Source organism: Rhipicephalus sanguineus, chromosome 4 (genome assembly GCF_013339695.2).
Source record: "Rhipicephalus sanguineus isolate Rsan-2018 chromosome 4, BIME_Rsan_1.4, whole genome shotgun sequence".
In the NCBI taxonomy this organism is placed as follows: domain Eukaryota; kingdom Metazoa; phylum Arthropoda; class Arachnida; order Ixodida; family Ixodidae; genus Rhipicephalus; species Rhipicephalus sanguineus.
In genome coordinates, this window is record NC_051179.1 from 4,658,817 (window position 1) to 4,730,905 (window position 72,089).

Sequence of the window (72,089 nt, forward strand, 5' to 3'; positions counted from 1 at the left end):
GCTGCTCCCGCGCCTCGCGCGCACGCTCCTTCTCGCGTTCCTGCTCTTTCTGCGCGCGCTCCTTCTCACGCTCGTACTCTCTTTCGCGCTCTTTCTGAGCGTTCTCGAAAAACCTCATCGTCTCCTCCTTATTCATTTCGCAGTCTCTGGCCACGGCCGCCAATTTCTCCCAATCCATCCTTGCAACCCCCGACGGTACGTGACTGGGCCCAACGCTGGAAAAATCCTGGCAGGCTCGCCACTTATTATGTCACGTATCTCGGGAGCGCTTGCAATGTGTGATGGAGTTGGGAGAGTGAGCGAGGCGGGAGACCGTGGCGTCACGGCAAACACACTTTATAAAACAACACGGCAAACAAGAAGTTAACACCAGAGATTAACTAGAAGTAACATATTCAAAAATGCCCCGCGGTACAAATGAATACACCAAACACTGCTAACTAAGCTCGGCCTGAGTGGCCCGAAAGTCTGGCCACTATGGCGTTCCAGTCTCGCTACGCGAATCGAACGTTCTTACTTCGGTGTGCTCGTCGCCTCGATCCAGCGCCAAAGTCGACGTTCGGCGTTCGGCCCCGTCGTCGCTGCTGCTGTCGACGTCTTGGGGTCGTCGTCGTCGATCCGCCGCCTTGCTATTCGTCCTCGTCGCCGATCCTCCGGTCCTTTGTCGAGAACATCTGTCTCGTCCGGTTAGGCCTAACTCCTGGCCTCCCCTTGGTGCCACCGGGTCGAACTGCCGATGTGGCTCTCTGGTGACTGTCCGTGGGTCGTCGTCGTCTTGCCGCGCTGTGAGAGTGCCGTAGGTGCCCTGCGGACTGCTGTGACGGGGCTGCTGCAAGCCCGGGGAGCCTCACTTGGATAGCACCAAGGTCGACGGCCACCCTCCCGAGCTTCTCGTGCTGCTGCCCCCAGAACGGAGCCCTACTGCTCTCGTCGCGGGTGCGACGCTGGCTTGCAACACCTTGCTTCTTGACGGCTCCAACGAACAATGACTGCTTGATCCCCTGGGGTTCCGCACCTCAGATCGGGTCGCGTGGCACGCGCCTTCCTCCGGCCAATGGCTTGCGTCGACGTGGCGGGGGTGCACACCATCGGGTATTTTTCCATTCCCCGCACACCATCGACGCCTTGTGCTGTCCGGCGCGCGCCCCGTGCCCCTTTACTCATGACAAGCTTAGAATAACAGAGAGCTGAGCTGAGCGGCGTTTGTGGTGTCCTGACTTCTTTCTTGTGTCCTTGTTTGCACGCCCTGTCTTTTTAGAATGAATAGGCAAGTGTCATTTCAGTGAGAAACATGTGCCTAAGAGACGTAACAATATTATATGGTGTTTTCCGTGCCAAAACCATGATACAGTTGTGAGCCACGCTGCAGTGGAGGACTGAATTTATCTTGACCACCTGTGGCTCTTTAACGTGAATCTCAATGCAAGTACAGCAGTGATCCTGCATGTTACCCTCATGGAGATGTGTTCGCTGTCAGCAGGAACCGACCCATGTGCTGAATGAAGTTCAGCAGCGCGACTTCTTACCTGCTAAGATGTTACCTAACAAGTAGAAGAAAACGTTTCGAAGTTAAATTCCCTGGTAATAATAAATCGCTGCTGGGTTTCATCATATGCTGGCATTTCAAGTACCTTTTTTTTATCAAAAGTGCGCTCATTTGTGAATGCATACGAATGTGAAAGAATATGTAAACAGTCTCTTGAAGACAGAACCTTGTAAGAAAAAGAATTTATTCGTCTTCACAGCAAAGATGGCATATACTTTCTGTAAATAAACGTACATTGTGAAACTGCAGTGTCATGTTTTTAAAGCATTACTGACATTTATTACATGCACAAGTTACAAAAAACATCACGCTGAAGGAAGCACAGTGTCACATGTACTGCTTGGGTAATTAATGACTACTACAATGCAAATATAGATGACACCAGCAACCTTTCTACTATGGACACGTTACGTTGCTAAAAGCGTTATATGCATTTCAAGGAGCACCTTTGTGGTCGCATGTGGCAGGGACCTGTCTGCGCACCTCAAATTTTGGTTTAAGTTGGGCACATGTTGTCTCTGTTTATTGCTGCGTCCCATCCTACCGCATGAAAAAAGAAGAGGGACACATGAAATTTGCACAGTATACGAATCACAAGGTACGTGGGCAACTGTGTGCACAGCTATGCATTTCAGATATATTACAAAGTAGTATAGTACCCCTAACAAGATGGTGATTTGTCCATAACAAAGCAGAAAACTGGGCGAGTTGGTATGTATTCATCGTCACAGGATAGCGCTTGTGTTGTCGTGTTCTTCTCCCTTTGTCCCCGTTGCAAGTGCGCGCTATCCTGTGACGGTGATTTGTCAATGTTTATAAGAAAGGACAGTTGCATAAAAATGGTATTACATGAAGCAGCAAGACAAACCAATGTATACAGTGTTCAAAACACGCCTGTGCAAGTGACAGGATGCTTTCCTGAATAGCAATAGCAAAGTTTTTTCTTACAGATATAGCGCCAACATTACGTAAATGTAAAATGCATGTTGCAATATAACTGGCCTAATTTGCAAAAAAGAGTATATGCTTGGTTTTCGAGGACATAACTTTGCAAAAGGATTGATAGCTGTGACCCACGCAAAAGTCAACTGCAGTTTCAAAAAGGACTGTGTGATTATTTTGTTCAGTGTAAAAGCACCTCCTGTGAGTGGCAAACAGGCACATCATCCTTTAGTGCAACTTGTAAACACACTTGTGTCATATACATTCCTACTTCAAGTGACATCATGAAACTACAGTCTTTTGGTGTACAGTCAAGCATGGTCTGCATATCATTTCAGATAGCTGACTAGCATATGCCAAAAGCTTATGAAGAGCAAGCACTGCCACGAAATCTTGCAGTGTCAGTTCAGCGCCTCCTGTATTTTTCAGTGCCTGGGCGAACGCTCTCCTCAGGCCGTCAAGCGCGCGCTCCGCCGCCGCTCGCCGCTGCCGCGTGGCGGCGCTGTGCAAGTAGACTACAGGAAGCTGGCGCTGAACGGCCGCGTGTATTACGAAGCTCCCGAATGCGTGTTTACATTCGAGTTTAATTGAATTCGCACGTCTCACAGGCTTTCCCTGGTACGTATGCCGCATGCAGTCTGTGTGGCCGTGATGCCGGTGCGAAAATTGTATTCGAATTTGATTGTATTCGTGTTTTATTTTATACTTCAGGTTTTTGCAACCACGTGCTCCGCATGTCTCGGTATGTCGTATTGTTGCGTATCATTGGGCAAATCGAGCGGAAAGAAAAACACTGGTGGGCTTTCGTTCCCTGAAATACCAGCTGCCGCTGGTGTACGGCAGCGGTGGCTTGCAGCGATTAGGCGGGATAATTGGTCGCCTAATACAACTTCGAACTACACAAGAGTATGTAGCCGCCATTTTCAACCAGGGGACTTCATGGAAGGAAAAAGACATTGGCTCAAGAAGGATGCAGTACCATCAGTCTTTGCAGACTACCCCTCACATTTGCAGCCCAAGGTAACGACTGGACGAAGCATGGCAAGTATCACTAAACGCGGCCGCGCTGTGACCGAACAGTCAACATGCACCAGTAGCAACCCTGCCTCGCGGCCGCCGCCATGTGCAACGCTGACATTAGGTCCCGAAGCTAAGCAATGGGAGCCAATGGACACTACAGGTGCTGCCGGTGAAACAATGGACAATTGCTCTGCAAATTGCCACAGCTCAAGTTAAAAGTCAACACTACGACTTTAGACTTGAACACCGTCTGTTCACAAACATTGGGCAGTGTTGCAAGAAGCGCGTGGATGAAGGAGCTGTTTTTTTTGTTGTTGTTTTTCGTACTATCACGATAAAACTGCTTAAGATCTGAAATGATGGAATCACTCGACATACTTCCTCATTTTTTGGCACCAGCTCTTGCTTCCTCTCAGTGGCAACAATGTACCTGTCAAAAGATTTACGAAGGGAACGTGAGATTACGGACCTCCTTGGAAGCAGTCTAGCAACATTTCGTGCTAGTTAGCGCATGCACTCAAGGCTTGCGTGTAGTCTGCTACACCAGTAGACGTTAGCATACATCGGGGCTCTTGAGGCGCCGAAGCTTTCAGTATTAGCTACTGGCAAACACCGCTTTCAAAACTCGACTCTCAGACACTGAAAAACTGGCTTGCAGACAAGCGAACATAATGGTGAAAGAAAAATTTTCCGCGCATCACTTGCCCGCGCTCATGTCGGCTCAGCAGACGACGCGCGAGCGGCTTGATCAGCAACAGCCGCAAAAGACACTTGCCTTCAAAAAAATTCTTGTTGCCAAGAGTGACAAGTGCTTCACCATTTCTGTTTACAAACGTTTTGAATACACTTCAAACAGCGCGAATGCAGCCGAAAACTCAACAACGTAACAGCTGCGAACCTGCGTTTCCGTGAGCGACGGTGCGACCGCAGCTCTACTTCGGTGGCGGCGCGTGGCGGCTAAAAGCCGCACTAACACCGACGGCCGCTTCCCATTGCTCTCCGCTCCTTCGCCCAGGCACAGAAAAATAGAGGAGGCGCTGGTCAGTTTTAATGGAGAGAAAGGCTATGCTTACAGGCTTGCCGCATGAAATGACGCCACATGATATGTGTTGTGTACATCATTTCAGAAGGCTGACGATCACATGTCAAAGCAACTTGGGCAGACGTGCTCACACTACCCCAAGAAAGAGGAGTATCGATTTAAAAACACTTACGCACTACACTTTTCACACCAAAAAGATGACACGCAAGTAAAGAAACGCGAAACAAAGAACAGAAAAATGAAGACATGTTAAAACGGCAATAAAGTCTTAATGTTCATGGCCGACGAGGTGGCTACAGCAACAGTGAAGACTGGGGAACTCCAGGCCCATTGGCAGCAAGGAGATGTTAGAGGGTGCATACGATGCATTAGGTAGCCGAACGCATGCCCCTCACTCCATCGACAAGCTCCGGATGCTGCAGCTAGAGAAATTCACATAATGTACTACAGGCCACTTAATGCAAGAACACACAAGAAACCAAACTAATGCTCCATCGGTTTCATTCGGATAGGCAGCGATGACAAGGAATTTGTCATTGAGCTGAAGAAAAAATCCAACCGTTCTTTGTTATTTATACGTTTAAACCAGGACCCAACCACAAGTCAAATATATTTGAAGAGTTGGTTTCACTTATTTTTGTTGCATGAAAATGTGACCCCGAATTGACTCCGCTTCTTCCTAACCTCGGTACAAGCACTTTAAAGTAGCATCGTTAAATCCCCACACTTGAGCCTCCTTTACGTGGCAAAAAAAAATCTCGGAACTTGGCGAAAAACTCGTAGCAATTCTAGCCACACACACCAAAACCAGCCCGCCGCTGCTGGAACAGCCTGATAGGTGGCTCCGTAAATTTTCCCCTCTTTTTTTTCAGAGTTCTCGCCGCAACGCGGTAAACCAATGCAGCATATATCATACAGTTCTTTGCCGGCTACAACAATTATACTTATCAAATTTATTCGTTATATCATCACAAATGAAACACCGTGGTGTGCATGTTAACTCAAATGTTTTACGCAACAAGTTTCTTCTGTGCAAGTTCGATTCAGCAGAAATGTAGCACGTAAAATGCACAAGGGAAACAACTGAATACGTACGCTGTAACTACGCTCGCTCACGCACTATCGTTCACGAAATCAAAAGGTGAAGCTTACTAGATATCAGACGATAGAAGTACAGGCTTCCACAGTTCATAACAATTTTTTTAACACGAAAGCGTTTTATGTCGGGGTCCACCAAGACTACAGTGACGTATTTCCGTCACGGAAATGACGTCGAAAAAATGTACACAATCAGATGGCAAAGAAAAAAAGTTCCGTCAACGAACCCACGACCGCTCGGTCAGCGACAACAGATGCCGGGCACGCTATCCACTGCGCCACGGTCACAGAACCTAGAGGCTTTACAAACGCGCCTTTTATATCTACCACTCTCCCGGTCGGCGGGGTGGTGTTGCCCTCTGGGAGTAAAGTAAAGTAATTCGTCATTACTGTGGCCTTCGCGATTAGCATCTCCAACGCGTTACACGTCCGTCCCATTCGGCGCGTTTTCAATAGAAGTTCAATTTTGTCAATGCCTTAACACACCGCGAGGGGGCGACATTAGCGCAAGCGTCGTAAAAGCTTCGGCCTCGCTCATAGCATCACGCTAATCCAAACCAAAAATAGCTCTGCGACGCGCGCCTGCCTCATCTGGCTGTAACACCGCGGTCCACGCTCACGCGCTCGCCCTGAGAAAAATCGCGGCCGGGCTACCGGGGCGGCACGACGCGCTTTGCGTTTCCCTCAGTCCTGCCGTGGTGTAACATGCCGCGGGATGGCGACCAAGTTCTGCGTCCAATATGCGACGCTCCTCTGGCTATCACACCTCGTTCTCTGATTACGCTTTCACCGTTAACTACTACAGCTACCACAAAAGTTTGTTTAATCATTTAGCATGGACGTTAGTCGTTGGGATGGAGACGCACCACCAGTCATCAAAGTGGGTACATCCACGTTAAACGGGGCTATAGCTGCCAGACATCAATGTAAATTTTGAAAACTCTCTTACATTCAGTTACTTCTGTAAGGGCACGCTTTACTTTCGTGTTATTCCGATTCCTATGACGGAGGGATCAACCATGTTTTTGTTTTTGCTTTTCGCTACCTGTAAGAACCAAAGCAAAGTAAACATAACGCGGTAACGGCATGCTCGACATTGTTTACTCACCGTGCGGCTAGAATTCCGTGTTTTCCTTGTTCTTCGCAGCTTCCGATATTCCTCTGCGACGAAAATACTCCCCAGTAGTCGTGATCACATTCCTTTCGCAGCATTATAGGTGACAGAACAGAAAACACGGCTCGCAGAGACGATCAGCTGTTTCTCTCGCACCGGCCGTCTTAAGCGACTTGGATTGGATGCAAAAGCGACACCCATGTGGCTACGACTTAAAATACGTTTGTTTTGCGTTTACTTCGCAATACGCTTCATTAACCTTAGCATCAGAAGCTCATAAAACAAATTTATTTTCATTTACGTACGATTGTTCTTTTGTCACACGCTCGCGTACGAAATAAAAGTTATACGGCCCCTTTGCGGCCCTCAGCCAAAAAGTCACTAAAGCCCCTAAATTTTCCCCCTGAAAATATCTAAAAAATACTAGGGATTTCCCCAGAATTCCTACGTAAAAAACGCCAACCGCCGCACTTGTCTTGCTCGACAAGCTAGGAGCGGCTACGAGCGCTTTTCATTGGCCAAATTTGAAAAACGTCGCGGCTTCCGGCATGGGCGGCGCCTCAAGCGTGACGTAACAGGGAAAACGGAATACGGAACACGGAATAAAAGGCTCGTCTCATCTCTTAGTAATTCGTCCTCGTTTGTGCTGAAGTTCTTACCTGCGAAGTTATGCAGCAACTAGCCCTATTAACGTGATCGTTTGAACGGGTTGGTAATTCATCTAGAACATCATCTTGATGGCTTTTACCTTCCAGTCGTCTCTGGCAAATGCATAAGGGCCGACCCCGAGTTTTTATTGTACTTCAGCACAGGCCATTTCATTGGGGCATCTTAGCACCTCCGTACGGTAAACGCCATATAAGTACGGCAATATCTACCGCACGCAAATGTCAGTCGCTACTAACAAGTCCTGCAGGTGCCTTACACCTTCTTCAGATGCTGTCGCCACTGCAGGCTCCACAGTGCCCCACGCCGCAGGAAAAGTGGCACGGAATCTGCTCTCAACAAGTGCTGAGCGTAGTCGCAGCGGCCAAGCGGTACTACCACTACGCTCAGTATATTCTAGGGACCGTACTACCGCACTACCACCCGCCCGACATGCCTGTGCTCGGCCGCGCTTGCAAGGCGCGTGTCTCCGTTACTAGGCGACGGCCACGCATGCGCAAAGGAAACCCATGTGGAACGTACTGCGAAGAACCTCTCCCATGTTGGAATTAAAGCGTATCGCCGGAGTCTGGCTCTCCCCGGTTTGGCTCGAAACCGGATATGACGTGACCTTAGGGAGGTACTCCTTGTCCCTAGACAGGTACTGCTGTAGCTAGGGAACGATCCGACGGTTCCTCGGCCTTGTCCCCAGCCTTTGCCGTTAAATACAAATGCAGCCCGTTAAACCTACCGAACCGATTGGCCCTAGTGGCGCAGCGGTTAATGCGAGGCCGTTGGTTCGAACCTCGCTGCTACCTCGTTTTTTCTTATTCTTTTTTTTTCGGCAGGCTCGTGTGGTGTTGCGTTAGTCTGTTACCACGCTGAGAAGCGCGAAGCGGCTCGTGGGTTACGTGCGCCCCAGTGACACGGGCACACCACGGACGCTGGCACGGACGGGCGCCTGCCCCTTCGGGGCAGGCGCGCGGGCTAAACAGCGCGTGGCCGCGACAGCGGCCAGTAGCGCGTGACGGAGACCCTGCCAACCGGCCATTGAGCGTTAGCGAAATGGCCGCGCTTGCTAAGCGAGGGCGAAGCCACGATTAGTTTTCCGCGCCCGAAGGGCGCAGAGGGCCTTCACTGAGCAGCAGGAAAATATCAAGAACGAACACAGCTGCGTATTTGTAGGTTTTCTTGCGGCATTGTAATGCTAGGCACGGCATGGAGACACGTCAATGACACTGCGCGATGGCACCTCCATAACTGCGGCGAGGTGAAAATGGCACTAGGGAGGAACTTCATCAAGCGCGTGACATACTAGGCACTCCGTGGCGACACGGAGCAAACTGGGGAAAATTCAAAACTTACTTAGGGAAAAAACAGCAAGCAGACGTCATAGCATTAGGTCACGTGGCAGTGACGTCATCTATTGTTCCCGGTGGGAGCCGGACTGCGGCGATACGCATGTAGGGTGGCTAGAATGGGGAGGTGTGAAAAGCGGCCTCGGAAACCGGTCACCAAGTTGCGCCGATGCCGCAAGGGGCGCTGTACGCAGGGGCGCGTGGCGTTGAGCAGACGACGTACAGTGCAGCCTTGCTAGCGTCCGACGATTATGGCTCGCGCTATTTTTTGTGTGCTACACTTTGCAGCGTTAATCGTTTTCTTTTCACCTCAGCGATTGCGCTAATAAAGCGTAGACTTCCTCTCCTCATTTGAAAAGCAGGGTTCGTATTGCACGCCGAGTAGCACTGCGCGTGCCAGAGTAGTATTGCTAGCGGCATTTCGCGCACGCCACTTTTAAGCAGCAAGTCTTTATTTTTTGTTTTTGTTCTTTTTGCGCTAGTGTTCTGCCGTTTTACCACTTGCCGTTATGTATTACTGCAACTTATTCAAGTCATTTTTAGTGCTTATTCACATGGTTAAGGTATGTCCTTTTTTTTAAAAAAAAAGTGAATTTTTTACTTTTGATGTTCCGAAAATGCACGAACATACAGAAGTGCGGTTCAGAAAAAATTACGCTTCTATTTGGTTCTGTTCGAAAGTTATGGTCCTTTTTTTTGTGACTACACTCAAATTGAAAATGACATGTTCAGAAAATTTAATTATTGTTTTTCTCGAAACTTGATTTTCAGTAGGTTTTTGTTGCGAAAAAGCTCATAGCTATTGAACAGATCATTATTTTCCCATGAAACTTTCCACGCTTCTTGCTCAGACATTTACTTGCGCCTGTGCAATGAACTAGAATCATTGAAACGATGAATGACTTTTAATGTTATAATACTTCAATTGAAATGCAACCTTCTGAAACAACACGACTTATGGTGGTTTTAGGCTATAATATACCTAATAATAATGATAGCGCAAGGATTCTAGCTCATCGCACAGCCTACATACACAGCAGGGGCGTAGCAAAAATTTTTTTTGGAGAGGGGGGGGGGGTTCAACCATGTTCGTGCGTGCGTTTGTATGTCTGCGTGCATATATACATATGCAAAATTGAAAAATTCGGGGGGGGGGGGGGGGGGTGGTTGAACCCCCCAACCCCCGCCCCCTTGGCTACCCCCCTGGTACACAGCTATAATTCTGCGAAGCCATTTTTTCTTTGTATGGTTGGATTGGTATAGTTATGACTATTGCCGTGATGGCCGTGTTATGCGTAATATTGGTAATTACATTGTAATTACTTTCCGTTCTTTTACTTAACGCACTTGCAGAGCCCTTTTAAACTGTTCGCCCGAAGGCAAACACGAAACAATCAATTTTGGGTCAAAACCTAAGATTTCTAAAAAGGTGGAAACATACGTAAAAAATTACCTGCTCTCGCGCTTGTACCCATTACTATGCACTAGCTGCTGGTGAAAACGTCATGTGTTCGTTTTGTCGGCAGGTTGAAAGATCTATTAGTTCAAAGGAAACACATTCGTACACGAAGCAAGTTTATTTGAACTCTGCAATACAGAGCTATCTACAGAACACAGGTCTTAGCCCACTTTGCTTTCTTTTCTTCCTCCTTATGGTTAACCCCCTTTAAAAATAAATGCACCCGAGTTAAGGAATAAACGTGTACAACATATCACGTTGTACGCGCTGTCACTCACTTCAGACTACGCAATACCAACTAGCCCAACGTCGTTCCCCTCTACGTGCCTTGCGTAGAAATGCTTCTCGCATTGTGCTGCGTTCTTTGTCAGCTGCCTCTCAGCTCTCGGTATCGCACGACCTTACTTCTAAAATAACTCTTTCCACGCCAGTACTCGGAACAAAGATGCATTTTCTGTCGACGAACAGTACCCAGAGTTGCAGCCAGGAGCGAAGCAACAACGTGCAGTTTTCTTCTTCGGTTTATATCCTCACACCTCAAAAATCCATCACCTTTGAACAATAAAGCACCACTTGAACGATGAAAAATACGACGCCGCGTTGCCGAGTGCTAGGCTTTCCTTCGGTAATCTGCAACGGCGGCGGCCGCACCGGCCGTACTATGCAGCTCCCCTTGCAGCAGCGCCCCTGGCGGCATCGGCGCGCAGAGGGACCCTCTCTTGTAAGGGGAACGCGCTGCGTTTAGCACACCTCCCCATTCTAGCCACCCTAACGCATGTGTTGGAATGATGGGTAGTACACAAATTTGTCTAAACTTCGTACTTTCGGCTCCGTTTGGCTCCGCGTCGCCTGCATCCGCTTTGTCGCAAAACGAAGTTCAGCAAAAGTCCGCAGTTTCACTTCGCCACTTTAACTTCTCTAGGCTCAGCGATTCAAATCTGGTCAAGAAGTTAACAACGATCTATTCTTTTATCCGAAAGAAAACCGAAACATAGCAATAAACAAAGCCACAAGTTCGCTTGAAGACGCAAGCACGAAGACTAGGCAAATTTGTGTACTACCCATCATTCCCATGGTAGCTGAGCGATCGCAGCGCCAGAGTCCCCTCTACTTAATTTTAGGAAACTAAAAGCGTGTAACCACACGACGGACTTCTCCGCGGAAATCTCTTCCGCGGACGATCGTTCCGCCGCCCGTCCGGCTGCGAAGCACATCCACACGACGGACGAGGCGAGTAGACGGACCTGGTTCTATAAACGTTGGACGGACGCGCCGGAGAAAAAAACATGGCGGCACTGTCTGAAGCGAGAGCTGCCCGCTTCGAATCTTTAAGCTCTTCGTCGCGCATTGCGTGGGCTGTTAGTCCCAACCTGACAATTGTGTAGGCTTTAGGTTTGTGTCCTCAAGCTTCGCCGGCAACAATTCATGACATTTTGGTACTGTTTCCGAGCGCCGTACTCGTTTTCTGAGAGCTGTAGGCTTAGCGAGAGAACATGAGCTCGGTGATCTGCGACAGCGCGAGTGCTACCAAATCTCAGAGGTTATAATAATGTGCGAATGCTTGCTTGGTCCTTTTTTTCTCTAGAAGGAGCGAGCAGTCTCAAAGTCGAAAACACATTCATCGCTAGCAGAAGTACTGAAGGTTTTTAAGTTTCCGTCTATGGGCGCAGAGAAAAAGAAAAAGCAGCGCTTGTTGCCAGACCTATAATGGCACTCTCGTCTAAACCTGTTGTGTTATTCCGCGCGAATCCGAATGCGAAAAAGAGCTTGGCATTTTCCGTCCGCGACGTCCGCGGACGCGGCAGGGATGGCACAAATCCGTGACGCGGGGTCACGTGATGCGCCGTCCGCGGCGGAAAAGACGGATTCGGTCCGTCGTGTGGATACACGATAAGCGTTTAGGATTTTTCTTTTTTGTTGACAGCATTGTGCCGAACTGAGCGTTGCGTGTTTCGCAGGTGCCGGTGTGGCCGATGTCGCCCAATGCCGCAAAAGGCTAAATGCGGAAGAGTATCGTTTCATTACCATTCCCGCAGTTCCACAGCCACCTAGCGTCGTGTCCGTTGTTTTGAAAATACATCAGTTAGAAACAGAAATGATTCGTTTCCCATAAAGCATAAAAAGAGGTTTATTTCTTTTTAGGGCTCAGTAATATGGCCTAGCTACCATCATATGAATATTACATGGTACTTGTCGCGTCAAGCCAATCAAAGCACACCGTCTTTGTCGTCACTGCCACATGACGAAACGTCACTTCCCATAACAAAAATAGCCGACGTGTGTCGCTGTAGGCCGAAATCAAGGTAATATATCCGAAAAAAGCGTTGAAAACGACATGCGACATGCGTGCTATAATTGCAAGCGCAGCCCGCACACCCACACAACGAAGTCGGTTGATGGTTAACGACGCTCACTCATTCTGGACGCCTCAGAGAGAGAGAGAGAGAGAGAAAACTTTATTTTAAAAAATCAGTCAATCACGTCAGGCATTGCCCGTCGCCCCTAGCCGTCGGCCAGAATCTCTTGAGACATGGCAGCAGCAAGGGCTTCACTGATGATGTCCCGCTGGACGTTGGGGTCTGGGCTGCGGAGCAGGGCCTCCCAGGAGTCTAGAGCAGGGGGAGGTTACTCCGTATACCTCCCATAGGACGCCTTAATTCATGACGTCAGCGCTGGCAGCGCCAAACGTCCCTTCAGTTACTATCCTGGCGGCTAGAATTTAGAGACTCAAACTGCAGAATGCGGCGCACACATGCGTCGTCATGGCAACACCAGCCGCGCCTCGCACCTCCTCTCCTAGCTCTCTCGCACGCACCGTTTTTTATTCTTTTTTTGCGTGCGCGTACTGCGCAGCCTCCTCCCCCACTCTTTTTTTATGAACCCGCTCGCGCGTGCTGCGCCGACGCTTTTTTTCTTCTTTTTTGCATCCGCTTGCGCGTGCTGTGCCGCGCGTTCGTTGCGCGTTTGAATGCACGCAATTTGCAATCAAGCATTCTGCACACGCTGCAGTCGTGCAGCATGTGCCAGAACGCAAAAGAATGAATTGCACACACAACACAAAATAACTTTGGTCTCGTTTTATTGTCCTCGTTTCCGAAAATAACCTTTTCATCAAATGTGGTGCGATAGAGGTTCAGGAGATTAACACAAGTGATGAACAGGAGATTAACATACACGTGTTCATGACCACTAAACAACACAAAAGGTCTCGGCAAAGTTAAGAACTTAAAGAACAGTGGAATAAAAAACAGAAAATAACACTAGGGCACATAGATAAAAACACAATTTTGATACTGACAAAAGTGCAGAAGAGCTTCTGATATATGCGCACGATATTGCACAAAATTTTCATAACTACCAAATTGAACATTTACTGCAATGCAAAAACAATGAAAGCAGTTGAAATACCTAAAAGTAGAATAATAATGTAAAGATCATTTTAAAGATGTCAAAATGAACTCCACGTATAACACAACTAATATTGGCCGCACTTTATTGACTACATTTGCAAAAACGTTGATTTTCATATAACTAGTGATGATAAACGCGGAGAAAATGAACGGATAATATCGGAGGATTCATGGCATCTCTTCTTGAAATGCGCCGATTCTGCAATTCTTCAGCTTTTCTCTGGGCGCACCGATCAGCTGTGTGGCGTTCCGGAATACTTTAAAAACGCTTCCACCCCGAAGAAAAGGGACAAGTTCCAATGAGATAAAGAGCGCCGTCGACTCGTGCAAAAGTGAATTCGTTTGTTCGTCTCAGAGCAGCACAAGTTTTCATACATTTACCTAATGTCTCACAAACGTGGTTATAGGCGATGGCGAGTAATTAACCGGAGACAAATGCAAAGCACACACTCAAGCACGCGGTTCTGTCGTAAACCTGTAACTATAGTTACGTCGCATGGGCTTCGTGTCCGCTGCTTGTTCGTATAACGATTTAAACGCAGCATCGTGCCTTTCCAAATCAGTCATTTTTGAAAACAATAACTGTAGCCCCACTGCAGAGAACAGCTACTCGGTATGGACGTGAATTCAAACTGACACAATGAAAACCGCGACTCAAAGGGCAACGCTCACCTGTCGTTCTTTTGGGGGCCGGCACATATATTCCGGGACTTGTTCTGGAAGTATTCGAGCGACAAAGCACTATGCACGAACAGCGCGAGTCGTAAAACATCGCGTCGCACAAGCACACAGCGAGCGCGCACCGTGAAACGGACGAGCGACGACGGCCTGTTTCACATGCGAGCGACTGAGCGGCGGGGCCCGCGGCGACAGGACGCTCGGACGCGGCTTCGTTTCACATGCACCGCTTTTGCGCGGCGCGCGCCTCTGCGATGCGCAGTGATGGTTGTGGAAAGCGCCCGTTACCCGCGGCTTTCCTTTCTCCGAGTTCGCTTGTTTTGGTGCACTTGGGTTGCGAGTTTCACCAGCCTTCTACTTCGGTGCTGGATTTTCACGCGCCTAAACCTTCAATGACGAAAATGTTCAGTGTATCAGAGTGCAATTAAACAACTTCAGTAGTGACGTTTATTTCTGTTCCAGCTTTCTTTTTTTACCACGCAAGTCTTCTTGCACGCTCATACACTTGGCCATGGAAAAGCAAAAGAAAGAATTGGTTTTTGTGGTTTTAAGCTTTCACAGTGCTTTCGGCGGCTTTTGCTCTCGAATGCCGCAAGGCGTTGGTGCGCCGTCTGGGCCGGCAACCATTGCAAACCCACAATGTCGTCGTCTGGGGAGCTCGCATTTGTCGTCTTCGGGGTACGTGACCATTGAAAAAAAAATAAAACAGTAAACTATTCGAACGTGCTGGGCCAGGGCAGTAAAAAAAAAACTGAAACATGTCCTGCGACCAACAAGTGCGCAGTGCCGTAGGGTCCCCCTGTACGGACCTGTGTTGGTGCCACGATTCAATAAAGATACAAAAGAACAAAATGACACGTGCAAACGATTTGTCTGCTTTGATGGAAGCGCAGTAAAGCACAACAAAAGGAAAAGAACGGCGTTTCTACACTGCCAGCTCGTTACAGCGAATGTCGTCTGCTAGGAAACCGAGTTCCTCCTGGCGCACGCGCCCGCTCCTCGACTCCGCCCCTGCAATCACGTGCTCCCCACGTCACTGCTCTCCCATTGGGTGGCCTTGGGCAGACGCTCTGCCGCGAGCGAATTTTTCCAACTCCGGCGATCTCGATCGCCGGCGTTACGAGCGTCCACTGGTCGCTCTTAAAACCTGTTTTTGGGCTCCCGCGACGGCAGCCGCTCTGCTCTTGGAGCAAAATCGCTCGTATGTGAAACAGGCTGTCGGCGGCGCCAGCAAGGCGGCGGAAAGCGCGCCTCCCGGAGGAGAGGGAGTTGATCCCGCCAGAGAGGGGGTTGAAGAGAGTTGGGAGAAAAGAGACGGAACGCAGATTTTAACTCTGATCCCAGTTCATGGATGGCGCCTCAGCTTGCCATACCAGTCGCGTGGATTTCTTTCACTGGCCTGTCTAGAGTATGGGAGCCATCGTTCTGACTCGGCCATGTCCTCACCATGTGAACCAAATTCGCTGCCTCATCACAAAATTTGCACTGAATATGGCAACTGCGCTCTTCCGCGATTTACTTTCGGTATCACTCGCTGAATTTTATTACTTCGCAATTATTACTAGAGGCCGCTTTTTCGAAATCTCAAAGCTGCAATGGGTTCGCTTGAAGGACTTCAAATCTCCCATTTGACATAACCACCGAACTCCACTAATTAAAAAGTTAATCAATTTAACTTTCTTAATTACTGTCCCAAATAATGTCTTTAGCCATTTTAAGATGCGTGCGGCTACAGAAGAAATAATTGTGAAGGCATCGAATAAATATCGCATTTCCCTTATTTTTGAGGATATTGGACACATTTTTTGAAACACCCGGTATATACAGCTGACTGTATAGACCAGATTTTTCTTAGCCTCGTAGCGCGAGTGTCAGCCGCGCCGCTACTCTCGACACCAGGCGCCGCCTGGTGGTGCAGACGACGGCGGGGGCTGCTGATGGCGGGAGGTAATAGCCGCGCTTGCGTCGTGTGTTCGCTTGTGTCAGTGCTTTCAGAGCTGTTAGAAAGTTGCGGTCTCAGCTGCGTGCTTGCCGCATACTCGGAACGGCAGTGCAATGTATAAAAATTCGTCCGGGTGGCACTGCGCCGTCGTTGGGTGCCCGAACACCGAGACAAAAAAAAAGCGGCTGATGCAACAGGCCTGCGACGTTCACGGGAACACGATCGGCTTGTGTTTGTGCAGCGTGTATTCCTGACGTTTTCAAGGCCGTTGATTTCGATAAGTAATATGCGAGCTGGTGCTTTTGCTCAGGAGGCCATATTTTCTACCTATTCAAAGGGCTGCACTGCAAGTGTATGTGTTAAAACAGGACCACCTGCTGGGTGAAAAAAAATAATAATAAACTGAATTACTAGAACGACAACGACGAATCTTGAATTGAGAAAGACAGTATTCATGCACCTCACCAGATATTTGCTCAAACTGCGAAGCCAATTAACAAATGTTTCTTAATTTTGCCTGAAGACTTACAGGCGCCACCGCAGCTGCCGAGTGGAAAAAAGCTTCAGTTATTAACATGCACAGAAATTTGAACACGCGGTTGTTTAATCTTGCTTCTGAAATCCAAAATGCGACCACCTTGGTTGTAAATTTGTTCAAAAAGGCGCAGGTAAACCTCGATGTAACGAACTGTTTCACTTTTTACAACTTCATGTCTATAGAAGATATGTATTTTGAACCTCACAGCCGCGAGGCATGTCGACCTGTGGCTTCATAACAACGAAGTTTTACTGTGACAGCAAAGGAAGGTCGAGGCGATAAATCCTGATCCGGCTCAATTGTGATCAAAAGTGCCCGTGTGACAGGGATCTTGTCATTGCAGGGGCGATCCTTCAATTGCAGTTAAGTATATCCTGAACGAGGCACGTCGCGACAGAAAGTGCAAGCGTGTGCGCTGCTTGGTCAGGATCGAACTCAATCAATATCGGATTCAAACGTAATCTCCGCTACAGCGTTCTGCGTTCAAAACTGAAATAACCGCCTAATTAAATTCATCCCGTTGCATTTTGCGAGAGAGCACAAAACAGCCATCGTGCAGCACAAAGTCGGACGGTAGCGAGGCACGAAAATATCTGTCGCTGCTGCCTTTCAGAAAAAAAAAGAAGATACAGCTTACTAGGCTTCATCTGGCCGTTATCATACGCAAATGCGTAAGTTTAAAACGTTTCTTGATATGATACAGTTCTAAAAAAAAGAGAGTGGACAACTGCACGGCGTTGCAACTATTCAAACTTTCGTGACGATGTTGCTCAACGTTCTCGCGATGTTTGGCAAGCTCCCTGGACCATTCCACTGTTCGAAAATATAGTCGTATGAAAGAAGATGCACGTTCCGACATTCAGAGAAGACTGAGCGGCTGCAGCGCTCGCGAATCTGCCATCGTCCGCTACTGAGAGTCACAAACGTGGCGCACCGCGCTGTACCAGGCCCCGGAAAGTCTCAAGTTCCAGCGATCGCCGCAGAGGGCGAAAAAATCGACCGCGGCGAGTTCCAGCTTCAAACACCGGGAGTGGATCTACTAACCTCTGCGTTAGGATAACATGGCGACGTTGTGGTGGCCGCCATTCGCGCTATTTGACTTTTTATGAAGGGGCGCCCTCGTCGGGCCCAAACTTCAAATTAAAATATTCTTGAAATAAGGAAGTTTAGTTGGTTGCTTACTGTTACACTTCAATAAACAAATTGCTGTTTATACGAAGTGGCCTTGCCTTGCCAGGTACCGCGTCATCAATATTTTGTAATAGTTTTTGCTCCAACAGACTCGTAGTTGTCAGCAGCCTATCGGCATCATTATCTTCATTTCAAAATATACGGCGGCGCAACGACAGGTAACGGTTCGCGGTGCATTGGGATGGGTCTCGCGCTGTTTCGTTTCGCTGTAAATGTTTCGAGCCACTGCCGGCCGACACACTCGCTTTTGTTCTGTTCGTTTTGACTCGTTAAAATCCTTTCGCGAAGTGCATTCAGCTGACTTCAGGGGAACGAAGGGACCGTTGAAGCTTTCACCGGATGACACTCGTTTCAAGCCCGAGAATATACGGACCGGTGAGTAAAAACCCATTGCTTTAGTTTTTTTAACCAATGGCTTTGTGTGGGTGTCACACGGCGGCGACGCACTGCAATATTCAATTTTTCAACGTCATATACTCTGTCGTTGAGCAAACGTGCGTTCCTTGCGGCGTGGCTTCACGTGGGAGCGGGTTGCTGAGTTGATCGTTCGGTTAACATTAACCAGGCCACTGCAATAAATAAAGGGAGGCAATTGCATCACCAAAGCCTCGCATGTATCTTCGTAACTAGTCCGTATATCAGTGCAAAAAACACATGAGTTATAGTTTGCCGGATCGCATTTGAGAAGCCAGGTTTAGAGGTCTCATTTCTCCTGCTGTCAGTTTAGGTTATCTTTACTACAATTTAGTGTAACAAAAGCTTCACATAATTATGAGTGCACTTTCACTTTAGTGTGATAAAAAACCGTCACTATAATCAGAAATATTTTTTTTCTGCTGTAGCCTCCTGGCCTGACAAGAAAACAGCTGTGTGCAATGAGCAAGGCACCTGTTACATGACACGCCTTGTAAAGAAGCTAGCCCGAGTGATAGAACGTGCATTATAAGGTACGTTTACATATATGTATAACAAACTGCTGTTTTTGTTCACTATGTTTATATGTTTACTTTTGCAAAATTTAATATGATTATGCTTATCAATATCTTGTGATGTCATTACTTGTTTTTCCAGGATTGCCAGGCAACGACAGGGTGACTACCCCCGAATGTCCACTCCGCAAGTGCGGCGAAACATGTGAACGTCTGCTACAACAGGTCATCTTGAACCTCACGCTTGCAATGCTGTATTTGTGAATGGTTTAACAGGCATCTCATGGAGGTGTGCCTACAATCGTCCACAAGTATTAGCTGTCTACTGTGTCATGCAATCTACACCGCAATAGCGTTGAAATTGAGCACTAGCTCCGTGCATTAGTTACGTTACCTGGCACTGCTGAGCTCAATGACGCAGGTTTTATACCCAGCCACGGTGGTCACATTTCATTGGGGGCGAAATGCAAAGACAGTCGTGTGCTTAGATATGCGACTGAAGTTCAGGGAAAGACGGAAGCTTGAAGCGGCGAAAAATTTGTGAACAAGAGGTGTTGCTGGAGCAAATGTTTCGACAAGCAGTCTTGTCTTCTTCAAGGCTACAACTGCGTTTGTTTAACTCCAGGCAGTTAGAATCAACCTAGAGTTGCCCACTACTGTATGACTCATATTCATATCATGGTTTGCATGTGAATCATCAGAAATTATAAATTTAAGGGTAAATATATAGATGTCTGTCTGGCTGGGCAAGATTATAAGAATAAAGACTCTCCAGCCACATTTAATCATTAGTCTTCTTAATTGAAAAAAACTAAGAGACCAAACGAGTCTCGAAACGTACGGTAAGTTTTTTTTTTTAAATTATAAATCACATTACAAAACGAACATCACGGCAGTGAGGGGAATTAACAGTCTTTCCAACATCTAATAATATCTGGGGTTTAACGTCCCAAAATCACGATACGCCGTAGTGGAGTGCTCCGGAAATTTCGACCTCCTGGGGTTCTTTGACGTGCACCTAAACTAAGTACACGGGCCTCAAAGATTTTCGCCTCCATCAAAAATACAGCTGCCGTGCAACGTAAATGCAACATTTAGTTGTGCCTTATGAGACAGTTTACAAACTATGCTCAAAACTGTTTTGCCTTAATTAACTGTGTTTAGATCATATAAGTTTACAAAAAGATACGACAAAGCTTTACAAGGCTGTGCTCAATTGCATTAGCCTTTGCACATATGTTCAATGGGCTCCTTCAAATTATTTACAGCTAATAAAGAAATTATAAGTGTGACGAGCACTTCTTCCAGCACAGCTTCACCAAGCACGTTTACGTTGTCATGATGAGTGAGATTGTGTTCAGTGAGTATGGTAGTGTTTTCTTTTTTACATAGCAGAGAAACGTCCCAAATTTGTTTGAACACGCCTACTTCTGCTCTTTGTTTGAATTACCATGTCACAGTTGTAGCACCTACCACTATGAAGTGAAAGTCTGTGAACTACTGTCACGAAAATAACCTAGAAAATCGAAGAGGTAATTTAAAATGTACATGAACTTGGACTTATCCATAGCCACACTGCAAGATTTACGTCGTGACGTTGACGAAAGCAGCAGTCCAAGATGAAACTTTTTATTCGGCCGAACTTCTGGCCGGGAAATGAAAAGTCAAACTACAGCAATACACACTGCACACTGATAGCGGTGAACAGGCGTCGGCCGTCGATAAACTGATCTGTGGCAAGGCGCGTCTGCATTTATACCTGTGGCATCGAACATTCGAGCATTATCACTGGTGGCTGCGTTAGTTCGACAATAAACTGAGTTGTTTGCAATTGCACGCTCCAGCCTAACAGAAGATCCTAAAATAATCTGGAATGATCCCAGACACTCTGGCACGGTTTGCGCAACGCAGTAACTACACGTGCAATTGGCCAATAACATAAAACAAAAAGAAAGGAGCGCATGTGGCAGCATTTCAAGCCGGAGCATCCAAAAGTAGCAGGGAGAATACATACTTGAGCTCCCAAGCCCAAATATATTGAAAAAGTAAATAACACAATAACAAGTATGCAATATATATATGAGCTTTATTTATCCAGCATTGGCACAGGTTCACATCATGCCCCACAGTTTGATTTCGTGAGTGTTTGCTTGCAATAGAGTGCTCAAGTTCTATCGAGATGTCTATGTGATACAGAGATTGTGCTTACGGCTGAGCAGTTGTTTAGTGTTCTGTGCAAACACCAACAAAGATGTACACTGCATGCCTAAAGCTTATTTTCTCAGAATTGTGCTTCTAGAATTTGTAAGCACTCGCCTTATATCTCTGCTTCTTTAGCATTCATCTACGCTGCATACTCAGCAGTCCGATTACTACTAACGCCAAGAAATTCTAGCTGTAGGAACAAAACGAGCCTGAAATATTTTCTTCCACCTATTACCTGAATACGTAATACCTATGGTATGGCTTCACTGCCGAGAATTTAGCCGAGAAATTCGTGCCTGCCCTGTAGACACAACGCGATATTCCTTAGTTGTAACGCATTCAAGGTGACATCGCAGAGCGAGAAAGATGCAGAACTGTACGCATCCGCGAGTGTTTACGTAAAAGATTAATCAAAACTACAATGCTCTCACTGCGCCAACTATCTGTCGGCGCAGCGCACGTTTCGTTTCCGACTCCACACCATGCACTCAAAGATCAACACAACCTGACAAGCGCCGCATAACTAACGGAAGGATAAGACCCTTGTCCGAAAGCTATGCTGTTAAAACTCGGACGCTGCTACACAATGAGAGCAACGTTCTTTCAGCAATCTCGGTGTTCAGTTATATGCACATATTTGTCAGCTTTCAGACTGATTACACACGTACGGGTTGAAAGCTTTCGACGTGTATCAGTGACTTGTTTTGCTTGGACCTGACTGTATACATTGCTTGTACCAGCTTGGGCACTCACAATAAACGATGCAAACCTTACTTGATTGACGTTGTTTTTGCCAGTCGAGGCCAATTTGGTCACCTGGCGATAAATATTACACACGCGAGCAGCGATTTAGCAACGACAAAGAACAAAATACCACAGGGAGCAAAAAGCGCAGTAGCGCGACCAGGGCGAACCAACCGCAAAAACGCGTTTATCTAATGATGATGATAGTACTCTCAGCGCCATCTCGCCTCGCTCTATTGCAGTTCAGTACGCCGCCGCTACCCTTATTTCCGTACTACACCCAAAGGTACAGTTTCCGTTCTCTAAAGTGGTAGATGTTCTCTGGCTGTACGCTAGCGCGTTTCAGCAGCCGCCAAGCAAATGCTCGCACCGCGGCGCCTCGGTCGGCCAAACATGGCGGCCTCCTACGAGCGCTGGAAATTCTGGTCTATAGGGAGCTTTCACAAGCGGCGGAGGCGCTGTGCATTGTGGGTAGTCCGCCATTTTGAAGTCATAGTCAACCAAGCCGGGAAGCGCGCGTGTGCGACAGCTCCGAGTAAACAAACAGACGTGCCGGCGCGATCGCGCATGTTCTTATTCTGAGGAGCACCGAGCATTAACTACGAAGTCAGCGAAGACCAGAATGTACGCATCCACGCTCTCCCTTAAACAGCGCGAGTGATACAGCGAGAAAATCCAACTATCCGGAGTGGACCCGTTCACGCTGCAGGCAGCCGACTGTGAACTTGTGACCACTCGTCGATGCCTCGGACATTCGTGAATTTTCGGTCTTGCGGACGTGTTTTGTTATGCGGCCACAACTTCGTGACAAGCGGCTGGGTAAGCGAGCCGCGAATGAAGCAAGTTGCTGCCGATAGCGGGATCATCATGACACAGGTAAATAAGCTTGTAAGGAAGGACGTTTTAGATATTTATCTTTTGCATTCTTTTGTAAAGTGACAAGCCTCAAGTCGAAGTGTGGTTCCTGGGGAAGGGTGACGGAGAAATCCTTGCCGCGCACGGCCTGAAACGGCGAGGCGTGTTCCCACATCGCAGCGCTCCTCTTTTACGTGGAGTACGGCCTGCGAGCGCGTGAAGAGCGCTCGTGCACAGACGGCTCCAAGAGCTGGTTCCCTCCTGCCATGAAAAAACTTGAGGTGCGGCCCGTTGCCGAAATGGGCTTGTCGTCATCGGCGATGAAGAAGTGGCGCATCGACACTGCAACAAGCCAACTTGTGCCTTGACCGCGACCAGTTTCTCGGCGTACTGATTGCAGCTGAGTATCGACCTGCAGTAGCGAGCACTTATGTGTAGTCGGTGAGAAGCAGCAAAGGCGCCGATTAGCATCAGCTCTTCGAGAAAAGTGCAATAAGTTTAAGTTTTCATGAACTTTTGGCAAAATATGCAAAGGTGTACAGCACGCTGCAATGTGCGAGCACGCCTCGCCGTTTCCGGCCATGCACGAGCAATGCGCAGCAAGGATTTCTCCGTCACCCTTCCCCAGGAACCACACTTCGACGGGAGGCTTGGTGCGGGCCTGCGAATGGGTCACCTAACAAAAGAATGGAAAAGATAAACATCTAACCTGTGTCATGACGATCCCGCTATCGGCAGCAACTTGCTTCATTCGCGGCTCGCTTACCGGCCGCTTGTCACGAAGTCGTGGCCGCCAACGGCCTTCGTTCCTTCGAGCTGCTGTCGCGTTACAAAACACGTCCTCAAGACCACAAATTCGCGAACGTCGGAGGCATCGACGAGCGGTCACAAATTCACATCCACTATGCAGTCGCCTGCCTGCAGCGTGAATGGGTCCACTCCGGATAGTTGGATTTTCTCGTTGTATTATTCGCGGTGTTTCGGGGAGAGCGTCGATGCGTACATTCTGGTCTTCGCTGACTTCGTAGTTATTGCTCCGTACTCCTCACAAGAAAAACAAGCGTGATTGCACCGGCACGTCTGTTTGTTTACTCGGTGCTGCCGCACGCGCGCGCTTCCCGGCTCGGTTGTCTATGACTTCAATATGGCGGACTACCCACAATTCACAGCGCCTTCGGCGCTTTGGCTGCTTTGGCGGCGAGGACATACCGTGGCGCCATCTGCCGGAATCTCTCCGTGACGTATAAAACGGCATCACGTGGTACCGAGTGCGCGGAGTGTTCGACATAGTTCGACGTCGCCAGTGTTCAGCCGCGGTTTTTCTCGTTTTGCAAGCGCTGAATGCACTTGTACTAGCTGTGAAGCAATCAGTGTGTTTGCCAGCAAAGGTTTTTCGTGAGCCAACGCGCTGTAATCGTCGCGTCGTGCACTCTCGACGGAGCGAGTGCGCGCACCGCTCCGTACGTGACACTGAACGTGAAGAGGCCACTCTTGTTAAAGGTGAGTTATGTAATTTACCTAATATGTAACTCGAAGCATCCTCGCATCTCGTGTACATTTATGTTTACTGAGGCAAGCGCGACATCGCGCACCTATCTCTTGCTTTTGCGTAGAAGTTGCACGGCCGAGAGGTACCGTTTCGATCGGCGCGCACTGCCGCGCACAATTCACGGCAGCGCCTTGCCCTAGTTTTCAGCGCGTAATCAAATGACCGAGTGCAAACGATGCTTCGACATTGGTTATTACGTTCGTGAGATCTTTCGTAAAGGTAGCCATACGTGATTTTGCCGCAATAACAGTAATGTCCACAACGCTCGTGGTGAGTGCGGCTTACCCCTTTAGCCAGAACTGTTGCCGGACGATGATTTATAACAGATATATTTTAATAAGTGGAAGTTCAACCGCATATATTTTTGTCTTCTTTATCCACGCTTCCGCTTCGTGTGCTTCACTGCGAGGGGTACATTGAATGATGTGATATCATGCCAGCACGTGAGAATCGCTTGTTCGACTACTAATTACAATTACCGTATCTCGTTTTCAGTGACTCTGCCGGTTTCTGGCATCAACGAGTTCATTGACCAGCAGTTCAGCACATCGCGGCTGCTAACGGAGGGAGAGGCAGTCTATGAGGCCGACCACGTCCGAATATGCAGCGTAAATTTAGAACAACACCGAGACAAAGTCACTCTCGCCGCCCTTGCGCCGAGCGTTGCCGCCAAGTTTTGGACGGTCCAAGGGCCGGACAGGAAGGTTTTGCGACGGCACTGCTTCGGGAACCAGGCACCGTCTTTTCCAGCTTGGCGTGAATAAACGTCGTAAAATCCTGTGTGTACAGTCACGGAAAGTCTCACGTAGTACTTACCGAACATTTTAGCTCCAACGCAGTACACAAAATCTTCGCGAAAGTGCTTGCTACACACGCGATAATGGGTGCTGGGTTGCTTCCCCATTCGAAGCTTTATCAACCACGCATCTCGCTGCTTCTTGGTTTTGGGTAGTTTTGGGATACGCGTGGAAACTCACATCGGGCTCGGTCGAATACGCTCGGCACTGTGGCACAGAGAAATACACCATGCTGAAGAAAAAACAAAGCTTCAACCTCGGGCATGAGATGCAGCGAGCAGTGTTGGCAACGAGCAACGAGCAGCGTTTCCCGTAGCTTTCGGCGGCAAAGGAGAGTCACGTGATGGCGTTTTCCACGTCACAGCGATAGCAGCGCCTGTCTCTCCTGTGGTGGCCCTCGCGGCCAATAGACCTGTTTTTCGTGGGCGCCGCCATATTGCCTAGCGGGCGGCGCCGTCCCTGGTCAGGCAACCCACTGGCATTTGCGAAGCACCGAGTTTGTATGGAAGGTATGCGTGCGGCTGCAGTTACAGTCGTTTTTTTTTTTCGTTCTGGATGCGGTTTCCGTAGGAAATGAGTCTGTGAGACGTCCTGAAAAGGTTTGATCCGTTGAGGGTCAGTGATGTTAATATACGGCGGCGCGAACGTGTCGCAAGTGGTCGATATCATACATTTTCGGCACTGTCTGTTGGAACACCACGCAAATATTTCGACTCGTTCTAGCAGGGCAAGCAAGTTCCGCCACTGTTAGCGTATACAATGAATTTTTTTCTTGGACGGTAATCTTTTAGTTAGTTTTTTTTTTTCATTCACGGTGTGTTTATGCTATCGCGGTGACTACCGCTCATACTACATGCGGTCGTGCGTGAACACGCAGTCTCGATTTCGTGGCACGGCATCTGTTCGTTGCTCACAAACAGTTGCCTATCTTGTTTCTCAACTTTTAAGTGACCGCTTATTACTCGCTCGTTTATTGCCCACCGGTGTGGACGAAGTTAGGGCTGTTTACGGGGAGGTGCTGGCACATAAAAACGATGCTGATGAAATACCGGCTTGAAGGCAAGCGATGTGGACGACGGCGTGAACCGGCTGTACAAACGGCCCAAGGCGTCGGCTCAAGGGCAGCGGCAGTGTCAACCCAACTGTATCGTTTCATGTGGTGCCACGCCATGAGCCCCGTCGTTCGCAATGGCTCAACGCTGTGCCCATGTATGATTAGGCGGCAGAAGGAGCCAGAGAAACCGATGCAATCTTCTCTGAACTTCTCGCCATTGGATTATGTGTACAATCCTGCGCTCGGGAAGGCTCATGGTGTGCCCAAAAGCGGAGTCCTCTCCCGATCAGCTTTGCCGTCCAGTCTTTCCCGCCAGAGGTGCCCTTGCAGAAGCAAACCAGCGTCTCGGTGAGTGTCGAATCCCACTTATCATCGCCACCGTAAACGTATACCGAGTAGGCGCGCCACTTTTTCCTCTTGTTTGGTTTTTTAGCTAGGTTGCTATTGCCGAGTCTGCGATCGAGAGCGACGCGGCTGGTGTAACTGTGGTAATCCAAACGGGTAATTTCTCATTCTAAAAAATCACAGCATATCCACGGAGTGAATGATGATGAGTGGGCGAAGCTGCGGAGGTTCATCGGTAAACCGTGAATCTTCCGTGAATTCTGCCCAGTACATCATCACCGACGTGAGATCGGGCGCGTTTATACTAAAGGTTCGATGAGAGTTATGACGACTTGCAGCTCACTTTAATTTTACATGTACGCTGTGAATTTTCATTGTTTAGAAAACCACTGCTTCAGAAAACATCTGGCGTCTTTCGTTAAGCAGCTGGCGTCTTTTCGTTTTGCTTTAGAAACATCTGGCGTTCTTTCGTTTTGCTTTTAGAAAACATCTGGCGTCTTTCGTTGGTTTATTTCATCAATCAACGGCGTTTTGAACAAAATTTTTATTGTTTAATCACGCACAGGAGAAATCTCACCAGGCACTACCTTGGAGGTAAACAATGGCTGCTAATGGGAATGAGAGACAGAAGAAGTCGGCTTTTAGCTAACACTTACATTTCTACTAACGTTTCCTACTGGAACATGCCAATGGCTGCTAATGGGGAATGAGAGACAGAACAATTCGGCTTTTAGTTAACGCGCACGCTGCGAATTTTTTATTGTTCAACAACGCACAGGAAAAATCTCCCACCGGCACCACCTTGGAGGTCAAGATCTGGTACTAGCGTTACGACTGGTTACGCACTACGACTACGAGGGACGAACGGGTGCCGCTTTAAGGAGCTTCGCCCCTAAAAGACAGGGCGTGCAAACACGTACACAAGAAAGAAGTCAGGACACCACAAACGCCGACTAACAACTGAAGAGACGCACAACGGCTGAAAAGAAAGAAGGCACGAAAACTTATCTGGGCATGCCCATGCAACAGGCGAACATATCAATCCGGCACGCGTGGCGCTCTATGTGTAAGATAACTGTTAAGGCATTTGATTTCATCTTTATGCAAGTTAATCGACGGTTGGCTCACGCATGCGCTACCACTATTCTCGATATGCCATGCTTCAATCATCAGGCGCGTTTCTTCATTTCTATGCCGGTACAACACTGTGCATTCATCAAATTTTGGCGTGCACTTACAATCTCGACAATGTAAAGATAGATTAGAAGGTGAGCCTCCTTTTAGCGACCTTTATGTTCCAACAATTTCTGGTTGATGCATCGGCCCGTCTGTCCTACGTAGAAGCGGCCGCAGCTGAAAGGGATCTTATACACCACACTCGTACGCATAGGTCGGCAAAAAGTGTGGAGCTCACTCAGACTCACTCATGAAATATATTTTGCCCTGAGAGCTCACTCGTACTCAGACTCACCAAATTTTTTCTCCACCGGACTCACTCGGACTCAGACTCACTGAAATTTTTCTCAGCCGGACTCACTCGGACTCAAACTCACCAAAATATTACTCACACGAACTCACTCAGACTCAGACTCACGGCTCTATCTGAGTCTGAGTGAGTCTGAGTGAGTCGACTCATGAGTCGGTTAGCGTGTAATTGCCTTTCTTGACCATGGTGTCAATGCTCTTAAACACCAATATCTGGCGTAATTGATGCTCTACTTGGCACCACCTTTTGACCTCGTACCTTCAAATATAAGTTATCAGTGGTTGCAATCCAGTAAGGACATTTTTTTGAAAGAGGTAACTTCCAGATATATTTTTATCAAGAATTTTCTGTGAAAGAGATTGCGGGGGGAGGTGAACTTGCCCCCCCCCCAATACGTAACTCACGCCTTTGATTGATAAATATAGATCTGGTGTATCAACGCTAGTGCTTTGAAGTATGTGTGAGTCGGCGGGAGTATAAACGTGAGCCGACATAGGGCTGATAGTAATGGTGAAGTTGTGTAGAAATAACGATAGGTCGGCAAAAAAGTGTGGTGCTCACTCAGACTCACTCATGAAATATATTTTGCCATGAGAGCTCACTTGGACTCAGACTCACCAAATTTTTTCTCCACCGGACTCACTCGGACTCAGACTCACTGAAATTTTTCTCAGCCGGAATCACTCGGACTCAAACTCACCAAAATATTACTCACTCGAACTCACTCAGACTCAGACTCAGGGCTCGATCTGAGTCTGAGTGAGTCTGAGTGAGTCGACTCATGAGTGAGTTTGCCGACCTATGCTCGTACGGCAATCAGTGAATTTGTTGGTGTGTTTTACGAAACAAATATCGGTCCGCTTCTTGTCTTTTACTCCCTCATTCTTCATCTGCACAGCGACACAAATCTTACCTAGCTTCTTGGCAGCCGTGAAAACAACATTAACGCCGTATCTAGTTCCTACTCTCTTTAGCCTGTGAGAAATGTACGGTATACTTACGACACGTTTCTTCCTACCGCTTTCTGCAACCATGCTCGGACTTAACACAATAGACTTCTTTAAACGTTCAGCGACCGTGGCCACTGCATCACGAGGATACCCTACATCTAAAAGACGTGTAACCTGTGCGTTAAAGCTATCACTCATTTTGTGCTCACACGACTTGGTGAGGGCTGACTTAAGGCAACACATGGCGATGCCGCTTTTTAGAACTTTCGAGTGCTTTGACGAAAAATTTAACAGCGGTTTCGAAGATCTAGGAGAATACTGCCAGCACACGTGGTTCGTCTGACTTCTTCTGACTGGTGTCCTGACTTCTTTCTTGTGTCCGTGTTTGCACGCCCTGTCTTTTTAGAATGAATACTTACCAACTAGCTCAGCTCTCTGTTATTCTAATGGGGTAAGTTGAGGCATCCTCATGAGCTGCAGTAGTCTATTGCAGGGATGAAGTGTGTTAAGAGATTGTGTGCATTACAAAACTCTCCGAAGGTCTGAACGAGTGTTTGACGTCCAACGATGCGAAACAATTCACACTTTTCGTGTGTGCGACAGAGAATTGGTTCTGCTTTCCGGAACAGCTGCGTTGCAGAGACCGAGGTCGCAGGATGACGTAACCACTGCGCCCTTTGGAAGCCACAGAGAGCTACTAGCAATGTTTATGGTATCGTATCATGGTACTCCATGGTACAAAGCAATCCGAACTAAGCTTGGCTGCTTTGAGCATATAGAAATGTGGTAGTTCACTCGAAACTGGCTCAATTTCTGTCATGGAAGCAAAGATTATTTGTTTTTCATGTCTATGATTCCTACATGGGACACTACTGAGGATGATGGAGTCGGCTGCCCCATGGAAATACACTCAGAGGTAAGTGAAGTCGCGAGCACACCATGAGCGTGGCATGCAAATCATGCCCTACTTGGCATGCATGTCACGATAGTCGTGTTAAAGCTGTCATTTATGTGCGTCGTACAGTTACTTCATGCAATACCAATTTTGGTTTATCTGAGGCTAACGAACCAGTCGTGAGAGTACGATGAGCGTGGCATGTAAATCATGCCCTCCAGGACAGGCATGCCATGATTGTCGTGTTGCCACCTGTCATTTATGTTCATCGTACAGTCACGTCATACAATATAATTTCTGGTGTATATCAAGCTAACGAACCGGTCACGAGCGCACCATGAGCGTGGGATGTAAATCATGCCCTACTTGACATGCATGTCGCGATACTCGTGTTAACACCTGTCATTTATGTTCGTCGTACAGTCGCTTCATGCAATACCAATTTTTGTGTATATCAAGCTAGTGAACACGCCGCGAGTGGACGATGAGCCTGGCATATAAGCCATTCCCTACATGACATGCTTGTCATGATTTTCATGTTACCACCAGTCATTTGTGTTCGTTATACTGTCACATCACGCAATACCAAATTTGGTACCTGTCAAGCTAGCGAAACTGCTGCGAGTACATCATGAGCAGGGCAAATATTTAATGCTGAACATGACATGCGTGTCATGATTTTCATGTTACCACCTGTCCTTTATGTCCTTCATACTGAATTATTTTGTGATACCAGTTATGGTATATATTCATTTAATTAAACAGTCGCTAGTGCCCCGAGACCATGTCATGTAAAACGTGCTGCACATGACATGGTTGTCATGATTTGCATGTTAGGATCTGTCACTTACCTTCGTAATACGTTCTTGTCACGCCATCCGAATTTTGGTATATATCAAGTTAACGAAATGGCCACAAGAGCACAAAGACCGTGGCATGTAAATCATGCCGATCATGACATAAATGTCATTATTTTCATGTTATTACCTGTCATTTACGTTCAACATAGAGTCATGTTATACCACAGAAATTTTGGTATACATCCCATTAACGAAACGGCCAGGAGAGCACAAAGTCGTAGGCGTCTAGACAGACAGACAGATAGATAGATAGATAGACAGACAGAGAGATAGATAGATAGATAGATAGATAGATAGATAGATAGATAGATAGATAGATAGATAGATAGATAGATAGATAGATAGATAGATAGATAGATAGATAGATAGATAGATAGATAGATAGACAGACAGACAGACAGACAGACAGACAGACAGATAGATAGATAGATAGATAGATAGATAGATAGATAGATAGATAGATAGATAGATAGATAGATAGATAGATAGATAGATAGATAGATAGATAGATAGATAGATAGATAGATAGATAGATAGATAGATAGATAGATAGATAGATAGATACGCTCAAAGTCCCAGAAGTTCGCTAAGAAATGTTAATAATAATCATTACAGAGGTTGCACTGAAAGGCTAACTTTTGGCAGCTGTAAGTGCTACATATGCTTTCCTACATGGTTTGGGCCTTTTATAGGTGCTGCCTATTTGTCAGTACCAGTGGATTGCTGAAGCAACAGGATTCTTCCCGGTGCCCTGCAAGTGGCACAACTGGCCGCAGTATTGGACTTGATAAAAGTGTGCAAGTTCATGTGCGAGGCATAAGTGTTGGTGAGTATAGTGCATTGGTCACAGCTGTATGTTTAAACTCTGTGACGTGAAAAAAATGTCTCCCACTACTCTTGTTCGCAAAACTTGAAACGTTCATTCTCTTTCAGCATGACGAAATGAAAGCGTTATGTTTTCAAACCCAGGTTCAGGTTATAGTATATTGTCACGTGGTCGTGACGTCGAAGAAGGCAGCAGTCAGCACGTTCGAGATGAAACTCTTTATTTGGCCGAACTTGTGGCCGAGAAACTGAAAGTCAAGCTACAGCAATACACTGATAGCGGCGAACAGAGCGGCGACCGTCGATCAACTGACAAGCGGTCAAGTGCATCGGCTTTTACACAGGCGCTATCGAACTTTCCAGCGATATCGCTGGTGGCGGCGTTATCTCTCGATAAAGCTGGAACATTCGCGTTCGGCGCGAAATCTTAACAAAACGATCTACTACAATCGAGAAGCTTCTCGAACACTGCTTCGCGGACAGCCTCGAGCGTTGATAACCATCCTTGCTGGTCAAACCCAAAAAACATCAAAATAAAACAAGTGGGCGTGGCATTGCCCCCCTCTGAAAAAGCATTGTCCCGATGCTTGTGAAAGAACAAAGGAGAGAAAAAAACAAGTGCATACATAAATAAATTACAATATCAAAGGTAAAAGTAGAGTGCCCAGGTTCGCTAACGTGCAAAAAACGGCTTAAGGCGCACGACATGGACCACTTCAGGTCGTGCGCGGCGTCGCTGGGAGTTCGTAATGCCGTCCGGGACGACCTCGTAGTCAAGAGCGCCGAGACGTCGAAGAACCTTGTATGGTCCGAAGTATCGCCGAAGGAGTTTTTCGCTAAGCACACGTCGGCGTATCGGCGTCCAGACCCAGACACGGTCGCCGGGCTGGTATTCCACGAAGCGTCGTCGGAGATTGTAGCGACAGCTGTCGGTGTGCTGCTGGATCTTGATGCGCAGGCGGGCGAGCTGTCGAGCTTCCTCGGCACGTTGTAAGTAAGCGGCGGCGTCGAAGTTTTCTTCGTCGGTGACGTTCGGTAGCATGGCGTCGAGCGTCGTCGCCGGGCTCCTTCCGTAGACCAACTTGTACGGCGTCATCTGCGTCGTTTCTTGGACGGCCGTGTTGTAAGCGAAGCTCACGTACGGAAGGACGGCGTCCCACGTCTTGTGCTCAACGTCGACGTACATGGCCAGCATGTCGGCGATGGTCTTATTTAGACGCTCGGTGAGGCCATTGGTCTGCGGGTGGTAGGCGGTGGTGCGGCGGTGGCTCGTCTCGCTGTATTTTAAGATCGCCTGAGTTAGGTCCGCAGTAAAGGCGGTACCTCTGTCTGTGATGAGGACCTCTGGGACGCCATGACGCAAGACGATGTTCTCCACGAAGAACTTGGCGGCACTGCCTCGGCGGCACTGCCTTTGGGCAAGGCCTTTGTCTCGGCGTAGCGGGTGAGGTAGTCAGTTGCTACGACGATCCACTTGTTGCCGGAAGTCGACGTCGGGAACTGCCCCAGTAGGTCCATCCCGATTTGCTGGAACGGCCGGTGAGGTGGTTCGATTGGCTGCAGAAGTCCCGCTGGCCTAGTCGGCGGTGTCTTCCGTCGCTGGCAATCTCGGCAAGTCTTAACGTAGTGGGCGACGTCGGCAGCAAGGCGTGGCCAGTAGAATTTTTCCTGTATTCTGGCGAGCGTACGGAAAACACCGAGGTGTCCAGCCGTCGGGTCGTCGTGTAGGGCCTGGAGGACTTCTGGTCGTAATTATGAGGGCACGACGAAAAGGTAGTCGGTTCGAAGTGGCGAGAAGTTCTTTTTCAGGAGAACGCCGTTCCGTAAGAAAAACGAGGGCAGTGCTCGCTTGAATACCTTCGGAACAACGTAGGTCTTGCACTCGAGGTACTCCATAAGGCCCCCCAGTTCCGCGTCGGCTCGTTGCCTTTCGGCGAAGTCGTCGGCACTTATAGTTCCGAGGAAGCAGTCGTCGTCGTCCTCTTGCGGCGGCGCGTCGACGGGGGCTCGGGATAGGCAGTCGGCGTCAGAGTGTTTTCGTCCGGACTTGTACACGATAGTAATGTCGAATTCTTGAAGCCTCAGACTCCATCGTGCGAGACGACCTGAAGGGTCCTTGAAGTTAGCTAGCCAACATAAGGCGTGATGGTCACTGTCTACTTTGAAGGGCCTGCCATAGAGGTAGGGGCGAAACTTTGACGTAGCCCAGATGATGGCAAGGCATTCCTTTTCTGTTGTGGAATAGTTGGCTTCTGCCTTGGATAGTGACCGGCTAGCATAACTGATAACCCTTTCAAGCCCGTCAGTCTTTTGCACAAGGACGCCACCGAGTCCTACGCTGCTGGCGTCGGTGTGTATTTCCGTATCGGCGCAATCGTCGAAATGCGCAAGTATGGGTGGCGTCTGCAGGCGTCGTTTAAGTTCTTGAAATGCTTGCACTTGCGCCGTTTCCCACCTGAATTCCACGTTAGTCTTCGTGAGAAGCGTCAGTGGTTCGGCAATCCGTGAAAAGTTTTTGACGAAGCGTCTGCAATAGGCGCATAAGCCGAGAAATCGGCGCACGGCCTTCTTGTCTGTGGGTGGCGCGAAGTCGGCGATGGCAGCTGTTTTCCGCGGGTCTGGGCGCACTCCAGACTTGCTGATCACATGACCCAGAAACAGGAGCTCGTCGTATGCGAATCGGCACTTTTCTGGCTTCAGGGTCAGTCCAGACGTCTTGATTGCTTGAAGTACTGCCTCAAGCCGCCGGAGATGCTCGTCGAAGGTCGAGGAAAACACAACGACGTCGTCCAAATACACAAGGCCCGTCTGCCACTTCAATCCGGCCAGTACGGTGTCCACGACGCGCTGGAACGTCGCAGGTGCCGAGCAAAGACCGAAAGGCATGACCTTGAACTCAAAGAAGCCGTCGGGTGTTATAAAAGCGGTCTTTTCTCGGTCTCTTTCGTCTACTTCGATCTGCCAATAGCCGGTCTTGAGGTCCATCGACGAAAAGTACTTCCCGTTGTGAAGTAGATCCAGGGTGTCGTCTATCCGTGGGAGGGGGTACACGTCCTTCTTCGTGATTTTATTCAGGCGCCGATAATCAACGCAGAAGCGCAGTGTACCGTCCTTCTTCTTCACTAACACCACGGGTGACGCCCACGGACTCTTTGAAGGCTGGATGATGTCGTCGCGTAGCATTTCGTCGACTTGTTTCTTTATGGCCTCACGTTCTCGCGTCGAAATTCTGTAGGGGCTCTGTCGGAGTGGTCGAGAATTTTCTTCTGTTATAATGCGGTCTTAGCAAGGGGCGTTTGTCGGACCCGCGATGACGACGAGAAACAGTCCTTGTATTGCAGGAGCAGGGTTTTGAGCTGGTCTTGCTTGACCTTCGGGAGGCTCGGGTTGACGTCGAAATCCGGTTCGGGACCTCTATTCGTCGAAGCAGGTTCGGCAGCATCGAAGAGGGCGAAAGCATCGCTGGCGGCTACACATTCGTCGATGTAGGCAACCGTCGTACCCATGTTGAGGTGCCTATATTCGTGGCTCAAGTTTGTCAGAAGTACCTTTGCTTTACCGTCATGCAGCTCGGCGATACCTCTTGCGACGCAAATTTGACGATTCAGGAGTAGTTGCTGATCGCCGTCGATTACGCCTTCAAGGTTCGCAGGTTTTTCGGTGCCGACGAAAATAATGACACTGGAGCGCGGCGGAACGGTCACCTGCTCGTCTATCACATTCAGTGCATGGTTCCCTGGCGTCGCGTGGGGCGGGAGCGCTTTGTCTGACGTTAGTGTTATCGACTCAGACCTCAGGTCGATAACGGCGCCGTGGTCACTTAGGAAGTCCATTCCGAGTATCACATCCCTGGAGCAGTTTTGTAGGATTACAAAGCTCGCAGGATAAGTCCGGTTATTGATGGTGACTCTCGCCGTGCAAACACCAATCGGCGTTATCAGGTGGCCTCCAGCTGTCCGGATTTCGGGTCCACTCCAAGCGGTCTTTACTTTCTTCAGCTTGGTGGCGAATGGCCCACTGACGACGGAATAGTCGGCTCCGGTGTCGACGAGAGCTGTGACGCTGTGGCCGTTGATAAGAACATCGAGGTCGCTAGTTCGTCGTCTTGCGTTGCGGTTAGGTCGTGGCTTCGGATCACGGCTTCGTCGATTTGTCCCGCTGTTTCGACGTTGCGTCGTCAGGTTTTCTTCGGGCCGCGAAGTTTCGTCGTGAGGGCTCCGTCCGGTTTGCGCCGTGTTCTGAAGGTCTCGTCACGTTGTCGTCGGCGGTGGCCGCGGAGGATCTTCGGCATTTCGTCGTACAGTAACCGCACCTCCATCGGTTGCTGCCCTTAGTTTCCCGGATACGGGCTAGGCGACCGGCCCCGGTTTGGGCCAGTGTACTGCCGGCGGTGCGGTGACATGTAGCGGCCGGGCGACGGCGAGCGGGAAGGTCGCCGTTCTTGCCACTGTGATCCGGTGAGGTAGTCGTCAATGTCGCGAGGCCGTTCGCCTGGCTACGGGCGCGGCGCGTTGATGGCGAATCCGCGTAGCCCCATCTGTCGGTATTGGCAGCGGCGGTACGTGTGGCCGGCCTCCCCGCAATGGTAGCAGAGCGGGCGGTTGTCAGGGGCACGCCAAACGTCGGTCTTTCGGGGGGCGTATCCTTGTCCTGTCGGCGGGCGGTATGGCGTCGGTGGTGGTGGCGGCAGTGCCTGGCGGCGGAACTGCGGCGGCGGCGCGCCGTCTTGACGCGGACGAGGAGGGGGGGCGTTGCGTCGGGCTGCAGCAGCATAGCTCATGGCTACCGGCTCAGCCTGCGGTGCTTCGGGAATTCCAAGCGATTGCCGGACTTCCTCGCGAACAACGTCGGCAATTGAATCCACTTCATGCTGCGGCGAGGGTAAACGCTTTCGCAGTTCCTCCCGCACGATCACTCGAATCGTTTCACGCAGGTCGTCGGAGCAGAATGATTGAACTTCTGCGTGAGCTGGCGTCGAGCGGCGATTGAATTATCGGGTGCACATCTCCAGCGTCTTTTCAATCGTCGTCACTTCGGAGATGAATTCCTGGACAGTACTCGGTGGGTTCCGCATCAGACCCGCGAACAGCTCCTGCTTTACACCTCGCATGAGAAAGCGAACTTTCGTGTCTTCCGGCACTTCGGGGTCGGCGTGGCGGAAGAGTCTGGTCATCTATTCTGTGAAGAGCACCACGTTTTCGTTTGGGAGCTGCGAACGGGTTTCAAGCAGCGCCCTCTCCTTGTGGATGACGCTCGTGAATGTAGCGAGGAACCTGGTGCGAAATGTGTCCCACGTTGTCAGGGTTCGCTCTTGGTTCTCGAACCAGGTGCGAGCGGCGTCTTGCAAGGCGAAGTAGACATGCCGTAGCTTGTCTTCGCTGGTCCAGTCATTGTAAACGGCGACTCGGTCGTAGTCTTCGAGCCAGCTTTCCGGGTCTTCGAATGACGATCCGCGGAAGGTTGGCGGTTCCTTGGGCATCCGGAGAAGAATCGGTGCGGGCGGCACAGCGTCTGTCATCGTCGCTGTGGTCGAGGTCAGGGTCTTTGTTTGACTGGTCTTTTCAGGTAGAGGCCCGTGCTCTGGCGGTAGACCTTGTTGCCTGCGGCTTGCGCGCTGCTCGGCCTTGGCGTCGACGTCTTCTTTGCGACTCGGGCTTGGTTCACGGCTTGACGGGGGCGTCCGGAACATGGACGAACAGCACCTCCACCAGATGTCACGTGGTCGTGACGTCGAAGAAGGCAGCAGTCAGCACGTCCGAGATGAAACTCTTTATTTGGCCGAACTTGTGGCCGAGAAACTGAAAGTCAAACTACAGCAATACACTGATAGCGGCGAACAGAGCGTCGACCTTCGATCAACTGACAAGCGGTCAAGTGCGTCAGCTTTTATACAGGCGCTATCGAACTTTCCAGCGATATCGCTGGTGACGGCGTTATCTCTCGATAAAGCTAGAACATTCGCGTGCGGCGCGAAATCTTAACAAAACGATCTACTACAATCGAGAAGCTTCTCGAACACTGCTTCGCGGACAGCCTCGAGCGTTGATAACCGTCCTTGCTGGTCAAACCCAAAAAACATCAAAATAAAACAAGTGGGAGTGGCAATATTGTCAAGTACTCAGTGGCTTATTTTAGCAACATGAAGGTACATGAACAGGCTCCTGTCTAACTTCATTTCGTATATTAAATAAACCTCTGTCCATCAATCAGGTTAATGTTGTATCCACTAGGCCCAGTTTCTCCCACTGCTTCCTCATGGCTGGCAGCACTTTGACGCAGTGTATTCGACTGCACTAGCTGCCTTGTCAGCCCAGTTCAGGTGACCATGCTTCCTCATTTGTGCAAGAAAAAAAAATGGATGTTATATTAATATCACCATAATTCCAAAACTGTTGTGTTGTGCATGGAAAAGTAGATAATAGTTGCAAAGTGGGCAAGGTACTGGTTCATTTTGAAAAAGCAGTTAGACCAGGGGGACAAGATAAACAAAGCAGTGTGTCTTGTGTCCACTTTTTCCTCTTATTCCTAGCTCTAAATATTGTTCCAAAGATTACACGTGCTGTAACGCTTTGAGAAACCCCGCGGCACCCAATAATTAACTGCCTGAAAACTTCTTTGGGTAGTGATTGTCACAGCACACAGGTGTGCATTATTCCTGCTAACAGCAGTCTGAAGTTCATAGAATTCGTACAATGAAAATGTTGAGCTCATCTGTTTTTCCATTTACGTTTCATACTGTTATGATTGATGTTTCATTTATGTCAACCTTTTTGCCATACGTGGAGTTCAAGTGAACCACATTATAAAAAAAAATATGAGGGCCTCCAGATTAACAATAACGATGTGTCACATCCTCACCATAAAAGCGACAACAGCAAACCCCTCCTGAGACCAACTGTGTCTTCTCACCTAATTTATCACCTGTCCGGACCAATATGGACACCACTGGCTCCACAAACCAACCATACGAGGCAGCTTCGACCCTGGACTGGAGGAGGATCATGACTAAGCAGGCCTTGATTTTTTACGTTAGCCGTAGTGTTGCATAGATGGTATGGATGAAATAGAATTTCTAGGGGTGTGCGTATAGTGAAATTTCATATCGAATCGAATAGTGCCGAGTAGTGGCCAAAAATATCGAATACAAAAGATTTATTGAAAATTGAAAGAAAGAACAAAGAAATGAAATCTGCTTATGTCCTCGAACATATAACGCGGTGAGTGACTGCTACCGAATGCCTACAAATCGTCATGCTTAAACACAACCTGTTCCACATGACCTGGCTTCAGATTCTCTCGCCGTGACGTTACAGTGTTTCCTGCTGTTGAAAACATGCGCTCACTGAGCTGCCCTTATTTAAATATCTTATATACGCAAAACGTGTACCGCCAGTAACAGCAAGACAAAGGAAAAATTAGGACTCTACGGTGCGGTGACAGCTTTATTACGCGCTTGTTCGGGAGGTCTTTTTTTTTTAAGCTTTTATGAGCGCGCAGGCATGTTGATAGAAAAGCCGCCATTCCAGTCAGCAGCGGCACTCCAAACCTCCCAATGGCTAATAAAGAGGGGTGCAGTAGCTAGTCTTTTTTTTTTGCCCTATGTCGCGTAACATGGCTCATCTGACAACGGTAATCTTGTGCTTCATCGTGATTATTGCTCCGAGCCCAAAAATCTTCGGGCTCCCATTCACAGCAGTGTTTTAACTGCGTGACGGAACGATGGGAGTTTCTGAAAGAGTGGTGCGCTGCGGCAGTGAAGACTGCACAGCGTGAGCAAATTTTCACATGTGAAGCCAATCGCTTAGGGTTTCACGAGCCAAATTGAGGATGTTTTACGGTGCTTGAGGCATGGAGCAGGATAGAAAGTTGGGCTAGTTGGTACGTATGCATTATAGAAGCAGCGCTAAAAGACGTAGACGAAGAATAAACAAGCACGCAGGACGAGCGCTGACACGCAACTGAAAAATTTATTTGGAAAGAACATCGAAGAAAACAACAAGAAAAACAACGAAAAAACGTGTGCAAAACAGCACACGTTTTTTTTTTCTTGTTGTTTCGTTGTTTTCGTTGTTTTTCTTGTTGTTTTCTTCGATGTTCTTTCCAAATAAATTTTTCAGTTGCGTGTCAGCGCTCGTCCTGCGTGCTTGTTTATTCTTCGTCTACGTCTTTTAGCGCTGCTTCTATAATGCTTGAGGCATGAGCAACCAAACTACGCAAGAAGTCCGTGTCATCATTTCGGAGGCGAAGTTGTAAGAACTTGACAGAGCGGAAATAACCTAATCTCTTTTAAAATAAACATGCACTCGCTTTTGAACCAGGATATTCGTGAAAGAATTAACGAAAGGCCTGCTGAATGACGTTAGTGTTAGTTTTATCCACCCTGCCCTAACCACGTGGCACCATTGGCCTTTGTTGTATTTTAGATATTCGTCCTGTCTAATTATTTGAAACTTCCAATACTAGCGATTCCAAAGTCGAATCAAGTTATACGATTCGAATTCAAAACTGGAATATTTGCAAACCCTTAAGAATTTCCCAACATAAGTTTGCTTACAGTCTATTGACATCATACATAGATAAGTTTGAACACAGTCCTTGCATTCATATTGAAAGACTCAGGTGGCACTGAAAAAAAAAGTAAACAGAAGCCGCTGGTTGTATGGCATTAGTGCATGCTTGGATGATAAGCAATATTGTCTACAGGAGCATGGCAATCGCACTAAAATAAATAAATGACTGCATAGCCTTATTATGTAATTTTATGCATTAGGAGAATTCACATTTTCCGCATTCTTTTTCAGACGGTGTGGATACAGGAGACGCTCGGCCTTCGAGTTATTACATCGTCTTTTATACATATCTGATGGTGGTCTTGAACCTCTGCCACACATGCCTCTCCACTGCCTGCACTGTGAAGCTTCGGAACTCCGAAACTCGCATCACAGCAAGAGTTGAGTGCCCTAACACACACGTACACATGGTGATGTCAACCTCTTGTTGGCGACAAGCCAAAGGGGAACATTGACTTGGCCACAGCATTGCTGTTTTCTGCATTGAGTGTTCCCTCCAGCCTATGAATGATGTGTTTCATTGGTCTCCAAGCAGTCATTGAGCAATCCTTCTTCTGAAGTTAGGCATGTTGTCGGTATAGTTGGCTCATAAATTTAGAAGAACGTTTAAACTGCACGAAGAACGTTTAACAAGCACACACATGAAGTGCAGACATTCAAGTGTGTTTATTTCTTGAAGGTAGAACATTTTTAAGAGTTGACAGAGAGAAATTGCACTGATAATCTAACAGGCTGCGAAAATGTGGCAAGACCACGGGCACGTTACAATTCCAGAAGGGTTCATCTTAGATGTGACCATCTAAAAAAATTATTTCCTTTTTTGTTTTGTTTTTTGCGATGAAGAAAGCCTGGATGACATCTTTCTGTTCTCGTTTCTGCCTTAGAAAAGAATTTACTTTTTTCATGCTGAGGAAAACAGCTCATGCTGTCGCAGTTCTTGCATTGTAAGGCAAGATTACTGTCCGAGCCAGTGCGCATGCACTGCTTGTGTTCCTGCGCGCATTCATTGAAGTAGCGGCCGGTTTGACCAATATACGACCAACCACAGGACAAAGGAATTTAATAAATAATATTTGATATGCATTTTGTGTACTCATTCTTGCGGTCCTTCGTGAACGAGCCTTGCTCGTTTTTTCCTTTAGTCAGCAGAGGGCACACTTTTTTAACTTTGCAAATAGGCAATGCAAATATGGCACAACTTAAGGTGGTTGTTGAATCGAGGGTTGCTGTTTCCTTTCTGTAGATTTTATTTTCTGAAGTAGGCTTTCAGAAGTGCTGCAGATTAGGTGATCCGGGTAACCGGCGTACAGCAGGCGCTCAAGCTGGCTATTGAAACTGGCTATAGCTGTGTGTGCACAGAATTTCTGCAGGGCTTAGAGGAAGCTAATGATGCCTTGCTTCATAAGTTTGGAGTTTGCGCTCTTGCAATGCAACAGACTTTTGTTAGACCTTGGGTTGTACGACCAGCAAACGAGGGTGTCGGTGAAGCGCAGTTTAAAATCTAGAAACTGGGTGCAGTTGATCTTGGTCAACAAACTGTTCGATGTACGGAGCACAACGATGTTTAGACACGAGGTGGAACTCCGGGTTCTCTGACGCATCCTTCAGCTGCGCAGCGGTGACAGGGTCTCCCATCTCTCGACAGCAGAGGCACTCCTCCTCGCTGAAGTTGTCGAGTACCACGCAATGTTCGCAGTCGCACCTGAAACAGCACCAACAAGCGCTGAAAAATTTCACGTTGGGCTGCGTTCATAAGATAGTGCACGCAATACATAGCTGCTGGAGGCGCCTTTTTGCATAAGGTATCGTTGGTCGGGAGCTGCGCATGACAAGGTAACAGGGATCATTCGGTCGAGGTGATTAAGATCTAATTCCTTGATCAAAATTTAAATAGCTTCATTCTTCACTTACTCGCGCAAACACACAGGGACAAGAAGAGACTTACGAGGACAGGCGCGATCTAACAACTGATTTAATTTTAGGAATACGCACATATTTAAGAGCACACTGTTCTGCTCGAACAGGTTAAAAACACCAAAAACATGAAACGTACACACTGCATCACATGAGCACACGCCTTAACGTACTGATATCAGCGACAACTCTTTTGCAAGCAAAGCAATCATAAGTCTCTTCTTGTCCCTGTGTGTTTGCGCGAGTAAGTGAAAAATGAATTTGTTCCAACTAGGCCGAATCGCAGCTTTGCTTAAATAGCTTCCATGCGGTGTCAGTTGTAATAAATCAGTTCTATCCTGGTCCGGGTGAGTTGGTGCCGTTTGACGTACAATACAGGTCTCGCAAGGCGCGCTTATGACATTTATCGAGTCAAATCGGAATCGACTTTTTTAATCGCGACCAGCTCCCGGTTACGGCCCCTATCGCGGCTCGAATGCGATCGAAAGTGCACCGTGTGACGAAACATTCAGCGCGAATGGCGCATTCCTAGACACGATGGCGTAGACACCGCTGCGAAATGGGCTCAGTGACATTGCCCTGATACTGCATAAATAAGCCGCAGGAGAGATTGCACAGTGCACGCGGACGAAATTCTGGCCCGAGGTAAGCCCTCCCAACAAACCACCAACCTCCCGAAAATGTCCCAAAAAAGTTTTGGTGGGACATATACTACTTCCCAGAAAAAACCCTACAGCGCCAAAATACGTCCCGAGTACGCTTTAGCAACCAGCAATTTCCAATTTTGTTGTGCTCCCAAAGACCGCCAAATAAGGCTTTCTCATTAATATCTCGGCTCCGGTTCAGAATGACGAAGTGGTTTTTTTGTGTGTAGCATCTAGACATATAAATGCACATGCCAGCCAAATTTCATGCACCTAAATCCAGTGGTGTAGCCAGGGGCGGGAGTGGCAAATTGGCGAATACAATTCACCGATGTGCCACTCTCGCCCATGGCTACACCGCTGGATTTAAGTTCACGGAATTTGGTTTGCAGGTGCATTTACACACCCAAACACTGCACACAAAAATCCGGTTCGTCGTACTAGTGCATGTCTGTGAAATATGTGCAAAGTAAACAAGGTTTACTTTGAAAACTGAGTACACTCATTGCGAAATATATTTTAATGAAATAACTATGTAAATACAGAAACGATTAATTTTCAGCTCATCTTCTGCAGTCTAGCCCAAGTAGAAGAACCTTGGTTGCTGGGCTTCTCTTCTTGCTCTGTTTTTGAATATCTGGAAGAAAGCAGAACCAGAGAAAACAAACTTGAGACACCTACAGCATTGTTAACACTCTGCGTACCCTTCTGCGTGCACTCTGCCCTCAAAACTCAGGGGCCGCCTGCCACATACAAAACGAAAAATTCGGCAGATCCCACGCGTTGTCGGGATCGGTTTCATGCGAAGCAGTCAGCGAGTACTTCTATGCTGTATTTCATGGCTTTGAGTCAAGCGTTACGAGGTGGATCGACGTGTTTTTGTAAGTGTAATAGCTGTATGCACATCGTGGGGTTACCAGGCACGTCGACAACACTGGCGTTTAAACGGTGCGACGTAACGTCAGCTCTTACGTTAGAGTACATACGTCAGTATTATCGAAACTAAGTGCACTTTATGATGCAGTCATGTGAATATCATACGTAACTTTCATTAATCTATTCCTTCGGGGTCAAGCAATGCTTCAATATAGCTTTCTGAATCATAGGAATACAAATGTAATGTTTATTAGACTGCTACAAAAGCGGAGCCAACACTGGAACCACCGACGTTAATCTGATATGACGCCTGTATCGTAGGAGTTCATATGTAGTGTTTATTGCTTTCTTGTAAAAAAAGATAGCCAGCCCCACAACCACAATCGACGTTGCACCGACATTACGCCTACATAGGCAGTTTTCCCAAACCAGTTTATAGGCCTGGAGTGGCTCTGTAGTAGAATACCTGCTTGCAACTCAGAATTCTTGGGTTTGATTCTTGCTGGGATCCTAATTTTTAATATTTCCAATCGTCGGGTCAACGCTGCTGATGTCGTTTTTTCTTAACGCTCTCGCACTTAAATGACGAATGTCTGTTCTCGCCGTTCCTGGGTAGACATAAACTGTCAATCACCTGTGGCGCATACCCGTACACCGCGGCCCGTGGTAAACGGGTATGTACCACAAGTGTCTGGAGGAAAGGGTTTGACGACGTACTCGAAAGGATTTTCACGTTCTTGATGTCGTGACACGACAGTCATATTCGTCAAATCATCTTACCCTTCCATGCAAGTTTTGGTATACACCAAGTTAAGGAGGCGATCGTGAGAGCATCCAGACGTAGGCGGTTAGATAGATAGATACGTAGATGGAAACGATCAAAGTGCCAAAGGTTCGCTGAGAAATGCTTCGCATTTAATATACAAGAGAATGAGTACATGCAGCATACGTAAAGTAATTTCAGCCTCAGCAGAGTTTTTTGTTCTTTAGGGCAGCGCATCTTTCGCAAAAGCATACATGCAGGTTCGGCTTCTGAAAATGGGTTGATTCTCGAACGCTATCTCTTCCTCGCGAGTTATTTCCTTATAAAACACGTGGACAAAATCAGCAATAAGCGTCGAGCCTATCAGTTATTTTGCGCTCTTCGACTACATGCTGTTATCTCCTCTTGCGCAGCCGAAAACACACAAAAAGAAGTGGAATCAGTTGATGCGCACGTTAGTCATGCAAGACAGGACAGAACGGGCGTGCGACTCCATGGCAAAGCAAAGTTGGAGAATTCACAACTAATATACCTCATATATGGAGCATTCGAGATGTTATTTCTTAATGGTGTCACGAGAACAGCCTGCGGACGCCATGAATTGTGCGGAAAAAACGGAAAACGCCAAATAATTCGGTCGTACTTCCTATCTTCAGAGGTTGTTTAGGGGCCCTTTAAATGTATTACTCTTCACTTACAGATGCAATCTGCCCTTCAATCAAAACAGCTTCGGCAGCTTCCAGTTCCATCAACGTTTTCCTATAGACGATTTTCCGCAGCGGCGCACGGGCGCTGCCATGTTTGATCACGTGATCGTAACTGGCCTTCCCCCAGCCATTTACCCCAGCCAACGCATTGGGCCAACGAAGCGGCCGTGGCCGTACCACACAAGCTGGTTGCAGCAGAGTGTAAGCAAGTTACATGCTTGCGCAGCAAAACATAGTTCTACATGTAATCGCCTCAAAGTTGAAAACGTTGAGACATTTGCGTTTGTTTGGTACGTACCACGCCACAACGATAAGCGATATGTTTAATCTACTTCGTATTTATGGTGTATGCCTTTAATTGTTGTATTAGCAAGCGCCAGTAGCTGGGGTTACATGCCAACATGGCAGCACCCATGCAGACGGGACAGCCCGCTTCGATCCGAACTCTCACTTGCTACTCGCCCACTGTCCTCACAGCAATAAATAAATGGCAAAATCGGCCATCTCTTAGTGTCAGCTCACGCTGGAGAAAAAGCGTCAGGTATGCTTTGTCTTTATTATTGCGATCAGCTGTGTTTATTTATCCGTGCCTGCTAAGCCTTGTCTCCGACAATATGAGAATGAATCTTGGAAACACTGCAAAATACCGACGAGTGCATGGCTCTCGAAGGTTCAGGCCGCGAATATAAAGCAAATAAATGCGTAGATTTTGAACTTACGGGCCACACAGCGCAGGACGACGACGTCATAAATTCGAGGCGGAAGGAAACTGCATCCACAGGTGCCGCCATGTTTACTTTACCGGTGCTGCCGTCTGCTCGTTTTTACTCGCGTGCGCGCAGACGCTATGAGAACGCCGAGTAGACGACGCGACGTGGATGGAGACATACTGAGCAGTGCTGCCAGGCCACGGAATGGGGATGGCCATGGAGTGGCCATGGAGACGGCCAGGGTAGGGGGACAGCCACGGTGCGGTGGCGCCATCTAGTTTTGACTGAACAAACCAGCTGCGAAATCGTCTATAGCCGCCTAGAGCAACATAACTATTCCTGCCTGCTCTCCTGAGCTGTTGCTACTACGGCAGCGTTGCATAATCAAAGTAGGCAGTGAATGCATGCATGCTGCAACAAACATGTATGGGAAATGCAAGCGGTGAACTGCGGCGCCACTTGGAATAGTGGAAAAGTATTTATGGCCTATCGGTATATAATTAGAAGTGCGTGATGCGCGAACTCACACATTTACGAGGAAGATAAGGGTAAGCACAAGCACCATCTTTCACTGTCACTTTCGTTTGCTGACACTGCCTTTTGCTCTTGTGAGCTTGCGCTTGTATGCTACAAATCAAGCGGAGTACACCGCTTACTGTATGTACGTAAGCGTTACTATCCCTGGTTGCGGCTGTACACATTGCACACGGTAGCCCTCACTTAGCAAAAATGTGGTAGATATACGCGCTGCTCGACAGAGAAAGCTCGAGAGCACCGCCGAACATGCACTTCCCTCGTGGCAGAGCACGTATAGGCTACGAATTATCAGCCTGCTGTGAGCGCAACGTGCCAACTCGACGTTAAGCGCTGAGCGTAGTGGGTGAGCATAAAGTGAGAAAAAGGAATGATCAAGCGTAACAATTTCCATGCGCTTTTCGATTTTGCTAATATGCGGAGGGAGCATCTTTAGTCCGAACATGAAGTCGGCATTATCAGCCAAATTCATACATAAGGGTAAGCAGAAACTAAGATGTGAAGGCTACCGTTATATTTTTTCCGTTTACATTTTGATAGGGCACGCCTTAGAGTATATAATATTTTAAAAGCATTCTCGCATCTAGTTTGGTTTTTGCATGCGAGAAAGCTTTTAAAATGTTAATATATACACATAAGGCGTGTCCTATCGAAATGCAAACGGGAAAAAGACGTGTGGAAAATATGTATAGTTCCGGAACAAAGCTCAAGGCAAGACAGTATTTATTTCTCTTCCTACGCTCTCAAACAAGAGAATTATGTCACGAATCATCTCAAACGGGTTTTTATTCTAGGTTTTCCTCGCGCCCGCGTTCCCTTGCGACTCGTCGTAGTGAAAAGGAAACAAAGAGAGCAGCGGTGAACTCGTAACTTTGCGCTCGCACGCACTATTGAACTTACACCACTTCCACGCACAACACAAATATGCGATTGCAACTTCGTCGCATCGAGATGGTCGTACATACCTTTTGTAGCGATGAAAACCCACAAAAATCCTGCAATCTTGACGATGACTTCCTCACTGCCGCCCGAATCCACAGAGCACACACACCCAACGAAAAACCGCGGCTGCACAACGGATCATGAAGCCAGCGCTGCAAAGTTCACAAAGACGGCAGACAAAGACGACACAGACGAAGCACGTCACCAAGCGCGCATGTGCGAAGCGCAGCACCAAGCGCGCATGCGGCGCTTTTCTTTTTCCTTTTTTTTTTCACACAAGTATTTTGCTCCCACGAGGGCATTTCGGGGATCAATGCGGGCTGTTTTGTTTTGATGGTTTCTTTATGAAAATCTGTGGTCCCGCAATTACCTTGTGTAGCTCTTTTTGGTGCTTAATAACTTTTGAGTTGTTTGTATATATCCAGAAAAAACGTTTTGCCACTTGTGGGGATCCGAGGCGCGCCCGAAGCCACTGCGCGGGCATTTCGCCGTGCGAATCCTTTCCCTCTCCCTTTCTCCCGCGACGGCAAGTGGCGCCATCTTGCGCTACGCGCCGGCTCTCGTGGTGGCGCTGCACGCGGTCTTGGAGCCGCGAAATTCGGCGACTGACGCGTGTGCAGGCCGGGACGAACTCTCTCTCTCCTCGGACGCCGCTGGGTAAGCACGTATTTCCTTCCGGTCCAACGTCCCCTTTGGGAATCGCTGGACTGTAGCCTGCCTGGGCGCCTCGGCATCCTTGCAGGCGTGTTTACCTCAGTGTTAGCTCCGGTTCGTACGTGAAGCCAAAGAGCGGTGCCTAGTGCTCGCGCGCGGTCGTACCACGCCGAGTCGCACTTGCCGGAGGCCCACGCGTACGGAGATTGCCCTAACCCTCGCGACCAGGCCCAGTGGTCATCGCGAGGGTGCGCAGCATAGCCGCGAGGGACCTTTTCCCGAGCGGCGTGTCAAAGCTCGCCATTGCGAGCTGCGACGTGCTTCGCGGAACCCCTTGTTGTATTCCGTCCGCCTGCGGGGGGCCCTTTGCTCCCCGCGCCCCGGGAGCGGACGCTGTACTGTGTGTTGGGGTGCCGCGGAAGGCAAATAAAGTGTTTGTGCACTCTGGCCAGCAAATTATGCGCCGCCTCCCCTCCGCGCCGTGAACGCTCTCCCGTGTGAGCATCACGAACACTCGTCTTAATTTCTTTTACCCCCTTCCGTAGCATCATATTGTATAGTATAGTGTATTTCAAGTGTATTGTGTTATTATTATTATTTTTCCTTTTTATTTGTAGAGTAATTAGCAGCAGTTGTGGGCCTGGGCTGAGGTTAGCTGTTGCTCATTGCATAACGCCTTTGACCGCCTGTGCGACTCATTTGGATGATACACAGAAGGCTCGTTTGTCGGCACTGTTACGCGAGTACGACGAGCTCTTCACCGATCAGCCGGGCTGTACTGAGTTGGTGAGCCACGCGATCGAAATTGGCGACGCGCTTCCTTTGAAGTGTAACCCCAGGCCCGTCAGCCTGGCCAAGAGGCAGGTTATTGACGGCTTGCTGGACGATATGCTTTCAGCTGGCATTGTTCGCCGTTCGTCCAGCGCCTGGGCGTCTCCAGTTGTGTTGGTGCCTAAGAAAGATGGCAGTCATCGCCTGTGCGTAGACTACCGCCGTCTGAACGGAGTGACTCGTAAGGATGCCTATCCGCTCCCAACGATCAGCTCCATCGTAGGAAACCTCGGCACTGCGCGGTACTTCACCACGTTAGATGCCTCCAAAGGTTACCTACAGGTCCGGATGAATGAGCGTGACCGGTGCAAGACCGCGTTCACCTCCCACAGAGGGTTGTTTGAGTTCACTCGTATGCCCTTTGGTCTTTGTAATGCTCCTGCGACTTTTCAGAGACTCATGGACCGCGTCCTCGGGGAAGCAAAGTGGTCATACTGCATGTGCTACCTCGACGACATCGTGATTTATTCACAAACCTTCGAAGAGCACTTGGCCCATGTTGCCGATGTGCTCGGGAGGGTGAGGGCTGCCGGGATGACGTTAAATCCCGCGAAAGCCCAATTAGCGCAGACTCGAGTTCAGTTACTTGGGTTTACGCTGGGCGAAGGCTCCATTGAGCCAGATCGGGAGAAACTTCGAGCAATCCTCGATTTCCCTGCGCCCAAGGACGTACGCGGCCTGCGCCGCTTTCTTGGAATGGCCAACTTTTACCAGTCGTTCATTCCGTCCTGTGCCCGAGTGCAGGCGCCCTTGACCAAGCTCTTGGGTAAGTCTGCGGTGTGGCGATGGGGACCTGAGCAGCAAGAGGCGTTTTGCCATCTGTCTAGCGCCATTGCGGAAACAGCGCAGCTCAAGCTCCCCGACCTGACCAGACCGTTTGTTGTCCAGACTGACGCGAGTGATCTGGGATTAGGAGCAGTTCTCCTACAGGAATACGATGGCGTGTTGCAGCCGCTGGCCTTTGCCAGCCGCTCGCTGATACCCGCGGAGAATTATTCCGTTACCGAAAAGGAGGGTCTCGCCATCGTGTTTGCACTGCGGAAGTTTGATGTCTACTTGGATGGGACGAAGTTTGTGGTGCAAACAGACCACAGCGCGCTAAGCTGGCTGATGCGGCTCCGTGAGCCTGCGGGCAGGCTGGCGCGCTGGGCTCTCCTAGTACAGCATTATGACTTTTCAGGGCAGTATCGGAAGGGGAGCACTAACGTGGTAGCTGACGCGCTATCCCCCAGTGTCTACCGGGAGCCTGGATCCCGGTGCGACAGCCGCAAGCGGTGCCTTTGCGCAAGCAAGCGACGGGGGCGAAACGGCGGCCGAGCCGCCGAGCGGAGAGAAGGGTGAGTGCGCCGACGAGCGAACCCTTTCCGCGAGCCTGGCAAGCAGCACGCCGCGACGCGGGCGAGAGGGTGAGCAACACGGAAGCGAACCCATGACGCCGACGCAAGCGGCAGCGATGGCTGCAGTCCTGAGTGGGAACGATACCAGGCTCCCCTTTGGGAGAATGGGAATCGCTTTCAGCAGGCAAGAGCTACTGAAGGCCCAGCAAGATGATCCGTTTTGTCGCGAGTTGAGCGACGGTCTCAGGGAGACGGAGCGCCGTGACGCTGCTGGTAGTGCGGTGGGCGCAGGGGGACGGGAACCGGCGTGTGTCGCTGGGTCCCTCGCGGATACATACTTGCTGGACCATGACGGGCTCCTGCTGAAATACATAGCCACCGATGAGGAGTCCGTGGACCCGTTTAAGGTGGTTATGCCCAAAAGTCTGAGAGCCGCACTGTTGCGATCCTCTCACGACGAACCCATGGCCGGTCACCTGAGTGGCTCCAAAGTTTTTGCAAAACTGAGCAAGACTGTGACCTGGCTTGGCATGAAGGGTGACATTTTCCGCTATTGCGGCTCCTGCCATGTCTGTCAAGCGGTGAAATCAAGGGGTGGCAAGCCGCCCGGCCTGATGAAACCGATTGTCAGTGAGCGTCCGTGGCAAGTAGCCACCTGCGATCTAATGGGGCCGTTCCCCAGAAGCAAGCAGGGGTTCATACATCTGATGGTAGTCGTTGATCATTTTTCTAAATGGGTGGAGTTGTTTCCGCTTCGGAAGGTGACAGCGCGAGCGGTGCTTGAGAGGCTGCAGGAAGTGTTTTGTCGGTTCGGCTTTCCGGAAAGGCTGATCACGGACAACGCGTCGTACTTCACCGCTCGGGTGTTTGGTGATACGTGCCGTTCCCTAGGAATTAATCACTGCACCACTTCGCCCTACCATCCCCAGTCCAATTTGACGGAGCGAACCAATCGTACACTCAAACCGATGTTGGCGGCCTTTGCCGAAAGTCAAAAGGACTGGGCAGACTATTTGAGTGAGCTCGCGTTCGCAATCCGAACCTCCGAGAGTCGCCCTACTGGTTTCTCTCCTGCTTTCCTCAACTTCGGAAGGGAGTTGGCAAATCCGGTGACCAGTGTCATGCAATGCCAGCTCGGAGACGAGGAAGCACCAGCAGACTGTTCTGCTTACGCATCAAAGCTTCGGGACAGGCTTTGTCGAGCTCTCAGTAGAGTAAGGCAGAGTTTGGCATCGGCCAGGGCTGCGCAGAAGGCCCAGTATGACCGGAAACATCGCCATCTTTCATTTAAGGCAGGTGATCTTGTCCTGAAGCGCAACTACGCTCTTAGCGACGCGAGCAAGGGGTTCTCAGCCTCGCTCGCTCCTAAGTGGCTTGGTCCGTACCGAGTGGAGAAAGCTTGGACTCCGCTCGCGTACTTGCTGAAAGATCCCCTTTCGGGAAAACTCAGCCGTGCCCACATCGCAGACTTGAAAGCCTTTGCGTCGAGGTCTGACGAGCTCGCGCCAGCGCCCAGTGGCACTGCGCGCAAGCGACGGGGCACACCCGGGACGGTGGACCGCATTCGGACCACGCACCGGTATAACCTGAGGAAGCGGTCACCTTAGTGATTTCGCGCCGGACGGTGGACTTATTTCCGCAACCGAAGGCCCTCACATTACTATCTAGCCTCAGTTGCCTAACTTCTTTACGGCCTGTGCTCGCAAAGAAGTGGGCCCCGCCCAGTTTGCTGCTATTTTGGTTTGTTTGAGTGTTCATGTTTATACTTGATGTGTTTCTCGTATTTTTTGTTCGCATATGGAGTGTCATTTTGTTTTTGTTTAGTTTTTCGCCATGTTTTTTTTTCTTTTGCCTGCGGAAGGGGTGGTGAATACTGGTGCTTATGCGGGGGGAGAGGTACGAAGGCCGCTACGCGCCTTCCATCGCGTGGCGCGTTGGGAGAAGCCCGTCTTCGGAGCTGTGTGTGCGTGTGTATGTGTACGTGCGTGGTGGATCTGTGCGTGCCCTGGAAGTGTGCGGCGTGGTGACGACACCATAGGAAACCACCTTCACCCTATCGCCGTGGACCCTGGAGGTGTTCGGGGACCCGCTGACGTCAGGCGGACCGCCCGGCTGTGTCCTTGTCTCGGCCGTCGCCGAGAAGCCTAGCTGCCGTCTGCCTCACGGCTGCTGCGCGAGGCTAGCTGACATGGTAGCTGCGCCCGGCTTTGTCAACGCCGGGACGCTTTGCAGCCAATTTGGTTTGGCGTCAGGATTACAGCAGAAGGACCGGCCGTCCCAGCGCGGTCTTTGGTCATCCAGCCTGGAATTCGGGACCTCCGAACCACCACCGAAGCGGCGTTCATCGGACTCGCGGGTCTGTCGTCGACTAGATCGACGAGCCGAAGGTGAGCCCGTTCCGGGCATGCGGACATCAAACAGGCCTCTTGCCTCGCACTCTGGCCAGCAACATTACGCGCCGCCTCCCCTCCGCGCCGTGGACGCTCTCCCGTGTGAGCATCACGAACACTCGCCTTAATTTGTTTTACCCCCTTCCGTAGCACCATACTGTATAGTATAGTGTATTTCAAGTGTATTGTGTTATTATCTTTTTTTTTCCTTTTTTATTTGTAGTGTAATTAGCAGCAGTTGTGGGCCTGGGCTGAGGTTAGCTGTTGCTCATTGCATAACGCCTTTGCATGCATGGGCGACGACCGGCTGCCTTTGCAGACCGGTATAGGGTGATTTAAGGAGAGGAGGATGTGGGGATCCGAGGCGCGCCCGAAGCCACTGCGCGGGCATTTCGCCGTGCGAATCCTTTCCCTCTCCCGTTCTCCCGCGACGGCAAGTGGCGCCATCTTGCGCTACGCGCCGGCTCTCGTGGTGGCGCTGCACGCGGTCTTGGAGCCGCGAAATTCGGCGGAACAGACGCGCGTGCAGGCCGGAACGAACTCTCTCTCTCCTCGGACGCCGCTGGGTAAGCACGTATTTCTTTCCGGTCCAACGTTCCCTTTGGGAATCGCTGGACTGTAGCCTGCCTGGGTGCCTCGGCATCCTTGCAGGCGTGTTTACCTCAGTGTTAGCTCCGGTTCGTACGTGAAGCCAAAGAGCGGTGCCTAGTGTTTGTGCGCGGTCGTACCACGCCGAGCCGCACTTGCTTGCCGGAGGCCCACGCGTACGGAGATTGCCCTAACTCTCGCGGCCAGACCCAGTGGTCATCGCGAGAGTGCGCAGCATAGCCGCGAGGGACCTTTTCCCGAGCGGCGTGTCAAAGCTCGCCATTGCCAGCTGCGACGTGCTTCGCGGAACCCCTTTGTGTATTCCGTCCGCCTGCGGGGGCCCTTTGCTCCCCGCGTCCCGGGAGCGGACGTGGTGTTTCGTTGGGGTGCCGCCGGAAGGCAAATAAAGTGTTTGTGTGTGTGTTATCTCGAACACTGTGTTTATGCTGCGCGGCGCTCAACGCCTTTGCTAGCTGAGCGCGTGCGGAGCGGTGCGCTAAACGTAAGCAGGCGACGGTAGACGCGGCCCTGTGGCTCGCTAAGCCTGAACCCGCGGTAGTCTTCGGCTCCGGTGAGCATCGAGGCTACCACACACTTTTTAAGAAACGTAAATTTAGGATCTCCACATTTTGGTCATTTCGGTAGATCCAAGGGAGATGGTGTGGTTGGTTAGGCTCGCTTCGTCGTATTGACGCACCATCCTACTTCCGAGGCACCTAGCAGAAGCACAATTTCTTTTTCCTGGTCGGAAAAAAATACGTGGGCAGTTAAACGGTTTAGCACTTACCAGTCAGTACGGGTGAGTCGCGAATGAAACCGACGACGTCGCTTGGCTGACTGGCCGCCTCGCCTTCCGTCGACGACAACGAGGCTTCGCTCTCGGACGGCGTGCGCTGAAACACTAGCCGCGCGAGCTCGAAGTATATCGCGCTCCACTTGGCTGAAGTCGCTGAAATCTAAACCCTTGCAAGGTTCAGCGGGTTGAGGAAGAGATATTTGGTCTTTGATTACGAATTTCTTCACTAATATGTCATCTTTTTGCACCGAACAAAAACCTGAACGCATTCTCGAATGCCCATCTTTCGTCCCGTATCAACTTCGTGTTGCTCTTTAGTGTCCCTTTAAGGCGAAAACCTGAGATGCCTCATCAAATGCGACGATTGACCGTCGGCGGCGTCAACACGAGTGATGCAAGAAATCATCACTACGTTATTACGTCATGATATGACGTCACAGATCATAAAATTTTTGACGTAATCGTGACGTCACATCACGTGGCATCGTCATATCACATCTTCGCTTGGTTAAAATGGGCTTCCGATCCTTGAGGCTGTAAGAAAACCACGTTAGGTGCAGAAATATCTTGGAGGAAGGCAGGGGATGTTCAATACACTGACTGGGAAGAAAAAGAAGAAGATGGCTTTCGCCTTTCAGTTGTCTTAGGTGAATGCATAAGGGAAATAAAAAAGAGAATCGTGATTCCTTTACGTTCCATTTGCAAAGGGCAACACAATAGTATCACATAGCAAGGCATGCGAATGACGTGGTTGCAACAGACTGAAATAGAAAATAAAATGCAAATACTGTCCAACTCGAATGCAAGTATCGGACCGGCAGCGCGGCCTGACAGACTGCCTGCGGAGTTCGTACAGTGGGCATGGAATGAAACGCTAACATGTTGCATCTACATTCTTTGCTGTTTCGCATTTATTCTGAAGTGGTTGTAGCCTGGATGACTGATAAAAAGACAGAGTCATCTATGATACAATCAAACACCATCCATCATCTTTTTATTGCCACCACGGTCAGAGCGTGATGAAAACAGCGCGCCGTTTTGTTCGCGTTTCTTTCCACTGTACCTGTGAAACCCTGCGCGAAGCACGAATGCAATTAAATTCGGATGCATACACGAATTCGTGAGCTTCGTAATACGCGCGGCCGTTCAGCGACAGCTTCCCGCAGATGCGCGTGTCTTAGGGTGCCTCGATGTGCTCCTCCGGAACAGGGTGGAGACACTGCTTTTGTGGACGCCATATTGGTTCAAACGTTCGCGTTCGGTGGCAATGCCTGGCATGCGAAGATGGAACGCTTTCAGCGAAATGCGCGGTAATTTGACTCAGTTTATCCCTTCTGATGGTAGGGCTTGCACATATAATGTTGGTAACAAATAGATTAGGCACTAATTATTACTCACGAAGCATTTGATGGCGAAATAAAGGCACTTAGGGCGTATCTATCGGTCATCAATCTCATTGGCTGCGTAGGTCTTCGTGCTCTCGCGGCTGATTGATTAAGTTGACGAGTACGAAAATTGCCATGGCCTGACAAGAGCATGTGAAAAACATAAATGACTGCTCATTACATGAAATTCATGACATGCCTTTTATGTACGCCATGACATACGAGACATAATCAAGGAGCTACAACGGCCGTTCGGTTAACTTCATGTACACCAAAATTGACATGGTATGATAGGAGCGTGAGGAAAAAATACATGACTGGTCGTAACATGAAAATCTTATCATGTATGTCATATAGGCCATGACATGCATGATCCAGTCATGGAGCTCTACGGCCGCTTTATTAACTTAATGTGTACCAAAACTGACATGGCATGATAGGGGCGTATGGCTAACATGAATGACTGGTCATAACGCGAAAATCATGTCATGCATGTCATGTGCGCCATGACACACGTGACACAGTCATAATGTTCTAAAGGCCGTTTTATAACTCCATGTATACCAAAATTGACAGGGCATGATAACAGAGTAAGATGAAAAAAATGACGGGTCATAACACCAAAAAGATGTCATGCATGTCATGTCCGCCATGACATATATTACCCGGTCATGGAGCTCTAATGGCGGTTTTAATAACTTATTGGGCACCAAAATTTACATGGCATGATAAAAGATTATGACTAACATAAATAACTGATCATAACACGAAAACCTTGTCATGCATGTCATGCAGGCCATGACATACATCACCCGGTCATAGAGCTCTAACAGCCTCTTTATTAATTTATGTCTACCAAAATTGATACGACACGATAAGAGGGTATAACTACCATAACTCACTAGTCCTAACATGAAAATCATGTCATGCAGTCATGTGCGCCATGACACACATGACCAAGTCATGGGGCTTCAGTGGCGGATTTATTAACCTTGTTGACTACCAATATTGACATGGCACGGTAAGTGAGTACGACTGATATAAATCACTAGTAATAGCACATAAATCATGTCATGCATATCATGCAGGCCATGACATACATGACTCGGTAATACAGCTCTAAAGGCTCTTTTATTAACTTTCAGTATGCCAAAATTGACAGGGCACGATAGCAGCGTAAGCTGAATATAAATGACTGTTCATAACATGAAAATCATGTCAAGTACGTCATGACATACATGACCCGGTCATGGAGCTCTAACAGGCAAGGCAATGTCACACCAAATTCACTTGCTTGTGATTAGCTTAATGCCGATTAGCTTCATCCGGCTTAATCCACACTGTTTTGTGGCATCCAACTTAGACAAACTGAATTTACTCAAAATGGCTGGTTCGGGATTACATTAGTCCGGATCAGCGTAATCCGGCTTAATCCGGGCTAGATTAATCCGGCTTAATCTCTTTGGTCTTATTGCGGCAATACCCAGTCATCCAAATGGCTAGGCATTTTCAACTTGCTGATAAGAGACTTGCTCAAGAATAGCTCAATTCGGATTAGCTTAACCTGGCTTAATCTGGATGGGCTTAACCTGACCATGTTCCGGCATCCAACAGGCTAGACAATGCCAACTCACTCCAAATTCATTTTCTCGTGATTAGCTTAATGTGGATTACCTTAATCCGGCTTAATCCACACTGCCTTATTGTGGCCATACTCTGTCATCCAACTGGCTAGGCAATCTCAACTTACTCAAAATTGGATGGAACAAGATTCGGACTACCTTATTCCAGCTTAATTGAATTTAATCGGATCGGCTTAATGTGACCATACGCAGTCACCTAAACGGTTAGTCCTTCTCAATTCACTCAACATTGACTTGTTCAGGATTAGCTTAACCCGGATTTATTTAGTCATGCTTAATCCGAAAGAACATAGCCTAGTCGGGTCTAATCTACCTCATGGCTATGCCATCTCATCTTGGACCGGATTAGCGTGATCCGACATAATTTCCACTAATCTTGCCTATTCCCACTTGACAGGTATCTATCAGTATAGATTGGTATCGCCTAGCGTTAAATTCGCGTGGCCAACCTCAATTACGCTGCGATAAACTGGCTTAATTAGGCTTTTCTAAGCTTACCCTGGTTTAATCCGGCGGCTTAATTGGCATCAATGAGTATCAATCAGTATTGATTTGTATCGATTACTACTGATTGTTTTGACTATGGATATTTAGCATTAGCTATGAATAACTTGTCTTGACCAAGCTTATCTAAGCTTATCGGCAAGGTAGCCCAAGCATCTATTCACTCCGCACGGCTTAACGCAAAGCTTAACTTCCTCTTTGTAAAAGCAGCTTCACGCGATGATTATGCGATGCAGCTATAGCGAGGCAAGCAAAGGATTTCTTTAACAGCATGCTCACTGCCAGCGATAAAAAGTGCGCGGCCACATGCTGGACAAGTCAACAAGTAACCTCGCATATCTTGGTGCTGTCGGTCGGATGCCAGCGGTTGCGTTTCACTTGTGCTTCCCATTTTTTTCTTCGCTCACTGTTATGAGGCAAGCAAAACATCCGCTGGCCTTTCGCGTGTGAACTAGTACACAGTGACACACAGCAGCCTGTCGTAGCGGCCAAAGAACGGATCTCAATACGTCAAGAACAACGTGTTTAAAGCACCGTTCCCGCGCTAGCCTCTGCGCGCCGCCTGACACTTTTGAACCAATATGGCCGCCAGGCGGCGCGGAGTCTTTCAAAAGGTGTCTCCACCCTGGAAGCGGAGGCGCGCGCACATCGAGGCACCCTAGCGTGTCTTGCGATGGATGGATGGATGCTATGAGCGTCCCCTTTAAAACAGGGCGGTGACATGTCTGCCACCAGGCTCGAAGAAAAAAAAAAGAAAAAAAAAGCTTCCTTCTTTCATGTTGGCCTAATACCTTATCTACATTGATTAAATTATGTTATTATACCAAAAAAATATAAATTCACGGTCTATCTCTCTGCCTCTTAAGGCAGAATGACCTTATTTTTCCCCCATTATTTATTTTTGTTCTTTATCTCTACTTTTCTGCCACCAATACTCTAACCGTCTCTTACTTATTTCTATCGCGGACGTGTTCAGCTTTCCATTGTCCCTAAAACCCAAGGCTTCATGTAGACTCGTGCCCACACGTATACCTGGGTGAATATCGCCACATTCAATCAGTACATGTTCCATCGTTTCCTTAGTTCCCCCGCAGCATGTACATTGTTCTTCTTCGTTACTGAATCTCGCTTTATAAATACGCGTTCTAAGGCAGCCCGACCTTGCTTCAAACAGTAAAGCGCTTCCCCTTGAATTATCATAAAACCTTTCCCTCCTTATTTCGTTTTTTCCCTTTCGGTAGTTACTCAGAGCCGGCTTCTTTTCCATCGCTGCCATCCAATAAGTCCTCTCCGCCTCTCTGACCTTCCGCTTAATGCTCCTTGTTGCCATATCGCCCGCACTGCTGCGTGTCTACTCGCACAGCGCCACCACGCGGCGGCGGCGAGCGGAGGCGGAGCGTGCGCTCGACGTCCCGAGGAGCGCGTTCGCCCAGGAACGCAAGATCCACGCGTCTCTAAGGGCAAACGCGAAGGAGACCAATCGTCGCGCAGAAAAAGCGTCGGAGAACGGGAGGACGCGAAAGGGGCGAGAAGGGAGAGAGGAGGACGCGCGCGCGGCGGCGTGTACAATGAATAGCGGTACTTTCCCTAGAACAAGGGGCTTTATTTTGTTGCAGTTTCCTAGGATATATGCACGTGAGCATGCTTTTTCCAAGCTTTCACGTTCGAAGAGCAAGCATAGAGCTAGAAACAGGTTGAACGTGGCTGCAGAGCGCACAACTGATTGACAAGCTGTTGAGGTCACCCGCCACAATGGTCTAGCGGTTATGGTGCTCGACTGCTGACCCGAAGATCGCGGGATCGAATCCCGGCCGCGGCGACCGCATTTACGATGGAGGCGAAAATGCTTGGGACCCGTGTACTTAGATTTAGGTGCACGTTAAAGAACCCCACGTGGTCGAAATTTCCAGAGCCCTCCACTACGGCGTCTCTCATAATCATATCATGGTTTTTGCGACGTTAAACCGCAACAATTGTTATTACTATTAGCTGTTGAGGTCGAGTTGGCGTCGTTTGACCATTCTTTGCCATGAAGAAACGCTGACACCCCTTTTTTAGATGCGAAGTATCTTATGACGGAGTTCAATCCGGTGGTGGTGGTGGTGGTGTGTGGCGTGACCACCCTTACTGCGCATGCGCATACCCTCTCCCCCTCTCCACTTTCCCTCTCCTCTCCCCCTTTCCACTCTTCCTCTGAAACGTGGGCTAGACAGGCCGAAATTCTCTCCTGCGCAACGCCGCGTTGAGCACCAGCGCATGCGCGTCCCCTCCCCCTCTCCCTCCTCTCCTACGCTGCCCCCCTCTCGCAAGCCTGCCGACCGCGTTCCCCGCTCGCCCTGTGAGAATTAACGGCCAGGCTAGAGGGAAGACAAGACGCGCATAGCGTTCCTCTTCACGTTCTACGACGCGAGGTCGGTAGCATGCCCAAAGAACGCCAACGGAACGCAATCGTGCAAGTGCTCCGGCTTCGCATCGCTTCATGGTCCCCTTTAGCGGGAAATGGTGTAACTTTTTCTTCTCTCGCGGCAAGGGGTCCCTCATAACTTCCACAAGGAGTCCCCGAAGAAACTTCCAGGGCTGAGAGCACAGTGCAGCTTTACCTTTATGACGAAGAATCATCGCTTTTGTTTACGTCGCCTTAATTTGTACAGCATGTAAGTTTAACCAAGCATTTCATTAGTATTACTCAGTAATTCGCCTGCATCTTTAACGACAACACTGGTCTTATCGACGTATATAACAAAAAAATCACGCCATATCCACGAAGTGAATGATGATTGAGGAGCTGGCTCGGACGTAATCAGGTAAACCATGAATGCTCCGTACAATTCCTGTAGTGTCATATAAAGACGTGAGACGTTGTTCTAGTAGCGACTGTGGTCAGGTTGTTGTCGAAACACAAGCGGTCGCAGACCTTGCAGCTGTGGCCGAACGTGTGGTCGAGGAAATCGTTTCAAGCACGCGTCGGCGTCACCAACTTCAGGTAGCGACCGCTTTCGGCGCTTGGCCGCTGCATCCCACGCCCGTACCTCTTCGAGGTACTCTTGCCGCCACTTCCGCGCTGCTTCTGCTTCGCAGGCTTGTATCTCGGGGTCCGCACTACGCTGACGTCTCTCTGCGACCTTGCGAGCTCTCACCACAGGTTCTTGGCGGCGAGCCCGCTCTGCTGCCGCCTTGCGAGCCCTCCGCTCCGCCGCCTCGTCTTCTTCGTTCATGTTATTAGTATCGAAGCGCACTGACTGACGACTGTCGAAAGAGAGAGGAAGCGCGCAATTTTGGCCCTCTAGTGGTCTCCTATCAAACTAGAGCATGCGCCGGCGTGGAGCGAGCGCCGCATGCTACATTTGGCTATGCTATATGTGGTTTTGCCTGCATTATTATCATCATCAAGGCGCTCGAAGAACGAGAGGAAGAAGACTTCTCTTTGGCACGAGCGTGCGCTTGCTACAGTTGGCTATGCTATATGTGTATCATCATCAAGGCGCTCGAAGGACAAGAGGAAGAAGACTTCTCTTTCGCGCGAGCTGGGCGCGAGCGTGCGCATGCTACAGTTGACTATGCTATATGTGGTTTTGCCTGCGTTAATATCATCATCAAGGCACTCGAAGAACAAGAGGACGAAGACTTCTCTTTCGCGCGAGCTGCGCCTGTAGCGGTCGCCTCTGGAACTAAGGTACAGCGCGGGACTTCGCCCCAGCTTAGGAACCTGGCGAGCCAGCTCCTAAAAATGGCTCGGAGTGAATCTCGACAATATCATTAATATATAAATTAAACAAAAATGCTCCCTGGATACACCTGACGTAGGACACGGTGTTTGTGAGGTGTACCCATTGACATTAACATACTGGCGTCTATGAGTCAAATAACATCTGATCAGTTCAAGAGCATGCCCTCTACTGTGAAGCTTGGCGAGAAGTATTTCATGGTTTAGGCTATCGAAAGCTTTCTAAAAGTCCACGAAATATTAGGTGTTTTTTCACAAACGTTTCAAGGATAAATTCTTTTTGGGCGTACCGTTCCAGGGGACCGGTTTTTTGTGAAACCATGCTGGAATGGCGTTCCTAAATGATGTCGTTCAATGAAACGGGAAAAGCGAAATAATATGATTTTTTTCTGAACTATTCGAAAAAAGAACTGGAAGAAGAAATATCGGCCTATAATGAGCAACGCTTTTCTTAACTCCCCTTTTTAAAATAGGATGACTTTAGCAACGTGCGTTTGAACTACAAATGGGGCTGTCGTGAGGCCAGCAGAGTTATGTCCACATCCAAGGAAGTACTATTTTTGATACTGCGAAGCGCTGTAACGGCTTCCAGGTGATCAATAGGAGAAAGAAAAACACTGTCACGCTAACTCGACGAAATGAATTGTGACGCCTCCAAACTACCACCGGACTGGGAGCGAACAAGGAACGAGTTGTTGAAGGAATCTGCCAGCAATGTCCAGACATTTCAGCCCCGTTGCAGGTCATTTTATCAGGTATTTCATTTGTACCTGCAGTATTGAGAAGAGTACACAGCTGCCTCCAGAGAACATCACTGCGTCCATTGCTACGTTGGAAAATATCTGCATAATATGGCGCCTCAGCCGTTCTAGTGTCCTTGTTCAGCTTATTTCTGTACGCTTCATATCGCGCTAAAGTTAATGCTTCATACGCAGTATCTGGTTCATTTGCGCGGTATACATCATCCCATAACGCATTTACCATTCCAGCACGAAACCTTTCAAGATCATTATCAGTTATTGATTGATAGTATCGATCACACTTTAACGGATGTTTAGTCATTAACGCGCATAAAAATATTCCCATGTGATCGCTCACGTCATTGCAAACAACACCCAATTTTTTCCGAGACAGCTCAACGTTTGTTATACATGTGTCGAGAAGTGTCGCAAACTTCTGCGTAATACGTGTCGGCATATTAATCACATGTGTGCATCCATTGGAAGGCACAGCAATATCCAAGTCAAATCGGAGCGCACTTTCACCTAGAATATCAATGTTAAAATTTCCACCACAGAAAACGGTGCATCTATTTTCACTGACGAACTGAAGAAGACCCTCTAAGCATTTAATGAATTATGGTACAACACGATTTGGTGGGCGGTAGAAAACAGAAAATACAGTGCGTTTTGTAAGCAGAGACAGTACTTGGCAACTATCTGACACAACAGAAAATTCAGGAATTAATTGACATTCAATATGAGAAAATAAAAGCAGCGAGACACCTCGACGTGGGCGGTTAATGAAACACGCTGCGTCTATTTATCGGTGGGCGGCGGCAGGCGCAAAAACGATGCGTGCCGGTACTCGCGGCCGATGATCACAAGCTTTCTTCGCGACGGCAGTCGACGAAGCGACGAACTGCAAATATGCAAGGAATAGGTTCAGATGCGTCCAAGGAGCACACCGCTGCCAAAAAAAGGGGCACAGCACAAACCGTGCATAAACGCTGCTGAAACCTGCAAGTAGAAGCCCTCAAGGAGGTTTTTTATGGATTATACTGAAGAGTGACACGACGTTCGGGAACAAGAGAAATTAAGGGGTGAGGTGGATGTTCATTCTGCAGAGGTCCGCAGAGACGTCCGAAATTTGCTCCCAGTGGTGAAACGACTGCCGACGCCTTCGCGAGGCAGATCGTGTGCGCCCAGCGGAAACAGTTCGAGAAGCTTCAGTGCGGCACGATATCTGCTGCAACAGCGCACACAGCCTCTAAATAATTTGACTTTTTGTACATGTGAGGAAATGAACTGTAAAATATGCCACAAACACTTATAGACTGCATATACTAGCAGTAGTGTGATATATATGGAAAGAATGCTACGACAAATGTTTTCTTTTTCTTCCTTTCGGCTGTTTATACGTATTTCGAAAAGTACACGTGGTGCGCGGAGTTGATTATAATTTTTTTTCAAGGTTAGCGTATTTACAACAAAGGTAACTTGGCTTTTTCCTCTATTTCACTTGCTGTGGAAGGTGCTGAAGACAGATGCCACATATCCAGAAGGGTGCGAGATTGGCTTTTTAAATGCGAATTGCATTTCTTAGTCGGGCTATGTGAGGCATCCGGCGTTGTCCGCGCGCCTCTCTGCTCTCACTCCCTCTTCCATAGCAACAGCTACGGGCGCGCGCGCTCCTTCTCTCGCCGTCCTCCCTGCGCCACCGCCTCAATGCAGTGCGTTTGAAACGCGTTTGTAGCGTTTGTGCTGCCTTGGCACAGCCTGAAAACAGCGCGTTCTAAACGCGTTTGTGCTGCATTGAAGGCGGTGGCAACATCCCTGAGGTGATTAAGAACGCACGTAGGAAGCGTTCGTTGAAAGAGGCGCCCAAAAGGGAGACAAATGAGCGCGTCGATGTGTCCAGCTTTACGCCATTAAAATTACTACGCCCTGTACTCTCGGCGCAAGAAATGCATTCGCATTTCCTCACGATTTCCTTCGGGGAGGTGGGGGCATTTTTTTTTTATAGAGCATGCTTTAAATTTCAATAGAGAGCGCAATAAAACAAAGTGAAGACAGCGTTCTGTTCTTTGCCTCCTCTATTCTTATTGCGTTCCCTGCTGAAACTTGAAACTTAACTCACGCTGCAAATCACTTTTCTTGCTACAATATCTGCTACCAAACGATTTCCATTTAGGTAGAGTATACCGCTGTCGAATATCTTCCCAATATGTCCGGTCAGCTGTTACCTCAGTGAAGCCCTTTTGTACAAGCAATTACCGTAGATTAAAGTATGAGGACAAGTGTCGGAAAAATTTTTTAGGGGCGAAGCTCCTAAAGCCGTGGGTCTGTCCTTCTTGAATGAGTTGAGCGCATACGAGGACACGGACAGAAGGAAGAGACGTACACACACTGCTCAACGTACACACACACGCTCAACTCATTCAAGTATGACCAACCAACAAGCCCGCATCGCCACCCTGGTCTGTCCTTCCTCTGTGATCGGTTTGTAACCCCCTAGTTGGGGCCACCTCTAGCTCGTGAGAAGCGCGCGTTCTGGTATGCAGTAGAAGAAGAAGACGACGTTGACGAGTGAGACTCTCGTACGTTTTCGCCTGTGTGGCATTCTTTCTTCTTTACTGCGCGCGTTCTGGTATGCAATAGAAGAAGAAGACGACGTTTCAGAAGTGACGCGCCATGAGGCTCCCTCTTGGCACGCTTTCTCTTTAGCTCGGAGTCGCCAGATTGAAGACAAGGCTGCGGAATGGAGGGCACGGAAGGCGGCGGCAGCGTGCGCTCGCAGACAGAATCCTGAGGTGAGAGCCCGCGAGGCCGAAGCTGCACGTCGACGCCGCGAAGCAGATTCCGCCGTTCGAGCCCGCGAAGCCGAAGCTGCTCGACAAGCTGCACGGCTGCGGCGCGAAGACCCCGCCGTTCGAGCCCGCGACGCCGAAGCTGCTCGACAAGCTGCGCGAGACGTAGTAAAGAAGAAAGAACGCCACACGGGTGAACAGGCATGAGAGTGTCACTCGTCAACGTCGTCTTCTTCTTCTACTGCATACCAGAACGCGCGCAGTAAATAAGAAAGAATGCCACACAGGCGAACACGCACGAAAGTCTCACTCGTCAACGTCGTCTTCTTCTTCTACTGCATACCAGAACGCGCGCAGTAAATAAGAAAGAATGCCACACAGGCGAACACGCACGAAAGTCTCACTCGTCAACGTCGTCTTCTTCTTCTACTGCATACCAGAACGCGCGCAGTAAATAAGAAAGAATGCCACACAGGCGAACACGCACGAAAGTCTCACTCGTCAACGTCGTCTTCTTCTTCTACTGCATACCAGAACGCGCGCTACAATATCTTCCATGAAGAAGGACCACGCTCGCGCCAATGCCATCGCCGTGCTGCAGCGCGAGTTCGCTTCGCCCTACTCATCATCGTTCACCACGTGGATATGCTGTGATTTTTAAAAAGCGATAATCGCTAGATATTTTTAGTCTACATTGTAAAGCAGACCTTTTTAGGGGGATGTTAGCATTATAAAGCAAGTCCTATTTCTTGTTGATTTTTCATAATTAAAAATTTCATTAAAAGCGGGCCTCACGCGAACAGTCCTAACTCAAATTCCACTCAACAAAAAAAACTCAATTTTTGCCGAGACGCAAAAGAAGCTCCGGCCAGTGCAATGAACCAAAACAAATGAGATCAGATGAATACTAAAATTATAGTGATTAAATGACCAAAAAATTATGCACTAACACTAGGGGCACCTTCTTATAACAGGCAGCCATATTAAATTTTGTGGCACGATTTTGCTTATTCAGGTTCGTTGCAGACCCACTAATGTGATAAGGAATTGTGCTAAGTTTTAACGAAAAATCTTTATTAGCAAAAGCGTTATGAATGTTCGCGTACGGAAAATTACCAAAAATGTATAGTTCTGAGAAAATCAACAAAATAGATTTGACACGTGTGCAGCGCTTACACAAGGGGACCAAGAGCCCCAAAAATTCTCGATATTTGTAGCTAGTTCCATCCTGGACCTTACTCTTGTGTGACATTGCTCGAGCGGAAAGTTCCCTTTTCTTTTCCAGCTTGCTTTGCAGCATCAGTGCCGTGATAGGACGCTTTCGCGATGCGGTGCCGATCGTTTGTGAGGCAAGTTCTTGCAGTGTAGAGGCCAGGCTCGAAGCCAACTTGCTTCAATATATCAAAGGTGTTTCTGTTGCCATTATTAAAATGACATACAGCATCATACAGAGCAAATTTTTTTATTTGCAGTCTCACATACGTGTCCTTGAGGTGTACGACGTTGCGCGTCCACCTGGAGAGAAGTTTATTACTTTTATGATTAAAAATGATGGGTTTTATTACATCTTCGCACTTGACGTGATTGTTAAATAACCAAAAAAAGTACTACGTATCAAATTAATTTTATGATAAACACAAAACTGGAACTTTCAGTTTCGGTTTTGCAGATGACAGGTGGTCTAACGTTTTTGCTTCCATCTTTGGAAAGAAACTGCGTAGACAGAAACTTTATGCAGCAAGATGATGCGCGATAAATCGCGCATTTAACGTGACCAAAAACAAAAAAAGACGTTTCGAAAAAAATTCGCTTTTTGCACTTGGCCTCATACCTTAAAGAATATTTATTAGCGTAGCATGCGCCAAGAAAGCATAGATCTTTGCTAGTTAAGACACCTTGCTGTCGACTCCATGTTCGGGCAACACCACCTACATTATTGGCTCGAGCCCCTGTCGGGTCCGATGTGCGGTCGAGCACGGCCGGGTCGGATAGGTGAAATTTTTTTGGGCCGGGCCCAGGTCTTGCTTTGAGTCACCGGGCCGGGCGGGTAAACTTCAACGAGTCACGGCCCGTGTAGTGATCTAACTTACAGGGTGTGGTCGCCCGTGCGCTTATCTCTTGAGGGAGTTCAGCAAATGGCTCATAGCTTTCTGCGCCTTCTACTTTAATCGCAAAGTCTGCATTGAAGCCATTGGAAGCACGAAGGAGCGAGCTGCTGGCGTTTTCTTCGAACATTCCAATTTCTTGCTATCGCATTCATTGCTTCGCCCTTGCGGCAAAACTGTCACTTTCTTGATGTTAAACAGTGCTTACTGAGTGATCGACTAAATTTGCCACTGAAAGGGGCGGTATTAACTTAAACGGTAACTTATTGGTGCTTATACCAACTCTGATAGATTTTTTAGTAGTTAACTCATACTGAGTGTTGTTTGTGTTCACTATACTTACGTGTATTACATCCTTATCGCAGTGTATGTCGTGCAAAATACACTGAAAAAGCAGTTTGGTCACAATCAGGACGTGTACTACACTGACTCCTGCAGAATAGCCAAAGACAAATACACTATTGTAGCCACAAGTCAAAAAAGCACTATCACAGCTACCTTACGAACCACCTCGGTTAACACGGCAGAGTCAACAGCAATAGCATTGGCCATACGAGATGCCGAATACAAGACCCAAGACGCCCTGGTCATCTCGGACTCGCAGTCAGCATGTCGTCAATACACGACCGGAGCTGTATCAAAAATTACTGCGAAAACCTTAGGAACACAGATGCAACAATATCACGCTATCATTTGGTGTCCTGCACATGCGGGGCTAGAGGGTAACGAGAGGGCAGACGGTATAGCTCGCGGAATCAGTATCCGGGCACCGATCGAGACTCTCGACGAACCTACAGTCACCTCACTCGACATCCTGGAGGCACAAAGGAAAGAAAGGCAAAAATTCAGCCCACCACACCCCAAACTCGATATCGGGCAGGCTAGGGACTGGCGTCGGTTACAAACTAACACGTACCCCAATCTGTAAATTCTCAACAAAATCCACCGAACGCACTACCCGGACACATGTCCTTGGTGCAGGGAGCGGCCATCTCTCACCCACATAACGTGGACGTGTGCACTCAGGCCACCCGAAATCAATTCGCCCTTATTCGGGAGAAACCCATTCGAGAGGCAGTGGAAGGTCTGGCTTGCAAGCAATGATCGGGAGAGCCAAGTAGCTCTACTCGATCAGGCCTAGCGAGCCGCAAAGGCCAGTGGGGCCCTGGACTAGGGGACCCACCCATCTTCGCCCTAATTCGCTTCAGTTCAATAAAGTTTGTACTACTACTACACTGCATTACTTTGTTCTGATCATGTTCACCATTATAGTGGCGTAAGCCGAGCCCCCCTTTGGACTCGATTCGCTCTCCCCACTCGTAGCGCCGAGTTGTGCTGGCACTGCAGGATTACAGGCGCAGAAATAAAGGGCCGCCTTGGCATCGGTCAAAAGCAACACCTGCCCTTCATAGTCACAAACTATAGCGACAAATAGTGACCCCCTTGAGTGCACTACATTCTTGACTGAGAATGCGAGGAGCCTCGGTATCTTATGTGTGGCCAGTTGTGAATCATCGCAATGCATGTTATAGATTTGCCGAGAGCCGAGAAAAAGCAACCACTCAGGAATGGAATTTTTAATGTGTTTCAGTGCAGCAGTGTTGCCACACGGAAACGAAAAATTTGACTGACCTATAGAATATTTCATGCACAAAAAATCCGTGCAATAAAGCGCGCGCCAAAGGTAAACTAATGCTTTCCAGAGTGTCAGCGTAATCTTGCTATAACTCTTAACAAACAAAAAAAATCGCAGCATATCCACGGGTGAATGATGAAGAGCTTGGGCGAAGCTCCTCAAGCAATCATGGTTACACCGTGAAATCTTCAGTGGTTTCGCCCAGCAGTTATCAAAGCGATAGGCCAGTACATCATCAAAGACGTGACACTGTATATATTTATACAAGAAATTTTATTAATCATAAGTGGTAGCTAGACGTGGCTTCCGTTCCCCCTTCATTATAACGGCTTTATGGTCGGTGAAGTGATGGATCGGTGATGGGTCATAGTGGGATGTTTGCAAAGACGAAGTAGTGGGCAGTTTGCAAAGGTGGCTTCCGTTCCCCCTTCATTATAACGGCTTTATGGTCGATGAAGTAATGGATCGGTGATGGATCGTAGTGGGATGTTTGCAAAGACGAAGTAGTGGGCAGTTTGCAAAGGATCGGTGATAAGTCGTAGTGGGATGTTTGCAAAGACGAACTAGTGGGCAGTTTGCAAAGGTGGTTACGCCGGACAACGGAGACGTGACAAGGTTAGACTAAGAGGAGCTTCGCCCCTAAAACTTTATTCATCATTGCGAAGTAACAAAGAACAACGCAAGCTTTCATTGATTCAGTATGGACACCTCAAGAGATGTGGTCTTTTTTTTTCCTCCAGGCTTCCATACTGCTCAGCATCTACACATACTACACCACAGTGCAAGCACTTGAAGCAGAAGCCGCTAAGAAGAACGCACAGCAAATGTATACAAGCACCTGTCAGTAGTAGGGCGCACTTAAGGCCATTAAAGGACAAAAAAAAAGGTTTCGTTTATTCCGCAATGGCTCCAGAGTGACATCATTGGCGTAGCCGGGGCAGGGGGGGATGACCGGGCCACAGCACCCCCCTCTTCCGAAATCTGTTCGTACGGTCATGTACAGCAGACTAGACAGCCACCTGCGCCGGAAATCATCTGGATTTTTTCTAGACTTCATTTCCACAGTGGAAAAGGCACTTCGGTGCGAACATTGCCAATTTGAGCTGGCTGTCCTCGCTATGCCCATGGCTGAGTTTGACCCGCCAATGATAAAGAAAGTGAAAAAAAACGTGGCGGAACCACCGGAAGGTACAACGGGTTTAAAGCGAATGGCCCTGTAACTGGCTATGCAACTGCACTGCAGTAATGATGCCTCAACGGCGATTATTATTAAAATGTGGTCGACTCGTCAGTATCATGATATACGTGTATCCTCACTTGGTTAAAGGGCCCCTCACCAGGCCACATAGCAAATTTTAGTTAGACGCTGGAAGTTGTTAAGTGCCGAATGAAGAGCAGTATGCCGCAAGAATTTTTCAAATTGGTTCATTACGAGCTGAGAAAAACAATAATTTGTAGCGGCGCGAAACCATATGCGAGGACGCGAGTTTCAAACCCTTGCCACTCGCCCCGCGTAGCCTTCGCAAGCCAAATCCTTTCCCTGCCCTCTTCACTTGACACATACGCATGAGCACGTCATGGTCTGTCTGTCTGTCACCCGATTCAGCCACCCGGCCAAAGTTAAACCACTTGCTTACCGCCCACCCAGCTTGAACTGGTACGGCTGTTCGTACTTGTGAACGTTGTCGATCAAAAAGCAAATATTACGCATATCTGAGGCGCCAGATCACTAGGTAAGTATTAGATGGTGTGTTCCTTTAATATAAAATACATAGATACGTAATTCTTAAGACCCTAATTTCTTTAGCTGCGCTGAAAATGCGACGCGCCGACGAAAGCTCTCTGCCACGGAGGAAGGAAAGAACTTTCCTCCTCCGTGCCCTCTGCACAAGCTCGTTTCCCGACGTATTGCCAGATAGCGCCCATATCTCACGCAGCGTAGAATTACTGTATATGCTAGAGGTGTGCACGGGCTCCGGGTAGCCCGAGAGCCCGAGCCCGACCCGGCCCGCGGGCCGGGCTCGGGCGGGCCGACGTATTTTTACCTCGGGCCCGGGCCGGGCTAGGACTACTTGGAGTTTTATCGGGCCGGGCTCGGGCCCGGCGCAAAGCCCGACTCAAGCCCGAAATATAGAGAATGAGCGGGAATTGTTTTCCAGCACGCATGCATCGCCTTTTCCGCTACCACCCGTTACCGCTTTTCTTTTCCATTGCAGTTGTTAGCGAGTGGAGCGACAGTGGTGAGAATGTAGCAGTTACAAAAGATGAGCTCTCCGATTATCTCTCTATGGAATCGCCCTCCTGTCCATCTAAAGCTTTAGTCTTCTGGAAAAACAAGCAGCAGAGATATCCCAAGCCTTGCCAGGCTGGCAAAAAAGATATTAGCAATTCCGGCGACGAGTGCAAGCAGCGAACGTAACTTCAGTTTGGCGGGCTTCATAATGCAAAAGCGCCGCACTTCGTTGAAGCCGGAATCGTTGGACTGCTTGCTGTTTTTGCACGACAATTTGGAATCTCTGGAATAGAGACTGTTCGTCGTGTGTCGTTTGATCATATTTGATATGCTCAATAAAATGCCAAATTACCGGAAAACGATGTTTTGTTTTCGCAGCGAACATTCAAAAAGCCGGGCCGGGCCGGTCCGGGCCCGGGATTGGGTTTTCGTACGTCGGGCCGGGCCGGGCGGGCTCGCAGCCCTTTGCCGTCGGGCTCGGGCGGGCCTTCGACAAAGTCAGCAGGCCCGGGCCGGGCTCGGGCTCCGAAATACGGCCCGTGCACAACTCTAGTATATGCTACTATATGCTACCTAAAGGTAGCATATACAGTAACTCTAACGCAGCGTAGAGTTACTGCATATGCTATACTGACTCTAGAGGAAAAGCTTCCCATAGGGTCCATGCTCTGAAACCTATAACCACATGGGTTCCGCCATGATGGAACAAAACAAACGTTGCCAGACCCTGAGACACTCGCTACATTTGACGGTAGTAATCAGTTTTAATCTACCAACCTAAGCCAGCTGCGCGCTGTTCAGGGAACATCAGCTGTGTTTTGATGCGTGTTAGTGTAGCGTTGTCTGTGCAGCTGGCCCGATTGATAACAGTCAACATTTCTACCTGTTTGTGCATGGTTTAAGGAATAAAGTTTCTCCGTTCGCTGGCACAAGGGTCACTCAACAGATTCGCAGCTCGAAGCGAGGTGCGTAGGCCGTGGTCGCGTGGTGCTTCGACTTGCAATGACGAGAAACGTGTATCCACGTTCTTTTTCAGCTCATTGCTGCCGTACTTCAGAGCAGAGTGCCATAAGCAGAAAAATGTCGATTGCAGCATGCAGCGGCGAATGTGAGTGAGACGTCACCCGAAAACTTGAATCAAAACTAAAGATACACGGCACACGAAATTTTATCGCCGTTAAAAAGACTAAAAAAAAGAAACTTCGGTTGCGCCTATGTTGGTACATAACTTTCAGTGCTTGTCTCATCTTTGCCTTCCGTCCTGGTTTGCACTGAAGTTTCTTTCAAGGGTAGATCCCTTGAAAGAAAAAAGGGCTGTCACATGAAGTCGAGTGGTACGTGGCAACACAAAACGCACATAACGGGACACTATATGACAACGACGAGATACACGACGTAAACGACGTTTCAGGGTCAAACACGACGCGGAAACCGGCGCAATCGGCCGCGAACGCGCTGTCCAGTGTTCTATGGAGAGACAGAGAGAATAAAACGTTTATTTGATGTTCTTGAGAAGATCGCTGACTGGGATCTTTCAGGGTTGCCAGGTCGAAAAGACAAAAAATAGCCATGAAATCGGGAAAACTAGCCAAAAAGT